This window comes from Castanea sativa, chromosome 11 (genome assembly GCF_040712315.1).
Source record: "Castanea sativa cultivar Marrone di Chiusa Pesio chromosome 11, ASM4071231v1".
Taxonomy (NCBI): domain Eukaryota; kingdom Viridiplantae; phylum Streptophyta; class Magnoliopsida; order Fagales; family Fagaceae; genus Castanea; species Castanea sativa.
The window spans coordinates 5,506,480-5,578,568 of NC_134023.1; the positions used below are offsets into that span (position 1 = coordinate 5,506,480).

Genomic DNA, 72,089 nt, shown 5'->3' on the forward strand with positions numbered 1-72,089 from the left:
TGGAACTGTCATGGGCTTGGGAACCCACGTACAGAGAATGAGCTTGTAAGTTTGATACAGGCAAAAGATCTCTCTGTTGTGTTTATAGCCAAAACATGGGTAGATGAAGCAAGGCTAGATCGTATGTTGAGTAAGATTAATTTTGATCAAAAGTGGGTGGCTCCAAGGTTAAATAGAGGTGGTGGATTAGTATTATTTTGGGAAAATTCTATTAACATTGATGTTGTTGATTCCCACAGATATTATATTGATATGATCATCAAAGGGAACACTGAAAACGCATGGCGATTCACTGGTTTTTACGGAGAACCTGAAACCCATAGGAGGAGTGAAGCATGGAGTAAACTGAGAAGCTTAAACTCTAGGTTGAGCATCTCGTGGATTTGTGGTGGCGATTTTAATGAAATTTTTCGCCGAGGGGAAAATGGGGTGGAGCACCCAGAGACCATAATCAAATGCAACTATTCCGTGATGTGATTGATGAATGTCGCTTCATGGACTTGGGGTATGTGGGGCCGAAGTTCACTTAGGCAAAACATTATGTTGATGGACATTCCATTAGAATAAGATTGGATCGGTGCTTGGCTACAAATTCTTGGTTCCAAAAATTCCTAGGAACTAGGGTACATCACCTTAGGTGTATGTCTTCGGATCACTCTCCTCTATTGCTCAATTTATCGAGGCTGCCTGAACCTAGGAGGAAGAGGTGTTTCAGGTTTGAAGAAATGTGGTTATCAGATCCTACTTGTGAGGAAGCGGTCAAGGAAGTGTGGAGTAGTTCAAGGGAACTAAATCCGAGCATAGCCATTTTGGAAAAAGTGGCGAGATGTGAAAAAGAGTTGACATGGTGGAACAAACACAAATTTGGGCACATGAGGAGGGAATTGGAGATCAAAAAGAACCATCTAGTCTTGGGCGAAAATGAGGCCATGGTGAGTGGGAACAATACTCGGGTTAGGAGCTAAAGAATGGAGATTAATTTGCTGCAAGATCAGGAATCAAGGATGTGGTGTCAAAGATCGAGGGTGTTGTGGCTTAGTAAAGGGGACAATAATATAGCTTTCTTTCATAGTATGGCAACAAAAGGATTTAGGAAGAATCTGATCAGAGGTATAAGAGACGGGAATGGAACTTGGTGAACCAACCAAGATGAAATTGAGCATGTGATGGAGAATTACTATAAAGAACTTTTTTCCTCCTCCAACCTGAATATAGAAGTTGATACTCTTGAAAAAATCCCATGCATGGTTACAGATGAGATGAACACTGAATTAGTAAAGGAGTTTACAAAACTCGAAGTCAAGGAAGCCTTGAATCAAATGGCACCTCTAAAAGCGCCGGGTCCCGATGGTATGCCTCCGTTGTTCTATCAACATTTTTGGTCGACAATGCAGCATGATGTTACTTCAGCCATTCTCTCATGGTTGAACTTAGGTATCCTTCCCGAACCCATCAACCATACTCTCATTACTCGTCCCTAAAATAGCTAATCCTGAACTTGTGTCTAAATTTCGCCCTATTAGTCTATGCAATGTCCTATACAAGATTTACTCTAAGGTCTTAGCAAATAGGTTGAAGAAATTTTTACCTTCCATAATTATTGAACATCAATATGCTTTTGCTAATGATAGACTTATCTCAGACAATATTATGGTTGCATTTGAGACTCTTCATTATATGAAGCACCATAATTCAAGTAAACATGGTTTTATGGCTATCAAATTAGACATGAGTAAAGCCTACGATCGGGTGGAATGGGTATATTTGGAGAGGCTATTGGAGAAAATGGGTTTTTGTGCTAGATGGGTTGCTCTCATGATGAGTTGTGTGAAAACGGTGTCGTATTCTATTGTGGTAAATGGGGAGCTCATTGGAATGATCCATCCCAAAAGAGGAATTCGACAAGGAGATCTCCTTTCTCCTTTCCTTTTCCTTTTATGTACGGAAGGACTTCATGCTCTCACTAAAAACTTGGCCAGGAATGGGGATATTAAGGGCTTTTCCTTGTGCAAACGAGGCCCTAAACTAACCCACTTGTTTTTTTGCAAATGATAGCTTGCTTTTCTGCAGGTCCATCTTTGAGGATTGCAACAATGTATTGAAATTATTGGGTGAATATGAATCATGGTTAGGGCAAAAGATCAACAAAGATAAGACCGCAATCTTCTTTAGCAAATCCACCACGGATGCAGCAAAATCAAGTATAAAGACTCTCCTTCAAGTCCAAGAAGTGAAATCTTACGAGAAATACTTGAGTCTTCCATCCTTTGTTGGTAGGGGAAAAAAGGCTAGTTTCAATTACATAAAGGAGCGGGTTTGGAGAAAACTCCAAGGGTGGGAGGGAAAATTGCTCTCACAAGCTGGGAGAGAGGTTCTTATCAAATTCGTGATCCAAGCTATCCCTACCTATGCTATGGGGTGCTTTAAATTACCATTGGGGCTTTGTGATGACATTGAGGTTTTGATAAAAAAGTTTTGGTGGGGACAAAGGGGCAATAGAAGGAAAATTCATTGGATTCATTGGAGTGATTTGACTAAGTCCGAAATAGTAGGCGGAATGGGTTTCCAAGATTTGGCTCACTTCAATGACACCCTTTTAGCGAAATAAGCTTGGCGGCTATTGCACAACAAGGAAACCCTCTTCTACAAAGTCTTTAAGGCTAAGTTTTCCCTAATCACTCTCTCTTAGAAGCCAAGGAATCAAGTATGGGATCCTATGCTTGGAAGAGTATTTTACATGATCGTGATGTTATCATAGATGAGGCCTATTGGAGGGTGGGAAATGGTAAATCGATCAAAATATGGCAGCACCATTGGCTGCCCCGAAAACACCCAACCAAGATCCTCTCCCCAATGGTAGATACAATGGAAGATGCTACAATGGATTGCCTAATTGATGAAGACACTAGAACATGGAATGCAACAATGGTGGATGGGATTTTTGCTCCACAAGAAGTTGAAGAGATAAAAAAATATTCCGTTGGCTAGGAATGAAACGGAAGACACCTTATATTGGCCATGGGAGCATGATGGAAGATATAGTTGCAAAATAGGCTATCGATTCTTTAAGGAGGATGAAGTTGGTTTTCGGATGGCAAAGAAACAAGACCATGAAAAAGGGCTATGGAAGAAGATTTGGGCTCTTGAATGCCCAAATAAAATAAGAAGTCTGATTTGGAGGGCTTGCCGAAATTCACTTCTGTCAAAATGCAATCTAGTGCGCCGTACTGTTATGGCAGAGCAATGCTGTGACCATTGCAAGGAAGAAAACGAAGACATTCTGCACACGGTGTGGAGCTGCAGGGAGCTGGACGAAGTTTGGGGAACAAATACTATATGGAACTTTCGGAACCAACGGTGTTTCTCCAGTTTTAGCGAGCTCCTATCCTGGGTACTTGATCACCAAAGGAACCCAGCCCTGTTTGTATTCACTATTTGGTCCATTTGGCACCAAAGAAATCAAGTGAGAACCCAGCTATCCCACCGTCCTCTAAACCACCTCTCTCAATGGGCTCATGACAGGTATGTGGAGTTCAAAGCTCTGAAAATGGTGCCAACTACCAGTAGACAGAAGAGGAGAGTCCGTTGGAAACCACCAGCTCAGGGATCGTTCAATATCAATTTTGATGGAATCATTTTCGCCAAAGAAAAATGCTCTGGCCTGGGAGTTATCATCCGTGACAAAGAAGGTCTTGTTATAGCGTCCATGGCTACTCGGGTGCCTCAACAACTCCAGCCTATTGAGATTGAAGCTTTGGCTGCCAACAAGGCTCTCGAGTTTGCTAGAGAAATGGGTATTTCAGAGGCTGTCTTGGAGGGTGACTCTTCTCTGGTGATGACAGCTTTGAACTTGAAGAACCCCGGGCTAGCTCCTTTTGGCCTGCTGATACAAGATTCTTTGCAAGTGTCTACAGGCTTTTCTAAATTGTCCTACTCTCACACTAAGAGAGAGGGCAACACAGTGGCGCACAACTTGGCTCAGTTAGCAGTTGATTGTTCAAATTGTGTAGTATGGATGGAAGATGTTCCATCTGATATACTGTCTTCGTACCAGGCTGATTTAGCTGGTATTCCTTAATTTAATGCATCTTAATTCGGTTTCTCAAAAAAAAAAAGTATGAAAGGAATTATTCTGATTTTTTATGAATCAGAATAGGAAAAGAAATTGATGAATCAGTTAGCTTAAGTCTTTGAGCCTCTAGTTCTTCTGATTTCTTTGAATGTATGTATATATGTATGTTTTGAATATTTGTAATGTGAATGCTGTGATGTAGGAATGGAGGATGTTTTGACGAGATATGTCTTTGGGAAGAAGTAGACAACAGAATTTGCTCACTTGTAGGAATGCTGGATTCCTTGAAATATTGATTTTATATAGTTGTACTTGTATATTTGGTTTGCTATTTCATTCTTTACAAATATTTTAATGCTTGCTAGTTCGGATTATGTTATAGTTGATTAGAAGGCAACATAAAAAATTTCTTCACCACCACTTTTGGCATTATATATTGTGGGAACAATTGAAGAAAAGAAAGTAAAATTTAAAAGTGCACTTTAAATACAGCAGAGAGAAAGTTCTTACAACAATAGATTGGAACTTTACATAAGAATTCTTTGAACGAAATTGAAGCACCTGATGCGAGTTTTAGTTTTTGGGTTTTTGTGTGCTTGCATGTGCATATGTGGATAAAGTTTTTATAAATCTATGTTTGATATGAGCACAAATTGGAACATTAGGCATGTTGGATTACTCTCTACAATTTTCTTATCTTTTTGATCAATCAACAATTGATTTAAGGTCCCAAGATGTCTTTTATTGACACTTCAATGGCATACTCAATGATAATATGCTTGCCATACATATTCCACGCTTACTTCACTTCCTATCTTGCAGGTGATCTGCTCATCCTTAAACAGAATGAATAGCACCAGATCATGCTTCCATTTATGATTAACTGCTCATCCTTAATAGGAAATTATACCACAATCTAGATTTGGTGGTGATCTTTAAAATGCCTTTTTATTTATTTTAGGCAATTGTATCCAGGCATCAAATAGATGATATTGACTACTTTTACCAGGGTTTGGTAACATGATGTTCAGAAAGGGGATACAGTGATTGATGCCACTCGAGGCAATGGTTATGATGCTTTAGCAATGGTCAATATACTTGATAATGAATTAAGTAGGGTTGTGTTTATGCAATGGATATTTAGAATGATCTTTAGAGAATACTTCAGCTTTGCTAAAAGAGTTGCTCAATCCAAACGAGGTGCCCTTTTCTTGCAGTTCCATTTATTTGTTTAACTTTATCCACTAAGAAAAGCAGAAAGTCATAGTATTGTTATTTTTGGGATGTCGCCTACTAATTTTGGATCCATTTTCTGTTTTGTCATATATGGATCTAAGCTGAATTCATTTAGGTTTTCTTTTTTTTCTTTTTTGATACCAGGTCCGGAAGGTACAAAACACAGGAAGTTTTTAGCTAATACGGCTATTACTAAAGATTTGATCCAACCAAAGAGAATGTAAGGGGAACTTGATGCACGTCTTGCTCATGAGGTAATACCCTGCAAAATGAGGCCAGGAACAGCTTGGTATATGAGCTTGAACAACAACAGTAGGGTTAGCTGTTTTTGAGTTATAAAAGTTCTATTCATTCTATTATAGATTAAGTAAATCAGTTCTAAATGAGATTTGTACATGTGCAATTTGTCAACAATATGTAGAGGTGGATCTCTTTTTCTTAATATCCTTCTTATGTATCTGCAAATTTCTTCTACATTACCTTCTGCATTTCTTTCTTCAAGTATACGGTACAAAATTTACATGTTGTCAGAGCTATAAGCAAATCAATCATGGCATCAAATGCATCATCTTCCAACACCAATACCCTCTCAAACTCTTCAGCAAATCTGACACAGTAAGCTCCACTTCTCTTGCTTTCTAAAGTCTCAAATCTAATGTTAGTGAAACTTGATAACACCAATTACTCGTATTTGTTTTTCGTTTTATTTTTTGTTCAGTTTTCACTCTCCAAAAAACTATATAGCCAATTTGTAAAAATGAAATCTTGAAAATTTTATCTAAAAACAATCATTTAAGATGCTCCTGCCTTCATTGAAGACAGATATGGTATATGGTAGCCCACCATGCTACCTTGCTCAAAATTTCTCTAAAATTCTTTCCATCAAGAGTCCTGCAATCGCAGTCCAGCGGCTTGTGTCCCAATGATGAATATATATCGGGTTTTTTGGCATCTATTGATTTCAATTTTGTTTTCTTTATTGGATAATTTCAATTTTTTTTAATATTTTTTATTTTTAAGTTTTTTTCTTCCATAGATTTTTTTCGCTTGATTTTTTACCTAGTTGTATTACCTTCTCTAGAGTTTGGAATAGGGCATGATTTGGGATTCCTATGTTACAGTTACATTTTCTTTAAATTTATCAATAAATCAAGAAATTGAGAACCCTGAGTATATGACAATATGATAAAGTTTACTTTACAATCATAGTATATTGTAAAATGGGCTTCTAATGCCAACAATGACCATTTAGTTACATGACTTTAAGGGTGTTTGAGCTAAACCAGTTTCATTATTTTGTTTTGACCTTATGAGATGTTGTATCCGCCTAAGCTCAAGCGTTACTTCTCTCATGGCCGGCCTCTCATCTCCCTTCTTCTTGATGCATCTCAATGCAAGCTCAGCGAATGCTTGAATATCTTCAGTGCTTCCTTGGCTTAGCACCACATCGTCAACAATTTGTAATATGCGATTCTCTTCCATTGACAAATCAAAGTAATCTACCAAATTCATATGCCTTAGGAACGTTTCTGTGGGATAATGACCTGTTAAGACTTCCACCAATACAACCCCAAAGCCATAAACATCACACTTTTCTGTGACACGTAGTGTCTCTAGATATTCTGGGTCTATGTATCCAGGGGTTCCCTCAATGGAACTACTCTGAAAAAAGTCTTCTCCAGGTGCAATTGAAACCGAAAAACCAAAATTTGATAATTTGGCAGTCCAGGACGCATCCAAAAATATATTTGATGATTTGACATTCAAATGGACTATTGGCCTTGGCCTACCATAGTGCATGTAACAAAGAGCATGGGATGTCTCAGTGGCTATTCTTACACGTTCAAGCCATGAGATTCGGCAAGGAATTTCATTGCATTGACCATTGAGATGATCAAAGAGGGTGCCATTGGGGATGAGCTCAAAAACCAACATTGGAATTTCAGTTTCAAGGCAGCAGCCATAGAGTCTCATAACGTTCTTGTGGCTGATCAATTGTTTAATTGTGACTTGGTTTAGGAAGAAATCTACCATCTTCTCAAAGGGCCAATGCGTTGGAGGGCCTTTGACTTTAATAGCTACTTCCCGTTCATCTAGTGTTCCTTTGTAGACTGTTGCGATTACAGAGCCAAAGATGAGATTAGGATCATAGTTATTAGTAGCCTGTTGGATGTCCTTGGCAGAGAATATCTTGATTGGCTCTGTATCTCTACCTTGGTTGCAGGAGATCTGCTTTTCAAGTAACATTCCTCCATTGCGGATGAAGTAATCTTCTTTGACCTCAAATAACTGCCTTGCTTTCTCCATCCTGATACTCTTCTCTGCCCATAGCATTATTAAACAAGTGATTATCACTTCATATATAGTTATATTCTACCAACAACTAACAGTATGACAAATCAAGGGGTAAGTAATCTCCAAAAGAACTTTTAACTAGTCGTAGACTAGCGTTATGTGCAAGAAAATTTTTAGCTTAACATTTGAAATGAATATAATTGTGTTAGGATTTTTAGTGTTGGTTAATTCCATAACAAGTTTATTTGTAATATTGTGTAATGTACCATTGTGTTATGTATGTCTGGAATAAAGTTTGAAGACTATGAAGACCAAATTGGGTTTTGGATAGAAAGAACCTATTATGGAAATCACCAAGATGTTGTTTTGTTTTTTATTTTTTAATGTGTTTATCCATATAAACATTATGATTTGAATCTAGACTAAGTAACTACCCAAATTAAATTGTGAATCTTGGTAGTTAAGTCGAAACTTTCAAACTATTTATCATTTTTTATTGCTAATTTGGAATTAAAATACAAAGTACTTTCTCACCTTTTATCATTCCCATCATGCTACGCCAGAGACTCATAGCTGCAGCATGAACTATGCAAGAAACTCTTTCCCTGCATCAACAGATAATAGTAAGCACATGTATCATTAATTTAACTAAACTTCGCTCCAAAACAAATGAGGACTAATCTCTGCTAATCATGATATATTTAGCCTTAACGAGAGTGTGGAATGAAATGAATCATCAAACAATTATATATGTACATGAACACGATGATAAGCAAAGTAGATAGTTACCTCTCCATATAATTCATATCAAGAGTAGAGGAGCAATCATATATATATATATATATATATATATATATATATATATATATATGGAATTAAGAGTGAAAATTCTCAATTAGCTTCCGAGAAAGGCCACCAAAGTTTAGACCAAATACTCATCATGTTGATGTAATCCCAATCATACCAATTGCGTAGAATTCGTAAGGCAAAGTTAAAACTATGGTTGATAAGGTCTTTGTTGATGTTTCTTGGGCGAGTGGCTTGAATTTTCACAAACCAAAGATGAAAAGTAAAACTATTCGACTTTTGCCTGCCGACTATAATTGACCTGGTCCCTATTACATACAAATATTCAGCCTTTTGATTTTGTAAGCAATGCAAAAGCAGTGGTGGAGCTAAAATTTAAGTTTAGTGGGACAAGATTAAAAATAAAACTATCCTTGTCGAGAATGTGGCCCTTAAAAGAGCTCAAATCTGGCCTTCTGTAGCCAAATTCATTCGTTGATTCGTTCCATCGTTTCGTGGAAAGTGGGCATGTCTTCTAGTTTCTTTGGATTGGTACAAAAGTGATTATGAAGCACACACGTTTTGTGAAAGAAAACTCAAGTGCAGCCATCAGCATTGACAGTACTGTACTGTGTCTTGTTGGGCAACTCTTCTCCGTTACTCTCACACTCTTAAATCAACTGATATACCTCTATCAAATAAAGAAAGGAAAAAACTATAGTGATAATGATACACATGTAATTCGCTAATAATGCTGGGGTGAATAATTTAATCCTTGACCTGTGAATTAAAACAAGTTAATTATAGGATCCTAGATATTTTTCGGAGTGTAGGTTTCAGGGAACTCAACTCGTAAAGTCTCTAATGGTTGAATAAGAAATCTGGGGTTCAATTTTCGCCTACACCAAGAACTAATTGGTGTCTTGGTCTGATGATAAAAGAGCTATTATGTGAAGTGGACGTTATAGGTTAAAACTCTTTCTAAAAAAAAAAAAAAAGATATTTTTCGTAGTAGGTCTTTTTTTTTTTTTTTTTTTAAATTCTTGGTTTGGGATGAATTTTGGATTAGGCATGTTATATACAACGTCAACTAAGCTCGTGCCACGTAACAAATCGGGCTCCCCTGATTTGTCACTACTTTTTTTCCTTGATTTTATCCTATATATATATATATATATATATATATATATATTATACAACAAAGTTTATTTTCAAACTAGTTTAGAGAGAAACTTTTTAAACTTCTTGTATATCTTTATATTAAGTGTAGATTTTAAAAATTTAACCGTTAGATTACACGTTTTTATTACATCATTCATACTTGCAAAATTTCAAGAAAACAAAAAATTAATTGCTATGTCATTAAACAAATGTTAAAATTTTAAGTTTTTTTTTTTATTTAAAATTGTGTATATAAAAATAATTTTATTGATTGAATAATAAATAACATCCGGTTTGAATGAAATTTGACATATATGTTAATAACATAAGAAACAAAAAATTTAACGGTTAGATCTTCAAAGTTCACACCTAAAAAAGAAGTATATAAGAAGTTTGAAGAGTTTCTCTCCAATAAACTTTGCCTTCTATCATATCTTTAGCATCTAAATTTCTAAACTAATGTGACATCTTTGATCAATCCAAAAATGTATTTGAAATTGAAAAATAGCCTTAATAATTTACATCATTTCACCAATTCTAAAGACAACATTTAAACGAAGATTGTAAATAAACCAGGGGCATAGCAAGTACCTTACAGGGGCCTCGGGAACAACTTTGCCCATGTTACTAAGGCACCTGGACAGGAGCTTCTTAATAGGCTCTCTCTGCACATACTTGGAACTCATAAGCAATCGCACTATGTGTAAAATTATTAATAACAATATAATTTTTTATTAGCCTCAAAAATACCTAACATCTCTCCAATTTCAAAAGAAACAAATCGTAAAAAATGGTTCAATTTTAATACATTTAGCAACCAAACATAAAAATGGTATGATCAACATGCGTATGTAAGCATTATTCATTATTACATACTAGTTGCATACTTGCGCGTGATAATTTTTTTAAGATGATCTCATTAAATATTTTATTAATATTATAATTTTAGTTATTAACCATTGGTTTTTCATTAGTTTTTAAGTTAATAAAAACCTTACATATACATTTTTTTGCCTTTATACACACACACACACACACACACACACATATAGTAAATCTTTATACATACCTTTAAGAAAATTTTATATATTTCACTTTTTTGAATGCGTAAAATTATAGACTGCTACTCTATAATGAAAGTGGCTAATTAATTTTATATATATTTTTTAGTGATCTCATTTGTAACACTCCTTACCATTATCATATATTTACTAACTGATGATTTGCATAACAAAAACGATAAATGAGAGGTAGCATTGTTCATTAAATTTTTGAAAGTAATAGCATATGAAAATTATATTAGAGAACATCTTTTTTTTAGTTATGATTAATATGGTTTCCATCGTTAGAGTTTGATTAGTTTTAAATTTAAATTTAGTACTATGATTGTATTTAATTATTGATTGTTGATTTAATTTTTTAAGTGAATTAACGGTTTATGATATTACATTGTAAAGTTTTTAATGTTCTCCACATGGTAATCTCTATTTTAATTTTTCCTTCTCCTTACAACCTCTTTGTTTTCTAAAAGGTTCAATAAGTGTATAAAACATCTATGAACATTCAGACCCCCAATTTAAACTTAACCGATACAAGCTTATACTCAAACAATAAATGTGCGGAATGATAAGTACAAGCAATACCCAAAACAATAAACAACTCTAAACCATAATTAATCACAACACAGCAGCAATTAATATGTAAGAGTAAGGGAAGAGAGATGTAAATACAAAGAAAACACAATGATGTGTTATCAAAGAGGAAACCAAAGTACTCAGCGAACAACCTCTACGCTGCCCTCCAAGCGGTCAAATAATCTACTAGAGAATAAAGTTGGGATACATGAATAGCAATAGATCCTCCAAGCTTAATCTACCCAGTGCACCTAAGCCCTCCAAGCTTCTTGCTCCAACAGGGTTACGCCGAACCTTGTCTTCTCTAGTTTTTAGGATCCCGTAATAAGCCCATTGCATCAACCAAATGAAATTGGTCCTCTCTGAACAGCTTCCCAAGTACCAAAAAACCTCCTCACTGATATGAGTATGGTGAGATAAGGATTTGGCAAATGAACCTCTCAAGGGTATGTCAATGGAGATGGTAAAAGTAGAGGAATTTAGACAATCAAAAGATTAAGATTGTAAATAAATCAATCTTATTTTTCTCTAGGGTTTCTCTCTCAAAATTATCTCTGGAAGCTCTCTACATTTTGTAGGTATAAGGATATTTATAGTAGGATACGTAAAAAATGTGAAAAGACATTTTTCATCCAAACAGGACATTTTGGCGACTTGGCCTTGCGACTGGAAGTAGTCGCGAGTCTGAGTCGCGAGATAACTGTCAGGTCAGACTGTACTTTTTGTCATTTAGTGCTCTAGTTGTCATTACCCTTCAACTCCCTGCATGCTTCACACGTGTGTCACTTTGGTGACTTGCCAATCCCGAGATCCAGTTGCGAGACCCCTTTGAGTGCACACAACTTGAGTTTTCTTCACACTCTCACACACTATCCTTACATAATTCTCACCTAAATACAGGGTATCTAATTGCTAAAATACAAGCAAATTTGGCACGGAATAAAGCCAACACATGATTGAATAAATTCAACCTTACATTCTCCAATCAACGATTACTAATTGCTATTTGGTTTTTTTTTCTTTATCTACTCTTTATTACTTTGTATTGGTTTTTTTCTATACTCTCTCTCTCCTCTCTCTCTCTCCATTGGCAACCTATCGTTTTCTAAAATTTGATGATGATTCTATGACATTAAGTATGCATTATTAGTTTTTTTTATATTTTAATTTAGTGTTTCTAACTTGATTTGTTTTGTATTTTATTCTTCCTTTGATGCATTGGGTGTGAGAATGAGTGTTTACCTAGCATTACTCCACTTAATGTGGACAATTTTATTTATTTAATTTAGGCAAAATATTATATTTAAAATTTTTTAAAATAAAAAAGGAGTGAAAATATAAATAATTTAATGATATATATGGGGGATGTGGCTGAATTTAAATGTTCAATAAAATGATATGAGAAAAAAATAAAAATAAAATACATAACAATAAACACTAACTTATCCAAATAATTCTATGTAATATAATAATAGTACATTCTTATATAATATTTTTAATTATTTATAATGCAATATAATAATATTTAACAATCAAAGTCATAGAAAAATAAAAATAAAATAAAAAAACTTAAAACACAAAACTAAATCCCATCAACCAAAATAGAGCTTTAAAGAATACAAAACTTTATCATTCTAAAAGAGAGATGCAAGAAAAATAAAAATAAAAATCCACCAAAATATTGAGGGAGAAAGAGTGAGAAATTACCACTTTTTTGTGAGAGAAAATTATGTAAAGAATGGAAGAGTGAACGACAAATTTATACTAAAAGGATGATAATAAAAAGAAACAAAATAAAGGAAGCTAAAAGGAAAGAGGAAGAGTGATATCAAGGTATAATGTTTGGGAGGATGAAAATGTAAAGAGAAAGAGAAAGGTTAGAGAAAGTGTAAATGTTAAAAAAAATGAGTACAAATTGATGAGCACAATTTTCTTTTATTTGAATATAAGTAAAATATTACATTTTTTATTTTTTAAAACAAAAAGAGAGAGAAGATATAAATAATTTAATGATAAGGAGGATGTGGTTGAATTTCAATATTGAGTAAAATAGAAGAGAAGAAAAAAATTAAAAGATATAACAATAAACACAAAATTATCCAAATTATGCTATGTAATGGAATACTATTTAATTTTTTATAATGTAATCGGATAAAATTTAAAAATCAAAGAGCAAAATAATAATAATAATAATAACTTAAAACACAAAACTAAATCATATCAATCTAAATTAAAGTTCTTAAAAACACAAAAATTTATCAACCTAAAGCGGAGATGCAATAAAAAATAAAAATCCACCAAAACATTGAGAGAGAGAGAGAGAGAGAGAACCTTTTGTGAGAGAAAACTATGCAAAGAATAGAAAAAGAGTGACAAATTTATAGTAAGAAGAAAGGGATAAGAAGAGACAAATAAATAAAGATGAAGGGAAAGATGAATAACAGTATTAAAGTAGAGGGTAGTGGAGAGATGAAAAGGCAAGGGAAAAAGAAAGGTTGAAGAAAGTATAAATATTTAAAAAATAAGGGAATGTAAAAAAAATTATAGGAAAATTGGAAAAAAAAAAGGAGATGTATATATATATATATATATATATATATATATATATATATATATAGATAAATAGATGTTAAAACCGACAGAGATGAATATGTAACGTCAATAATTTATTTATATATATATATTTTTTGTAAAAGAAATAGGAACAAATAATAAGTAATAAATATGCGGTGAATGACGTGGCGATAAGGTGGCGCAACAGGAGCTCAGCAGTAATAAATGCTATGTTTCAGTTTTTATATAGATATAGATATAGATGGTAGAGAAATTATTTAGCTCTTGGAGTTTCTAATGGAGACATTTAAAGTTCAAATCATTCTCCTAACTATCACGGGTCAAAAAAAGAATGTCAAAAGTAACTCACCATGTCAACAATAAATGCATTAAAAGAAGTCTTTTTTTTTTTAATCACAATAGAATTTTTTTCATAACCCAACCTTTTTGTTCACTTCAGAATTAGGCTTGTCAAATTATTGATCATCTTATCCCTTTCCTCCCTTGGCCCATTAGATAAAGATTAAACAATTGTTCCACAAAGGATCTTAATACCAAAACAACAATTCTCCATCAAAGTTTGGATGACTTTGTACTTCTATTAAACTCTATCATTTACAATCAACCCATTGAAGGGTATATATGAGTTATCCATTCCAGTCTTGTTTACCTTTTTTTCATTTTAACATATTAATGGATTTTTACCAAGATTTGACAAGAAATAAATTTAAAAAAGAAAATTTACAATAGAATTTTTTTTCATAAGCCAACCTTTTTGCTCACTTCAGAATTAGGCTTGTCAAATTATTGTTCATCTTATCCCTTTCCTCCCTTGGTCCATTAGATAAAGATTAAACAATTATTCCACAAAGGATTTTAATACCATAAAAACAATTCTCCATCAAAGTCTGGACGACTTCGTACTTCTATTAAACTCTATCATTTACAATCAACCCCTTGAAGGGTATATATAAGTTATCCATTCCAGTCCTGTTTGGCTTTGTTTCATTTCCATAACAACAATTCTCCATCAAAGTTTGGACGACTTCGTACTTCTATTAAACTCTATCACCATTGAAGGGTATATATAAGTTATCCATTCTAGTCTTGTTTGGCTTTTTTTTTTTTTTTTTTTTAAATTTTAACATATTAATGGATTTTTGCCAAGATTCGACAAGAAATAAATTTTAAAAAGTGGTTGCATGTATGGAGAAGAACTAGGCAGCATGCTAGGAAGGGTTGTGTGTTGATTTGTGGAGAAAGCCCAATCAAAATTCTCATCATTTTGTATGTAATTGCTACCCATCCATTGTGGGTGGGGGCTGCCCTTTAACCCAAGGGCCAAGGGGCATGCTAAAGTTGACTCCATGATGGACAAACCAAGACTAACCACATCCACCCTAGACAATCATGACACACATTCAACCACTTTAATGCCCCAACTCGGTTACAAGCTCACGTTACTAAGCTCGGCACTTGGTATGGTTATTGCAACAATTAATAAATCAAAGGTGTAAATGCACTTTTATTCCTTACATTTTGGTTTTTTTCCATTTTAGTCATTGCATTTTATTTTTACCACTTTTAGTCCCTAAACCAATTAACGCGTGACATTTAAGTCCTTACCATCACTCAACTAACAGAAAATGCTAACGTGGTTGACGGCACAGTAAAATAATAATTAAAAAATCTATTTTGGCATTTAAAAATTGCCACGTCAGCATCTAAATTAATTTTAATTAAATAAACAAAATTAAATACAAAAAATTACATGAATTGAACATCAAACCCAGCAACGACATCAAACCCAAAATCAAAGAACATGAACATCAAACCTACAGGAAAAAAAAATGAACATTGCCAAATCAAAGAGCATGAACAAGAGCAAACACAAGAAAATCCACACGAAACCACACCCAAACCAACAACAACAAACCCACACCAATCAGACCAACAACAACAACAACAAACCCTGCAATCCTAACCAACGAACCCAGTCGAACCCAACACCCACCAACAAGTTCCCTTCCATTGAGATGGAATCCGATCGAGATTCCTATCGGAAAAGCCACGCCACCGATATAAAAAAAAAGGCTAAAATTCAAAACTAATCGTCTAAGTTTCTCTAGAATTCATTTCAGTCCTCTAATTTTGCTTTTGTTCATTTCAATCCTCTAAGTTTCAAATTTAATCAATTAAGGCTTATTCGTCAACTTTTGTTAAATTTTAAAAAAAAAATTTGGAAAATATTTTTCAGATCAAAATTTTAAAATGATTTTAATGTGTTTCATAGCAAGTCATATGATGAAAACACATACAATTACATCTATTTAAGGACAATGTCTAGCTACAAAATTAGTTGTAACTTAATAAAATAAACATTACTACATATTTTAAAATTTTAACTTTTGAATTGCATGTTATTTAATGCACATGTCAAATTTTGTGTCAATTAGATATTTATTTACTTTATGATCTATAAGCTTATATTTTAAATTACAAAAACTTGCAATTTAAAAAATTTACTGATGACATAGCTATTAATCTTTAATTTTCTAGAAATTGTGCAAGCATTAAGGATATAAGAAGAATATATAATCTAATAGTGGATTTGTCAAAATTCACATCCAGTAAAAAGATATTTAATAAAATTGTAGGTTTAGGATATAATTAATTTTGTAACTAAATTTTATTATTTATTTTATTTATTTATATTTCAATATTTACATTTAATCAAAATGTTATAACATTCTATCAAAAAAAAAAATGGTATAACATAAAATGTATAACCTACCTTTTATCATTAAATTTTCTATATATATATATAAAAAAAACCTTTTGTCGTTAAAAAAAAAAAGTCAAATAAATGATGAATAGATAATTTTTTTTTTTTTTCATGAAAGTTTTTTAGGGGAATATACTAGTTTTATTTAAGTAGATTTCCATGTCCGATGGGCTCTAGGCTCTCCGTGCTTTGATGGGCCGAAGTGAGAGTTTAAAGTAGTGGAGCCTACTTTGGTTTAGAGCCGTTGGTGTTAATGGACGAATCTGCCTTGGATCACAGCACAGGACCAGGTGGTAATTAAAAGGGGGTAAAAGGGACAATTGGGGCATTAACATTTTTTCAATGGTACTTTATATTTCTGAAATAAAGTACCGTGTAAATTAATAGGGGTGGCAATCACGTTACTTTGTTTTTATCCCTCTCCCTTTCTCTCTCTCTCTCTCTCACGCTTCAAAGCTCAGGTATGACAGATTTCTGGGGTCACTCACTCACTCAACATTTGATTTATTTTGGTTACCCAGTTGAGAGAATTTATGGGTTTTGGCAGATATGTCTGCATCTGCATGTAGTCATTAACCACGTTTACAAAGATCTTCATGGACTTTTTCTATACAAATTCTCTTGTTTCAAAATTTCTGTAAAATTCTCAGTCTTTTCGGTGACTCTGATTGTTAGGGGTACTGGGAATGTGGTGAGGAGAGCTCAGTCAATTGAATGGAAGCTTGCTGGAATTTGGAAAAATGGGTTCAAATTCTCTGTTAAGTCATTGGATTTCTGTAACTACTTTACTTAACATGACTTTTACTAGCCATGTTTGAGCTGATACGGTTGTAACTGTTCCATTATTGTGCTTTTGACCTTACAGGATGTTGTATCCGCGTAAGCTATAGACATCTCAACGCAAGCTCTATGAGCACGGAAACCATGATGGAAATTTGAGTTTCCATACAGCAACCGTAGTCTCATAATCTGAAGCTTAATTGCTTTAAACTTGTAGGTTAATTTCTGTAAACTTAATTTGTTATTTGCGGGTATATATGTGATTAGATTAGATTCAATTTAATTTAATACAAATGTAGTTGTATAAGTATGAATGGAACTATTCTGATTTTTGATGAATCAGTTCGCTTGAGTCTTTGAGCCTCTAGTTCTTCTGATTTCTTTGAATGTATGTTTTGAATATTTGTAATTTGAATGCTGTGATGTAGGAATGGAGGATGTTCCGACGAGACAGTAAAATGGGCTTCTAATGCCAACAATGACAATTTAGTTACATGACTTTAAGTGATGTAAGGAATGTGATAGGCTGTTTGTGTATGGTTTAGAAACAATGAAAGGGCTGAGTTGCTTAGAACACAATGATAGGTGGATAAGTACCTCTACAAGAACAACAGTTCCAAATAACACACAAATGCTAACAATTCTTTCAATTATGAAAACTAATTTACAAAGAGCTTACATTCTACTACTTATACTAGTTGTTTGGCATTGGTGGCCTCTAGATGGTTGACAAGTGTCTAATTCCTATCGGCTAATGCTTAATAAATCATCTAACTAACTAACTGATTAGTTATAAGAGGATTAGGATATAGCATCATTAAGGGTGTTTGAGCTGAACCAGTTTCATTATTTTGATTTGACCTTATGAGATGTTGTATCCACCTAAGCTCTAGCGTTACTTCTCTCATGGCCGGCCTCTCATCTCTCTTCTTCTTGATGCATCTCAATGCAAGCTCAGCGAATGCTTGAATATCTTCATTGCTTCCTTGCCTTAGCACCACATAATCAACAATTTGTAATATGCATTTCTCTTCCATTGACAAAACAAAGTAATCTACCAAATTCATATGCCCTAAGAATGTTTCTGTGAGATGATGGCCTGTTAAGACTTCCACCAATACAACCCCAAAGCCATAAACATCACACTTTTCCGTGACATGTAGTGTCTCTAGATATTCTGGGTCTATGTATCCAATGGCTCCCACAATGGAAATACCCTGAAAAATGTCTTCTCCAGGTGCAATTGAAACTGAAAAACCAAAATCTGATACTTTGGCAGTCCAGGACTCATCCAAAAATATATTTGATAATTTGACATTCAAATGGACTATTGGCCTTGACCTAACATAGTGCATGTAACAAAGAGCATAGGATGTCTCAGTGGCTATTCTTATTTCTTACTCGATCAAGCCATGAGATCCAGCAAGGAATCTCATTGCATTAACCATGGAGATGATCAAATAGGGTGCCATTGGAGATGAGCTCAAAAACCAACATGGGAATTTCAGTTTCAAGGCAGCAACCATAGAGTCTCATAACGTTCTTGTGGCTGATCAATTGTTTGATTGTGACTTGGTTTAGGAAGAAATCTACCATCATCTCAAAGGGCCAATGCGTTGGAGGTCCTTTGACTTTAATAGCTACTTCCTGTTCATCTAGTGTTCCGTTGTAGCTGCTAGTACCAGAAAGTATAGTTACAGTTTTGATCATACTCTGAATATAAGTTGCAATATGGTACTTCATGACAAACCCCAATATATTATACTACTAAATTTGACGTGTACATTACAGTTAATCAAATGTGTTGTCCAAACACACTGGCAAACAACATAAAATATAGCATGCAGGAGAGATTGTCTGTCTATTGTGCTAGACTTTACTTTTGAAGTGGAGTTACTAACATGCTATGAAGGAAGACTTGGAAAAACTAGAAGTGGCTATGTAATTAGCCAAGAGGGAATATCTTGAAAGCCGGAATTGATATATATATATATATATTTTTTTTTTTTTCATTTAGTTGATATGTGCCATTCTCATGATCCTCATTTCTGATTTTCCTACTTTTTAAATTGATTTATTAAATGCTAAGACATTCACATTTTATTTAGGGGAGGCTGTCATTTTGACCATCCAAATAGTTTGAAGTTAGAGAAGGAATTGTATGTCAAGGAGGCTTTCCTGAAGCTTCTAGATCATTAATAGATTCTTTTGCTTAAAATATTTGTGTTTATTTATTTATTTTATGTTATTTATGATCCTCTTTGATATTATAGCAATGTGGATCACTTCTAGGTGCGATGCCTATCCATTTATATTTGAATAGTATTCATTTTACAAGCTATGAAATGGTACAATGTCACTTTGCTTGGTGTTAGGACTTAGGAGGTTCTATCGTGTCTATTGAAATATAATCATCATTGAACAAACATCATAGGATGAAATTCTATCATATCTATTAAAAAAAAATGATACACATCAATTTGTAATATTTTTGTATAAAATTTGTAACAAGCCTAAACATCACTACTTTTTCTTCTCTCTCTCTCTCTCTCTCTCTCCTTTTTTTTCTTTTTGTGATCATTCTATGTTCAATACGTATATCATTTAAGACCTCATAAAATTTTCATTAAAATAGACCCAACAAGATACTTTTAGACACTAATCAAGATATATATTTCTACAAAAAAGGACGCACACCTAAGTCTACATCTCATGATATTAAGCACATCATCAATTTATTAATGGACTTGATAAAGCTTGAAAATAGTCTTCAATTATAAGCCCAAACTATCTCTCTACCATGCCCACATTACTTTCATACTGGTACACATGGCCCACTTGTATCCATTTATCCCATTTGCCAAGTCTTAAAAAAATAATTTTTGATTTCTATAGTGGTTCACATTTTGTACGCTATCAGAAAATTGAAATTTTTCATCCGTGTGGGTCTATGGGATAAGAGAATAAGTCAGGTTTTCACGTGAGTACAATGTTTGAATTCGTAATATTCATGAATACATTAAAACCTGCAAAAATAACAACACTTTAAAAAAACCTAGTATATACCAAACAAAATACGTCATGCGCAGGTAAAAAAAAAGACTTGTGAAATTGTTTTCCTTTTCATGTTTATTATTTTTGGACTTGGCTTACCTATAGTGTATTGGAATCGACATGATACAAATACACGCTCAATTTTTGTCATGTGTTCAAATTGTTTTGGTTCCAATTTGTTGGAGCCAAGCCTTACCCTATTGTCTAATAACTCCAAAATAAATCATCCAAGCCCAAAAGGCATCATCCAGAGGTAGCACTTATTACCAGCACAAATAGTTGGATATTGGCATTCAATGCCAAGATCTACATTTACTCTAGTAACAGGCAAATAGCTGTTGCCTCACTTAATGAGCTAGACGTTATGCTAAACTCATAAATGCACACTATTTATAGGAATTAATAAGCTAACGGTTACATAGCAGGAAGGATCACTCCACATGGAAATGTACGCTTTATCACAATACTTTACTCTCTTTTTCAGTCTCTCAAATATTGACAGAGGCATCAGAGGGTTCTTGGCCAACACCCCACTGTTGTTCAAGCCATAGCCTCTTTGTTGTTTTCTTTTGCAAGATTCGTTCACTTGTGCCTGGCTAGACAAAGAAAGCATATTGTAGATTTTTTACTCTAACAAAAACCTTATTCTAAACGTGATGCTCTCCTTTTGATAATTTTTTTTTTAAAAAAACCAATACATAGTAGCCATTCTTCTAACACATCTCAAACAACCAAATCTCATCTTTACACCGAGTAAAAAACAAAATCCTGAAAGAATTTGTTTCATAACTGATACCTCATGACTCTTGGTGTTTCCAAACAAATAAACTTGGGTCCATATCCCCTTTCCCTCATTGTACATATGAAATTATTATTAAAAAAAAAATGCATCAAAAGCAATTTAACACCTAAATATACCTAAAATTTTACTGCATCTAACTTCTATATGAAAAATTTTAAGCAAGCAAAGCAACCTACCATTTAAGATTAGTAATAAAAAAAACACACACACAAGCATATAAACAAATTTAAAGAAGCAATTATCAATATTTATAGCAAAAAGAATCCAAGTTTTGCTCTCAAAACACATCTAGGGAAGTTGCCAAGTCAGCCTCAATTCAAATTTATTAAAGCTAAGTTCATGTGGAATAGGGATATTATATCTTCTCCAGCACAAAAGAAAACAAAACAAAGAAAGAGAGAGAAGTAAGCAAGGAATTTATGCTTATTGCCAACTTAGATTTATATACTTTTCTTTCTCTTTTATATAACCACTTTTCCTTTTTAATCTTGCTTTATCTATGTCCAGTCTTGTGATTTCCCCTTCAAGAATAAAATGTATTCTACGTAAATCTTTGTGCTCATATGTTTATTTTATATTTTCCGTTGTCTTGGTAATTATTTGTTGGATTTCATAAATCATGTAAGAATAGATTGCTGCCTAATAGAGCTCCCAAGTCCCACCTAAGGAGTTTACACATGGTTTTCTACTTGATTCATATATGGGGCAGAGAATACAGCATATCAATTGTGAGTGTTTTGATTCTATTCCAAATGGTATTGGGATAAAAGGTTTGGCCATCCATTACTTTTTTATTCCAAGTCGTCCAGATTTTCTAAATAGCAAATCGTGGTTCTGTCAAAATTGTCTAATCTCTGCCAATGAAAAGTAACGACACAAATCAGACCGGTCTTTGTCGTAGACTTGGTAGTCACGTCCACAAAAGTCTGAAGGAGTCCCACTAACATTTCACCAGCTGCTTGCTTGTCCAAACCAATGAAGCTTCTCAACCCCAATAGTCTTCATGTGATTCTACGCTTTACTATAACCCTGCTGTGTTTGCAACCTACAACTTCTTCTTCATTCCAACAAATGAGATTGATCGTTTGGCTTTGCTTAAATTTAAAGAATCCATTGATAATGGCCCATTTGGAAACTTGATATCATGGAATGATTCTATCCAATTCTACAACTGGCATGGAATTACACGTGGCCATTGCTATCAAAGACTCAGTCCAGGAGCAAGGACCGAGTCTCAGACAGTGCCTAACTACAACGTATCAAGGAAACGAGCCACAAACTAACTATTGTGCCAAATGAAACTGATGATGAAGAAATTCTTGACATCGTGTTAAAGAATATCTTCATTCTGCTGACTGCTGATTATGAGAATCAGAAATGAGTTTATCAATTTTGACGATCTTCATATAGTACTTCTAGTCAATTAAGAATATTGTGAAGATAAGCAAGACAAGAATATCATGGCAATGAATGTAACTTCTAAAAACAAATTAGATCGGGGATCCTTCTCACAGTTACCCTTGCAAACAAGTCATTTAATATAGGAAGAGGAAGATTTAACAATAACAGAGGCTGAGGCCATAAAAAAAAACATTTTGCATATTAGATGCTTATCGATGCCCAATGGCGAGATGTGATAGGCAAGAATCACACTCAAGCACACGGCCTAACTCTTGAAGTATGGTGTGGCGTTTACCAAAAAAAAAAAAAAAAGAAGTATGGTATGGCAGCTTATGGTTCTGAACAAACTTAGAGATTTCATTGCTTGACTGCAATGGAAAAACAGAAATGAGATTTTAGATGGGGGTGGTTGAAGCGTAGTGGCTACCTCTTCATCAACCACGACTCTTGCAGGTGTAACGCCACAATGGAATGCTTCTACTGAGATTTGGTGTGGTAATCAGAGATACTGCCGATGCTAACATTGCTGCTCGGTGTGACCTAAGGTATATGGATGCAGACAAGGTCAGCTTCAATCAATGGATCCCAGTTTATCTTGTGTTGGCCATCTGGTGGATGACTTGAAAAATTGAGTGTTCAATTGAATGGTCACTTGAGTGTTCCAATAGGGCTGTGGTCTTTTGTTAGCTTTAGAGGCAAACAATGCTACACTAGTAGAATTTGGCTGGAGGATACTCCTCCACGTTTCCAAAATTAATGGTACATGCTTTCAATAAAAGTACCAAATTTTCATTCATAGAAGGAAATTAAAAAAAAAAAAAAAGGTTCACCATTTTCTTGTCCCTAGTTCTGTACTGAATCTTCTCATCACAGGCATGATATCTCTATAGAATATATTTTGGAAGAGAACAACAGTGGCACGGGCATTTGAGCTAAAATTGGACCATATGCCAATGAAATTATTGCCAACAATGCATTAGGAAGATCATACTCTGCAATGAATTGTAAATGTGCCAAGCGTAGCAAACAAATTACACAGCAACAATGTGCCAAGCAAATTTTCCTCAAGTATCATATTCTGCAATTTGATCAGCCATTGGTTGCTTCTGTTCCAATGAAACTAACCCCCCCATACCCACATATCTAATAATATGATAAAGTTGACTTTACAAGCTTAGTAGACGGTAAAAAGATTCGGAAATCACATACATGTTGGGCTTCTAATGCCAACAATGACAATTCAATTACATGACTTTAACGGTGCTTGAGCTGAACCAGTTTCATTATTTTGTTTGACCATAGGAGATGTTGTATCCGCCTAAGCTCTAGTGTTACTTCTCTCATGGCCAGCCTCTCATCTCCCTTCTTCTTGATGCATTTTAATGCAAGCTCAGCGAATGCTTGAATATCTTCATTGCTTCCTTGGCTTAGCACCACATCATCAATAATTTGCAATATACGATTCTCTTCCATTGACAGAACAAAGTAATCTACCAAATTCATATACCCTAGGAATGTTTCTGTGGGATAATCACCTGTTAAGACTTCCACCAGTACAGCCCCAAAGCCATGAACATCACACTTTTCCGTGACATGTAGTGTCTCTAAATATTCTGGGTCTATGTATCCAATGGTTCCCTCAATGGAACTACCCTAGAAAAATTCTTCTCCAGGCGCAATTGAAACCGAAAAACCAAAATCTAATACTTTGGCAGTCTAGGACTCATTTAAAAATAGATTTGATGATTTGACATTCAAATGGACTATTGGCCTTGGCCTACCATAGTGCATGTGAGAAAGAGCATTGGATGTCTCAGTGGCTATTCTTATTTCTTACACAATCAAGCCATGAGATCTAGCTAGGAATCTCATTGCATTAACCATGGAGATGATCAAAGAGGGTGCCATTGGAGATGAGCTCAAAAACCAATAGGGGAATTTCAGTTTCAAGGCAGCAACCATAGAGTCTCATTGCGTTCTTGTGGCTGATCAATTGTTTAATTGTGACTTGGTTTAAGAAGAAATCTACCATCATCTCAAAGGACCAATGCATTGGAGGGCCTTTGACTTTAATAGCTACTTCCCGTTTATCTAGTGTTCCTTTGTAAACTGTCGTGATTACAGAGCCGAGGATTAGATTAGGATCGCGGTTATTAGTAGCCTGTTGTATGTCCTTGGCAGAGAAAATCTTGATTGGCTTTGATCTCTACCTTGGTTGCAGGTGATTTTCTTTTCTAGTAAAATTGCTCCATTGCGGATGAAGTATTCTTCTCTGGCCTCAAATAACTGTCTTGCTTTCTTCATCCTAATACTCTTCTCTGCCCATAAAGTTACTAAACAAGCGGATATCACTTCATGTGTACGTCCAAAAAATAAAAGAGAACCAATCTCTACTAATTATGATATATTTTGCCCTAAAAAGGGTGTGGATGAAATGAGTCAACAATTATATATGTACATGATGATAAGCAAATGGCCAAAATCCATTTTAAGTAAAAGTTACCTCCATAATTCATATCATGAGTATTGGAGCAAATTCAAATATGTAGTTAAGAGAAAGTTTTCAAGTACCTTTATAGAAAGGCCACCAAAGTTAGACCAACTACTCATCACAGTGTAATCAAAATCTTACCAATCAAAATCTAATCAAAATTTGATATGAGATTTATCAAAAAGAACCCCAATCCAACATCTAGAAAAAGGCCTAGATAATTTAGTATTTCTACTACTTTATTTTTCTCCTTATGATTAAAAAAACAAGCAATATTAAGGAATATTTCCTTCTCTGTTTCATGTAGTCCTTCAAAACTTATTCTAAGTACTTGGAGAATTTCATTTTCAGGAAACTCTTTTAGCCTATTTAATGTACTTTTCCATTCATTGATACTTCTACCATACAAAAACAAACCCAAAATCTCAATAGCTAAAGGAAGCCCATAAGCATAATATACAAAATCTTCGTACAGCTTTAGATAATCTTTGGGGATGAAGAGATTCATCATCAGTCAATCCATTAGCTTTGTATATTTCATCTACTCCAAGGATCTGAAGCAAATGCTTATCTCTTGTTGTTATTATAACTCTACTACCTAAACCAAACCAAATCTGATTCCCTACTAACTTGTTTAATTGGTCTAATTGATCTACATCATCGAGAACAAGAAGAATTCTTTTATGACGGAACCTATTCTTGATCATAAGAACTCCTTCATTAACATCTTGTACACTTAAATTTTCATTCAAAATTTGAAGAATGAGTTGTTGTAATCGAACTAAACCATCTTTTTCACAAACTCCCCTAACATTAGCAAGAAAACAACAACCTTCAAACTTATCTAAAACCATACGGAAAACCTATTCCTCCCATACCCCAAATCTCAATAATGCGAACATCGTCACCCTAAATCCAAACATGACTCTAATTTCTCCCCTCGAGAAATTATTTCTACTAGGTTTTTAGTATTTTCTGAGAATGCATAACTTAATTTATGCCATAATTCTCCCAAAATGTTTTGGATAATTAGTGACTCAAGCCTGCAATGAAGAGAATAATATGTGGTTAGAGTAAACCACAATAAATACGTTACAAATAAGTAGAAAATCCAATTTTCAATTATTTTGATTGAAAATTAATTGGCTCAAGACAAACTTGAAAGAACTACAAACATGTATTTAGGTCTACATAAGGTTCAAAACAACACTATATATGAAGCGAGTGTTATGTGAATATTTTAAAGAAAGAAATATCAAATTGGATTACCTATCTTGTACATGCCATCCTTTGAGATTGGCTACTTCTCTCAAAGCAGTTCTCCACATTTGCACCTTCTCTGTATAGTCCTTGAAACGTTTTTCATGTTTAGCAATGGCTTGGGCAAAAGTTCCTACTTGTTTTCATACGGTAGATGGATCCACATCATAAAAAATTGGTAGAGCTGTCATTTTCATTTCTTTCATGCACCCAATGATCTTTACAAGTTCATCCAAACACCATGTAGAAGATGCATAGTTTCTTGAGAGAATGACAATTGCAAACATTGATTCTTCTATTGCTTTCATAAGCTCTGGTAAAATAAATTTTCCTGTCTCAAGTTTTTCCTCATATCTAAAGGTGAAAATGCCCTTTTTTTTAAGGCAACATATAGATGGTCGGTAAAATTATTGCGTGTCCTTACCTCTAAAACTAAGAAAGACATTATATTTCCATTGTGGTGTTGAAGAAGAAAATGATGACAAAGATGAGGCAGTTTGAGTGCTAATGGCAGTCATTAGAATATATTGGCAAATCTTGAGCTACAATAAAGATTAACAAAAATTACATTCAATTAAATTTAAAAGAGAAATTAAAAGGAAAAAAATGAGAAGAAGAGAACAATTTGATGTGGAGGAATACATCCTCTGTTCTCAGTCAAGTCAACCACTCTTTTTTCTTTTTTAAACAATGCAGGCATGCAAATACCCTTTACTTCCAGGAATCGACCTGGCGAAATTAAACTTATATAATGGTATTTATCACTACAAAATAAACTATGTTTTTATTAATTTTTTTTCTAAGTATCAAACCTCTTGATCTTTATATTCAGGATGAACCCTTCCCCATGTCAATACATGCGCTCATTCTATTTTCACACCATTGACCAATCAATGCTAAAATGATGCATCCTTTTAGTTTTCCCAAAAAGAACACTCCATATGTTCTAAATTCTTAGTCCTCTAGTCCCATAAGGTGGTCCTCTTTTTAAAGTCAATAAATAAATTTTGCAACTTATCTTTTACTTTACCTTTTTAATTAAGGACAACGCATTATTCTCTCTAAAAACAAAAAGACAACACATTAAACATTGTTCCCTTAAAAAGTTAAATTTTCTTTTCTTTCTTTTTGATAAGTAACGTAAAAATATTATTAATAATAGAAAAAGTGTCAAGCCGAGTACATTGGGGATGTACTATGGGGGCACAAATCAGGAATCAAAAGTACAACGATCAAGAAAAATAGGAAAAAGAAGAACAAGAGAAATGAAGAAAGACCACACTCCATGCAAAGAGAGTATGCAAGAAAAAAGACTTAATCTCTAACAAAGAACGTTCACAACCCTCTAAGCTTCTAGCATTCCTTTCACGCCAAATGCACCAGATCAAGCAATGAGGCAATAATCTCCAAACATCTATGTGACGAGGTCACGCAAGCTTTCCTTGTCAAGCCTCAAAAAACTCAAGAACAGTATGAGGCATAATCCAGTGAATACCAAACAAGCAGAAAATCAAAGACCACAACTTCCAAGCTATGGAACAATGAAGCAAAAGATGATCCACCAACTCTTCACATCTCTTACACATATAGCACCAATCAAGCACTAGCACACAACTTTGACGAAGGTTGTCTGTTGTTAAGATCTTACCAAAGGAAGCAAACCAAGAGAAGAAAGCTACCCTTGGAGGAACCTTCGATTGCCATATCATTCTCCATGTGAAGGATAGATTTTCTTAATAGGACCAACGATATAGAACGGAAATAGTAACATGCCAACAGTTAGCTATCACATAATAATAAAAATATTATGGGGAAAATTTTTGTAATTTAATATTTGGTATAAGGGGAGAATAAGTATGGACTCATTTTTAGTGTGTTGTTTGTTACATGAAAGTGGTCAAATAAGTAATAATAGTAACTAGAGATTAACCGTGAATATAAAGTGAAAATTCATTCATTGGCTTATTACATAGGGTGATTTAATATCTCGCAATGGAGATTGAAGTAATATAAAGATTATAAAACTAAAGTATTATTCATAAATAAAACGTCAAACCAAATAATCCGTAGAAAACAGTTGGTATAAAAGAAGAAATTCAAATATATATAAAATAAATAAATAAATAAAGGCAAAAAAACGCAAAGACCCATAAACAAGTTTTATGTTCTTCCACCTTTCCTCTGCTTTATCATCATCCAAATGGATTGAACCCAAATTAAATATGTCTAAAAAAAAAAAAAAAAAGAGAATTCACAAGCATTGCATAAAAGAAGAGAGAGGACCTTGAGGATGTGGATCACGTTGTCAAGGAGAAAGAGAGGCTCGGAGCGAGTAAAGTCTCATATTGAATAATAATAACGAGCGAATAATTAATATAACATAATTGGCTCAAACTTATAAGTTTATGCTTTTGGGTTAAATAGTATCCCAACACATTTCAATTGGAGTCTCCAAGGTGTTATATTATGTAATTGCTTCTTAAATTTTAAGATTGGGCATTGGGTATTGGAAGCAAAGAGACGTAGTCACGTGCAAGCATGCACATATATAATAAGGGATTTCTCTCTAGACAGCCTGATTGTTCTTTCACAAATTGAAGATGCCAAGAACTGTTTTGCACTATTTATGATATCATCATATTGAAAATGTAATCTTAAAATTCAGTGAATTTCTGTTGTGTTATAAAAAAATTATGACTTTGCTAATGGATTTGCACCATGAGCTATGCCCATAAACTATAAAGGGCTTTCTATAAGTTTACTAGTGATTTGCTTAGTACTTGCCAAAGATCATTTTTCCCTTGGTGTGCATAAACAGATGGAAAGTATGCTAAATTAAACCTCTAGTAATACATAGGTTCGGGCCGGCAAAATTGGGTTCTTGGCCCATCAATTGAACTATCAAATAGTTGGTTCTAGGTCCATGGTGTGAAGAAATGAATAAACCCTTGAACTAAATAGTTTGTGGAAGTAAGCAGAAAGTCAGAAACCAAACCTACCAGGTCTAGACATTATATGGCATTGGGTTAAATTTGATGCATATAAGCAAACAACTATATTTGCTAATGGCAGTATTCTAAATCCTTGTATGTGTGTGTGTATATATACAACTGTTATGGGTCAAGTCAACAAATCTTTTTTTTTTTTCTCAAAACTCAAAAGTAAGATTGGATGTTATCAAATTTATTTATAAAAAAAAAAATAAGGAAAGAACAAAGACCCAAGAAAATATTTACGGTCCGTTTGGATTGAGGGGAAGAGGGGAGCAGAGTAGAGTAGAATAGATTTAACACAAAATTAACTTATTTTTAGCCAACACTACTCTACTTCCCTCCTTCCCCCTCCATCCAAACTGACCATTATTCTTTTGGTGAAACAAAGTAGGTATGCAAGAAGTCATTTCTATCTTCCGGACATCTTTTAGGAATAAGCCATTGAAAATCAGAGCTGGGACAAAAGAACATTCATAAAAAAACCTCTTTTTGAGGTCAATTTTACCAACACAAACTAAAAACTACACCTCTTTATCAATTATAATTTTTATATAGAAACAGAATTGAAAGTTTGGAATTTTATTGAGTCTTTAAAAAAAAAAAAAACTGCGTTCTAAAAATTATGATTACCGCACTGAATTCAAGAAAGAAGCTACTGCTACCCAAACACTATTTTATTTTAGTGAAATAATTTTTATTTGATAATCACAACTGCTACAAGAGGAAAAATTCAGAAATCAAACAGGAAAACACAAAAAACCCAGAAATAAATTTGAGCTTTCTTTTCCTTTTCCACTGTTTTACCATCAATCAAACAGAAATTGAACACAAACCAAAATTTAATAAATAAATAAACAAAAAACAGAGAATTCACACAAAGTATTGAATAAGACAAGAGAGAGGACCTTGAGAATGCGGTTCACGTTGTCAAGGTCGATGAGATGAAGATAGAAAGAGAAAGACACAGTCTGTTGAAGAGGAAAACATAGTCCAGTGAGAAATTGTGGCGACTGGAGAGTATAGTTGCAGGAGTGAAGTAGTGTGAACATGACAATTACCCAACAACAACAGCAAGTGGACTACAAAAGAAAAAAGTGAAAAGAAAGAGGAAATGAGGGAATATTATTGGTGGGACCACCAAAGACACAAGGTTGACCAAAAAACAAAACCCATTTGCGTGGCTTTTTTTTTTTTTTTTTCGATTACACACATCTTGTTTCAGTTTATCTTTACCTTTATCTTTTTCTTTGGTTTATCTTTTCCTGTATTTTTCATTTGGTTTTTTTTTTTTTTCCTTTTTTTTTCATTCAATTATTCTCATTTGTTTTGGATCCTTTGGCTTGTATTTCTTTTAATATTTTATAAATTACAAAACCCACCCTTAAGTTTCTCCATAACTCATTTTAATCCTCTAACATAGTTTCATTTTAGTCCTTTAAATTTTAGATTTATTCAATTAAGATTTTTCGGTCAACTTATGTTAAATTTTTTGATAAAAAAAACCTGTAAAATATTTTTCAATTATTAATTGAATTTTATTTATAAAAATTTGAAGAAAAATTTAAAGATTGAAAAATTAACTACAACATATAATAAAAGTTTATGAAAAAAAAATCTTAATTAAATAAATTTTAAAGTTAGAAGACCGAAATAAAAGAAAACAAAGTTAAAGAACTTAAATGAATTTTGCTTACATTGTATAGATTTGCAGTATTACACAATTTTTATAAATAAAATTACATATATACAATTTACATGGAAGAATAAAATCATGGATTGAGGATACTGAACTTCCCACAACTATAGTTGTTCTTAACATCAACAGCCGAGAGTACCATAGGACCTAGCCCCATGATTAATGTACCATTTATACATGTTACCAAACCCACCATCACCAATTTCCTCACAAATAAACTTATCAAGCATTGCTTTGCATCCTGCATTCTCTATTATGAGCTCATGTAGTTGGTCAAACCCAACTACACTAATAATGAAAACATTATCAAGATTTGTTTGTTTTCTAAATTTATGTAATTAGTTATTCTTTTTATTTATTTATAAGAATTAGTTATTCTTCTTTAATTCACTTTGATGGAAGTACGTTATATATATATAGTTAAAATGGTTGTGGGAATTTAAAAATCATATATTGGAAACCTCACAATTTGCCAATTAAGCTGCAAAGCTATTATCAAACAGATTATCAATTTATCAAATAAATAAAATCTAGAAGAATTCATCAATTGAAGATACCCAATGAGTGTAGGGCACCCAAGCTATTTCCTTGTGGAACACACAGAGGGAAAAGCAACCTTGAACGAGAGAGAAGATTTTCTAAACAAGAGAGACTTTCAAATGTACACTAGGGAAAAAGTAGACCCCAAATTTGTGGTGTGAATGTAAATAGCTGAGACTTGGTTGATAAAAATCTCTTTTGTGTTTGTTTGTTTATTAACAAGCCAAGCTTAAATTTTATTTTTAGGCTTATTTGATAAACTAGCGAGGGGAACTTTTGAATCTACACTAAAGAAAAAGTAGACCCCAAAATTGTTGGGGAAAAATAGGAATTTGCCCCTAATTAATTTACAAACTATGTAGCAAAATTATCCTATTTTGACCGATTTTTTAAACTCAATTTTAACAAAATTGAGTTACAGGTGAAACTCAACATTAGCAACGTCGAGTTCTATACATTTTTTGCCACTTATATTTTTTTGAAGATATCAAGTTTACACCAAGTTTCAAAATAGGAGCATTTTGGTAAATAATTTCAAAACAAGTGATTTTTGCTACATACTTTTCAAATTAGGTTTAAATGGCTATTTTCCCCAAATTGTTGTGATTGTAAGTAGCTGGGATACGATTGATAAAAATCTCCTTTTTATGTCTATTTATTTACTAACGAGCCAAGCTTAAATTTTATTTTTGGGCTTTTTTGATAAACAAGCTCATTACAAATATTGGGCTTGATAAAGCTTGAAAATAGGCTTGAATAATAAGCCCAAAAAATCTTTCTGCCGTGCCCCTGTGATTTCCATGGTGGTACACATGGCCCACCTATATCCATTTATCTCATTTTCCATGTCTAATAAAATATATATATATATATATATATATATATATATATATATTAAAGTACTAGAATTCTTAGATTTATGGGAACCTAGAAGCAGGAGGATTGAGAAAAATTATTACCTATCAAACTCAAAGACACTAATGTTGTAGAAAAGAAGAGACAGAAAGGCAGCCCCACCAAAGGTTCAGTAATGGTTAGACCGAACTTTTGCAAAACGTGTGGAATGGTGTCAATGTAGAAGGGAAGACATTTGGTGAAGCAACAGTTGTGTATGGGCCCATTGAATGGGGACAAGACTTTAGTGTGTGTGTGTAATGCAGTTTGTGGAGTTTCTATGCTTAATGAAAATGAGAGGGAGTGAGAAGTATAATTTTAAATGGAAGAAAACAACATATTATTGTGGAAAATTTACAATGGGTAAAGAAAAATTTACCCATGGAAAATTCACACACTTTCTGTCTCGTCTGGTCATGGGAGTACTCTTATAGTGGAGAACTGGTCAGAACTCTTGTTGTTGACTCATGCTTTTTTCTATTTCTATGGTGTTGAGGTTTTTTTTTTTTTTTTTTCTGGGGCCCATACCCATTAGGAGACAACCCCAAGTCAAAGAACTTAATGTACTTGGGGCTTACAAAACAATCTTTGCGCTTTGGGACAACCATCAAACCTCATTTCTGTGAATGACCCCCTTAATGGAGAAGTTAATGTACTTTTTCATCTCTAAGTAGTATGTACTTAAACTGCAAGCCAATCTTTGATATAAAACAAAAAGTACCGCCCATGAATGATCATAACAAAATGTTTTATTCTTTGGATAAAAGGTTAGAAAACCAAATTTGGGAACTTAAGAAATAAGTTGAATTCCATGGCATATTTCAGTTTCAGGAAAAAATAAAAATGGAACTTAACAAACAAGTTTATCTCCATGGCTTATATCAGTCTTCATTATATATAAGAGAAGAATGTATTGTACTAATATTGAAGTGATCATTTGTTTGTAGTAGTAGTAGTAGTAGAAGTTCATAAGTATTGATGGCTTACATTCCTCCACACAAGCGTCACTCATACGAAGCTGCTAGTAGCAGTGAATCTAGTGATACGCATAATAGACCCTCACCAATCCCAAAATCCCTTGTTCCTCAATTCAGAAGAAATCTTAATTTGAGGTTGCCACCTAAAACCTTTTCACAAAGATGTGGAAATATCGTTTATAATTATGCAAAACAGGCTACTTCCACATGGTTTCCTGTTGGTTTGGATCACAATCACCAGTTTCCATCTTCTGTACATGTTACCCCAGTTCCCTTACAACTTTTTGGGAGAACAACAGGAACAAATCCACTAGTTTTGTTCAATAACAACAACAATCATCCAGGTAAATGTTATAATTTTTCTGCTCAGATTTTTTGTTTGTAACTAATTATTAATAATGGGTTTGTTGGTTTTGGTTAGTTGAGCAAGTGAGGAGTCCATGGGTATATATAGCAGAAAATGTTGTGTCAGACTTGCTTTCTTCTTTCGAGAATGTCAAGGATGAAAAGTTGGACTTGGAAGACGTCAAGCCAAAGTTGGTTGCTAGATTTGGAAAAATTCTTTTTCATGAGTAAGTCATGCTTATATTCTATTCCATGAGTCATTGTTTTTGTTAATAGTTTGTTTGTGTTTGTGTTTGTGTTTTATGAGGTTGGCTCGAAGAAGTGAGTGAGATAAATCAAAAAACATGAGTATTAGGATGACACTCATTTGTTATGCACTTTGCTACCTCAAACCTAAACTGTCAATTCATCTTTATCTGTTGACCAAGAAAATAACTTAAACTTCATTAATCCAAAACTTTAATGATACACACAGTTAGTTAAGAGTCACAATATGATATGAAGTATGTTGCTGGTGTTGCTACTTAGCACCTCCTCACCTTACAAGATCTAGGTGGAGAGTGAGGTCATGAGTTTAAGACATACTGGACGCCTGTGTAACTTAAAAGAGGGCATATCTGGTGTCATTTATTACTAGATATTTGTCTCAACATTACTGAATCTTGTCATATAAAGTTATTACTGCAAAAGCACAAGGTCACACATAGAAGTTGTCAATAAAACACGGGCAATTTGTTTCTAATGCAATTGTGCAGTTTATCAACTATAGTCTACTCTTTTTATCTGGTTCTGTGTCTATTGGTTGCTACATTATCCTGGGTTTCTCATATTTGATCCTAGTGGTTCAGGACTTCAGGTTAAGGCTTTTCTAAATTAACTAAACCTAAGATTTCTGGTTTTACCTTTTTACTTTTTAGCCTAAATAGACATGAGATTTCTAGTCTTACCATATCATTTAAAATGCCCATGTTTGAATTACAATGGGGTTATGATCGGTGTTCAGTACTGATTCTAACGTTATATAGGCTTAAGGATTCCAATCATGAAAATCTTAAATGAAACTTAGATTTCATTAATGAGGCCAGCCTATTTTTCTCTCTTGACCTCAACAAAAAGAGCACAGATATATCTTTGTTCTATGCAATCAAATACAATTTCTGATACAATTCTTTTAAGGCCTGTTCACCACGCCCACATCATGCCAAAATCAGATCCTCGAACCATCCCTTACTATAAAGGATTTATAAGCAGAAATTTCTCCTACACCCATCATGCCAAAATATTATCCTCAAAGCTTTCTAAAGACGACACACATATAAGGCCTTCTAACAGCTTCAGAAATCCAGTCACTCTACGCAGCCCTAAAGTTTGCACCCAGTCACCCTACGCATCCCATAATTTGCACCCATAAAAGTCTTCCGAAAATGGTCATGCTTCTTACCAAGTAGTCATAGCACTTACCCCAACAGAGCTTTGGTTAAATATGGTCAATTACCTTGCTCCTAATTCACCATAATTCTGTAGGGATTCACACCAAGTTGCACTCTACCAAATGGAACTTAAATTGAACTCACCCCCATTAAAGAAATACCTGGGTGTTCATTTCATTAGCCATACGAGTAACATACTTTTAAGTAAAGCAACCACCCTTTGATAAAAGAACCCTGCTTTTACTGGGTTTGAGAGGTAATTGGTAGATAGCCTTACCTCCAATTTTGGTGAGGCTAATTCCCTGATTCCAACCCTTGACACATCACTTAAACAGAGGGCACTTGCCATTGCAAACCGTTGATAAATACAGATTTTTTGATCAAGCCAATTGTTTCTCATCCTTTCTAAAACAATTCCATACTACAGTAGCTTTATGAGGACAACCCATTGGCATAGCATGATAGTTCATAGGTAGAGCTCCCTACCTTACTAAACAACAAAGTAGCCAACTCTGCATCTTCAAAGACCCCCATTGGGGCTAGCTTACTCCTACTCAAGTTGCACTTTAACCCGCAGACTACTTTAAAACACAAAATTGTAGATGAAATATTCACAATCAAGATAGAGCCTTCCTCAACAAATAAGAGAGATGAAATTGTTAAGAGTTTCATTAGAGCCTTCCACCACTCTAAAACCAGTCAGAGAGAAAGAAAAGAAAAGAAAACCTTCCTCCATAGTTGTCAGTAGCATATGACTAAGACCCTTTATAATTTGGTAAATAACAATGAAGAAAATAGAAACCCTTGTCTCAACCCTCTAGATTTGTCAAAGAGGCTTGTAGGCAGCACTAAAAATCTAGTAGTGATGAAACAGATAGCTATTTATTTCTTCCATTTCTCACCATAACAAAAATGGTCCAGTATGTACAAAAGACAATTCTAATTCACATGATCATAGGCTTTTTCAATATCAAGACATTCAATGGCTATGAGAATTGAGTCTAATCTTTATCTCCCTTCCAAAAAGCAATTTGGTACTTGGGCATTATTTTTCCTAACAATGGTTTTAATCTATTGGCTAATGCCTTTGTCAAAATTTTATACATACAACTGACCAAATTAATTGGTTGAAAATATCTTATACTTCTAACTCCCATATTCTTCGGCCTTAGAGTTTTAGCATTGCGAGGTTTCCCAATGCTGTTATTACTGTATTGGCTAATACATTTGCCAAAAGTTTATACGCATGATTGAGCAAACTGTTTCAACAAGAATCTCTTATACATCTAAGTCCCATTTTCTTTGGTGCTTGGGTTTTAGCATTGAAAGGTTTTTCAAAACAGTAAAGAGGCATAAACTTACTGGAAAAAATCTAAAAAATCCCTCCTTCTCCACAATTCCCCAAAATGTTGGAAATATGCCATAGTGAAGTCATCCTGGCCTAGAGCTTTATCTCTAGTGATTTGTAAACGATAGTGATAAATGCAATGATAGTGATTTGTAAATGCCATTATTTAGTAGGTGTATTTGCTAGCTAGCAGTTAGTGATAAATAGGTGTATTCACTTCCTTTATTTGATTTTTGGTTTTTTATCAGTAAGTGAACATAAGCACTTAATGGTCTTGAACCCATGAAATTGGCCCTTCACCCGATTCTTATGGCAAGAGCATCTAAGCCAGAGCTCATTGGCAGCTTCTCTAATAGATTTAATGCCCTAGATTTTGTACTAAATGTATTGATGTTGATGTTTTGTAACTTTGAAGATTTCACATATCAAATTTGTAATAAGAGAACCCTTTAATATACTTGGAAGAGTTAAGTAGCTACAACTTTCTCATGTAGGAGCCCTTCCAGCGAAGAAACTACAAGAGTAGGTTTGGCTGCAGAAACTACATTGAGTCAATTGAGGAGATCATTTTACACAAATATTCCTAATTCATATATGGAAAACATCAAGGGAGAAGTTGCCAAAAAGATTAAAGTTGATTTTGAAGAGGAAAAAGATTTATACCATGTAAAGGTATTTCTTTTACTGAATACCTCTGCTTATTATATTCACAATTATGCCTTTTGATTTAGTTGGCCACTGACTTCCCCAATTTACTTTCCCATTTTGTATAGTTGTCTGATGCCACACTACCAGATTCAACTATTTCTTGCAAATGCAGTGTGATTAAAGAAGACAAAAGGCTTCAACTTTGTAAGGCAAGTTTTCTGCTTAAAATTGGTGCACATTGCATTCAAATCATGCTTAGGTCTGAACTTGTTACCTGGGGTGCTGATGATTTGTTTTCTCCTGTTTTATTAATTTTACGTGACAAATACATGAATTTAACGTGAAAAGTACAGAGTAAAAAAGATGATGAGGTTTAGTATCTCCTAGTTGCTGCCTTTTTTTTTTTTTTGAACAAATGGAATTTTTCTTACTATTTAAGGTTTGGGATTTGATTCATTATGGGGAGAGAGAGAGAGAGAGATTTGGGACTAGCATTGGTGAAAAAGAAAAAGAATCTCTGATTTTTTTTTTTCCTTTTTCTAGGTATATTTGACTTTCCTTCCAATTGATTATTATGTGTGATTTAAGACTTATGTTCAAATGTCACTATTCTTGTAGATTGAACTACACCAATTGCGTCATATGGTCATAGACATATCGTGCCTTGATAAAAACTTAGACCTAAGGCTGATGCTATCCACCAAGAGGACCTTAACAGCTCTCACTGTAAGTTTCATGTCTACATTTGCTGTTATTTTACATTATTTAAAAATAAAAAAAATTGGTCATTTTCATCCCAAAATCATTCCAAATCAACATAGTCTTAAAGAAAACTACACAAGGAGAAATCTCTATGCTGGAGCTTTTATGCATCTGAATCCCCCACTTCTGGAGGAGAAAATATGTGGTATAATTTTTAATTGTTATGCATAGACGCGTGTCTCTTCAGGCAAGAAACTTACCAACATCCACCTGAGTTTCCAGCAAAAAGTTTCCTCTAGACAAACATGAATTTGGTATTTGCAAATAGAAGAAGGTTTCTATAAATCAAGTTTTAGTTTTGACTTCTAAAAGAGTTTGTTTTATGAGGTAACAGATTTGGACATGAACATTTTGGTCAGGAAATGGTTTCGCCTATCCTAAAGATTTAATTTTGACTCATTTTCTATTTGTTTATTTATTTACTAAGCTTTTAATCACAAGCTTTGCACATGAGAAATTGAGCGTTTTATAGAAAAATAATAATAATAGTTGTGTTCAAAAGCTTTATATAATTATATAGGATGAAATAATTAGTAATAATCCTTCAAATTTTTTTAACATTATTCAAAGTACGTAAAAAACAAAGCAAATATATATATATATATATATGTATGTATGTATGTATGTACACACACACTAGGGAAAACAACAATAGAAAAGATATAAGGATGGCACCTTTTCTTTTTCCTTTCACGGACTTTTTGAGCAGAGGTGAAGCAAAACCTGGCCTTATTGTCTCCCAACCTTTATTTTATGGCAAACTAGAAGATGCTAGTAAGTACGAGCAAGAGGTGTGCATTAAAAAATCTAGTTAGAGTTAAAATTATATTGGCTGAGTTAATTGCATATAATTTTTACTACAAAATAGATTATTTATATTACAAATAAATTAAAAATTTTTTTTTTTTTTTGATAAGTAATAAAAATAATAACTTCATATCTTATGAACATATTTACAAACTAACACAATCCAATCTCAAGTTTGTATAAGTATAATTTTTTTTTATATATAATTATATAAGTACACTTTTATACATACACACACATGAACATATAATATTATGTATACTTAAATCAATGATTGTACTCATTGTTCACAAACACATTATTATGTTTGAGCTGACTTATTTAATAGTTGAGAGCACTTAAGCTTGAACTTGGTTCATTTACTAAATAAACAAACACAAACAAGATATTTCCCAAATTGAGCTCGAACTGTTTATAAATCATAAATAACTTGGTTCATCTACAGCCGTAGTACATGTGTGTGTGCATTCAAATGCCTATGTATACATGTGAAAATAAAATAAAAACATATTTTTATCATGTTGAAGTTAAGTTTAGGTTAAAGTTTTTTGGTCCTTATTGATAGAAAATTTAAGATTCAATATAGTAATTTCTTCCCTCTACATATTTTAGTAGGAAGGATTAATTATCATCATCAATATATATATATATATATATATGATAAATTGTTACTAGAAGTGGGAGAGGGGGATTTGAACCTTAGTTCTCCTTATAAAGGAGACTAGTCAATGGCACTAAGCTACAAGGATCTTGACATTATCATCTTCCTTTGTATGAAGCAATTGGACTATAAAGAAAAATAGAAGAAAAAAAATAGAAAAAGAAAAAAGTTGAAAATAGGGGTGGGATTGGACTAATCTTTACCATATATATGGGATAGTTGTAGCATGGTATTTCTTTCTCCTAAGCGTCTAAGACTTAAATTTGTGACCAAACTAATTTATTTACTCTCCAGGATGATGAGATGCAAAGCATTAGAAGTCTTATTAATTCTGCAATTCTAGATCAAGATGTGAAGGGTGGGTTGAGATGGCCCTTGGGGAAGGCATCTTCTGGAGGTAGATATTGTGTGGTGGGGGTTTGGCACACAATAGCTAAAGATTATAAAAGTTCATCATTGAGCCTGAAAGTGAGACATGCTGATCGATATGATTTTAGAACTTCAATTGGAGAAGCTACAAGGGAGATAAATCTGAAGCTGAAAAACATTGTCTCATTATTACAGGTAAGAAACGTATATAACTGAGATGCTTATAATAAGTGAATAAGGAACTTAGTCCATGAAATCTAATTAAGGAACAAATGTCCAACTAGATTTGTTTTGTAACATTCTTTCCTGTAAGAACCATTCCAGAACTTTACTTCAAATTAAATTTTGCCATCACATCATTAGATTATGTATTCTATTTCATATGACTTAGATGTCATTTGCTATCAAATCCATAAATTCATACATTTAATGTTTTTGTGATTTAGTTAAGTTTACTAGCATTTTATAGGAGATCCGAAGTATTTTAGGTTTTATTTTCTTTGATTCCAAGTTAGTGTTTTATCAGTTACTATCTTATTAGATTTTTAGTTTACTAGTCAAACTAGGAGTCCGACTTCAATATTGCTTATGCTTCTGGTCTTTTGTTGCTTACTACAGCATATAGACACAAATTGTTATGAGTATCTTTTTCTCTTTCCTTTATTTCTTCATTATGTGTTAAGAACTCCTCTTTCAATTTTCAGGAACAGGAGGTTGAGGTTAGTTCAGTTGCTGAGATGCTCAAAGACCACTTGAAATTGATATGGGATCATTTCTTATGCTGTGAACATTTTTTGACATGAAATAGCCAAAAAGGTGGCGAAAAGATAAAAACAGAAGGGACACCATCCGGAAAAGGGCAGTTTGAATATTTTTGATATGTTTATGGTGTATTTGCTTACATCTTATGGCAATTTCAAGGCAATGGGCATTGATTCAGGATTATAGTTTTTAGTATAAGATGATACGTCATCTTGTATTGGTCAGAAAACTATTTAATCATAGGGTCTTGTTATCAGTTATTATAAAAATCCAATAAACTTTGATAAAGAAAACGACTAAACCCACATCCAAAGACACCAAACATAATCCAATTGAATTTTAAACATAATTAGTTGCATTAATCTATGGGAGAAAACATTGGTATACTTTTGCAAGCTAGAAAGTATTACAGCATGACATAGGTTGAGTCCAACTCTAAGTGACAGAATGAACCCTTGTTAGTAGGATTCGCACAATAACTTAGCTCAGTTCTACTCATTCAGTTTTCAATCACCACTGCAGTCCAACAATCAATAGCAAAGACACACTTCACTCACAGTCAAAGCTACAAAATAGCATGCCCAAGTAAGGAGACAAAACAAAAGAGGTTTATTAACAACATTACAACATATAAGTCCTAACAAAATAAATTGTTGTTGCCACCCGATTAGAGACCTCCCTAATTCATTCCAAAGTGCAAAATCTACTGATTGATCAACCTAGAAGGTAACATTATCCTCCTTTCCATGCACTCTTTATATTAAGATATGTTGTCCACCAATTCCAACCATAATGGAGATGAGATCATTCATAGCAAACTAGATGTCATATCTGAAATCTACTTAAAATTCCTAACATTTCTACAAGATTATGAAATTTGAGACAATCTATCAGCAACAATTTAAAAAAGAAAGCATTTAAAATGTAATGGTATGTTCAAAGGACCTTGAACCTACAACTATCGGCAAATTCAAATCCATTTCAAAACTTCCTGCTCTATGAAATTGTGGATGGCATAAGCATATGGTCATGCCTACTGAAGTTTGAAGTTTCAAAATTGGTGCTGACTAGTAATAGACTAAAAAAAAAAGTCCTCAGTCCACAAAGCTCCCACTTTCGTGGGGTCTAGAAGAGGAGATTGGTAGGCAGCTTTACTCTTTTTTTTTTTTTTTGGGAGAAGTTGATTCCAGCCCGGTGACTAGAAACAGACAAATGGACCAAAATCCTGATACTCACATATTATAATAAAATTAAATGATACAGCCTCCAACAATGGATTAGAACTAAAAATTTAAATCCATCAAGAAGTATGAGTAACTTCATTATCAGGGTGATAGAGATAGATTATGCAATGAAGTGATGAACATGTAAAGGCTTATTTTTATAATTTGTCTAACAATTGGAAGACCTCATCTTCCATATTGTAATTATGTGGAAGGAGGTTCCATTGGGTCAGTAACCTGTTGGTTTCATTTTTAACGATACATTTTAGGCCCAAATCCAAATCTTTGTATGGTTACTAGCTATTAATATTTTACTTGTCCACTGCCTTCTACAACTTTATCGATTATTTTATAGAATAATTTTGGGAAACAACTTTTACCCTTAAAAGACATAGAATTTAGCAACAAATCACATGATTAATTTCTTTCATCAATTCTGCATTTTCTTTGTGTTAGTTCCTATTCAAATTAGGTTGGTATTTTAATCCAATGAACGAGCATCCAAAGATGCAAATAAAACAATGCAACTTAAAAAGGAGACATACCTTGGCATCAAATGCAAAAGAAATCGAATGGAAACAGTGAAGAAGAAACTTGTTTCAAGGTTGTTTTCAGATGGAGGAATATTTCTTCCAAGTTCGATCAAGACGTTCTCATTTTCTTCGATGGTGGATACAAATTGAAGTCAGAAGAATCATCATCATTGACAAAGTTCTGGGCCATTGATGAAGAACCCAAATCAAACCCATCACTAAAAGTTGAGCCAATTCCCAAATCTGGCAGACCCAAGCGCAAATCGGACCCATATGATGTCATATTATTTGGAAGCTCCATACTAGATGGCAAAGAAATGTGGCTTGTGTCATCAAGGACAAGGACCTGAGGAGGCTGATATTTTCTTACCATATGGTGACAGTCCATCAACATGAAAGCCCTTCAAAGGAGAGTCAAACTCATTATTAGCTGATTCATTTCTTTTCACAAGAATTTTATTAATTTTTATGAAATGCTATAAAAATTTTTGATAGATATGAAATGCTATAAACTTTGATAAAGGAAATAATTAAATCCACTTCCAAAGACACCAGACATAATCCAATTGAATTTTGAAAAAAAAAAAGTATTGCATTAATTTTATGGAAGAGAAAATGGTGTACACTTTTGCAAGATTTCCACAATTACATAGGGCGTAGTATAACTCAAAGTGATTGCATAAACCCTTGTCAATAGGATTTCGCACAGCAACTTAGCTAGGTAGGATTTGGCAGTGTACTAATAATCTGACTTTTCTCTTTAAAAATTATAGTTGTTTTTTCAAAGATAACTGGATTACATGTCATATGCTTTCTAATACATCTTAAAGCAAATCGAATAAACAAAAAGTAATGAATAAATGGTCTAGAGCTTGCAAGATTTTAGAACATTGAACACTACATGATTCAGCTTGCCTTGATAGATCTAAGGCTTTTTGTTCTCTAAGAGTTTAACTAAAAACACCTAAACCTGTTTCAAATTTAATTTAATATCATTACAATAGGAAACACTAAAAGATTTACAAAGAAAAGGAAAGCAAATATAGAAATTGTCAAAACAAAAAAGAAGTAATTGCTTAAGAACAAAGAAATCTCAATTATCTTTAGCTTTTAGCAGTGGTGGTAATGCTCAAAAGGTGCTTGAAACAACTTGGCCTTCCAACCTTTTCTTTTTCCCTTACTATCCCAGGTTGATTATTCTTCAAACAACTGGCAAAACAATGAATGAAAATTATTTTTAACTTTAATGATTATATAGGCATCGGGTTAAATTTAATGCATATAAGCAAACAACTATTTTTACTAATGGCAGTATTCTACAGACTTCTGAGTGCAAAACACTGCAGTCCAAAAGGTATAGTTGTCTCAGAGAGTTGCATCAACAGTAAGGAATTTTTAAGCTAGGAACTCATGGGTTCAGCTGGACAAACTCAATTCCTAATATATATATTCTTTGTATTATTTAAAAACATAAATGCTCTGAGAGAATGACAATGCTTCATATGAATAAACATTTTTTTTTATTGTACAATGACACAAAGAACAAAAACAGCACTAGAATGATGATGACAACAATAAGGCTTCTTGAGTACTCATTGAACCCATTGGAAATATGTTTGTAAAGTGATAACTTACTCAAAAGCTGCTTGAAACAACTTGGCCTTCCAACCTTTACTTTTTCCCTTACTATCCCAGACTGATTATTCTTCAATCAACTAGCAAAACAACAAATGAAAATTATTTTTAATTGGTTGTTTAGCTGTTATGGTTCAAGTTAAAAAATAAAAAAAAAAATTTCTCAAAAGTAAGACTGGAAGTTATCAAATTTATTTATAAAAAAATAAATAAATAAAAGGAAAGAAAAAAGACCCAAGAAATTTTTTATTCTTTTGGAGAAACAGGGCCAACTCTTTCATCCGGGCATGTTCTAGGAATAAAGCACGGAAAATGAGAGCTGGGAGAATAGAACATTCATAGAAAGCCTCTTTTTGACATCAATTATACCAATTCAAACTAACAACTATGCCTCTTTATCAATTATTGAAAGTTCGGAATTTTATTGAGTCTTAAAAAAAAAAAAAAACTGTTGTCTAAAAATTACGATTTCAACACAGAAATCAAGAAACAAGCTACTGCTACCCAAACATTATTTAATTTTTAATTTTTTTTATTTCACTTTTCCCATTATAATAGTAAGGGAAACATTTTTATTTGACAATCTCACGACTGCTACAAGAGGGAAAATTTAGACATAAAAACAGGAAAACACAAAAAACCCAGAAATTTATTTTACTTTTCTCCCCCTTTTCCACTGTTTTCTCGTCACTTAAACATAAATTGAACACAAACCAAATATAAATTTAATATTAAAAAAAAAAAAGAAGAAGAAACAGAGAATTCACAGAGAGTATTGAGTAACAGAAGAGAGAGAACCTTGAGGATGCGGGTGGATCACGTTGTCAAGGTCGATCAGATGAAGAGAGAGAGAGAGAGAGAGAGAGAGAAAGACAGTCGCTTGAAGAGGAAAACTACGGTGGTATTGAGGAAAACAGAGAAAGAAATTATTTAAGCAAAAGTGAAAGAGACGACTCATTTGCTTTATTAGAAAAATGAGAAGACAATTTATTTTTATTTTTTTTAATACGATAAATAAAAGATAGAAAATGGTTTTTTTTTGGTTAACTTGATCACAAAAGATAGAAAATGTTTTTTTGCATAAACTTGCTCACAGCTCACAGGCCCAGTCACACAACATAATAAAAAACACATTTTTTGGGACAAAATACATTTGATGCAATTCCTTAGGTTTTCCATCTTAAAATTTATCAATGCAATTACTTAACTATAAAAAAATAAACTTTCATCATAAAAGAAAAAATGCATATAGCAGAATCTTTAGAAAACAACCTAAGGAACAATGCTTAAATACTTTATCTAAATCTTACCATTTTTTGTAATTATTAAATAATAAAAAATATTCCTATATATATATATATATATTTATTGTAGGTAACATAAACTAAACCCATTTAACAATAATATATCACAAACGTGTAGAATTAATTCAAGTGAGAATGAACAACTAAATAGGACTAAATTCTCCAACTCCCCTACTTTTTATGTTTTACTGCATTTAAAATATATATGAAAAAATTTAAGAAAGCAAAAAAACTTGAATTTAAGAGTAATAATAGAAAAACACATCTACAAAAGAACAAATTTACAAAAGTAATTATCAATACTTACGGTAAGAAGATTCTAGGTTTTGACTTCAAAACGCAGCTAGCGAAATTTTCAAGTTAGCCTTAGTTAAAAATTGGTAAAGTTAAGTCCATGTGAAATAGGATTGTTATATCATTGTGCCAATACATATATATATATATATATATATATATATATATATATATATATATATATATATATATATATATAACTTCTCCAACACACAAAAAAAATAAATAAATAAACAAACAAACAAGAAAAGCAAGTAGATAAGGGATTTATCCTTGTTTGTCAATGTAGATTTATATGTTTTCTTTCTCTTTTATCTAACCTATTTTATATTTTTAATCTTATTTTACCTATGTCCAGGCTTTTATATTAACATTACCTTTCCTAAACATGCTCATACTAAAAATTTATATTCTCATTCATTAATTAGATTTCTTTATGCATCCCCGTTTATATTTTTTTATACATTTCATTTATTTATTTTTCAGCAATTTTTGTAATATTAAAATATGATGCAACAGATAACACAACATAATTTTCGTTGATTTTAATTATCATGGGCCGCCAGTGCAAGATATCTTTCATTTCCTCTTGAAAAGTTGGTCTATTTCCATGGTTCACTTGCACACCAATGGCCGCTTAACATTAAATAAATAAATAAATCAAAAACAAAAAAATGATAAGATAGTGACAGAGTGAACATAAATAATGCTAATTATGTCATATATTCAATAAAAAAAATCACATTATTTTATTTGTGATTATATCATATTTTGTTACATAGGAGGAACAATATAATTAATCAGCTTTCTTTTATTATCTTTTATATTAATAATTCATAAATGTTCATAAAGATTTTTATTAGTTAATTTAACTAATTTCATTCAAAAAAATCATATTCATGCTTGTAGTTAATTGGCCACTTGAATATTTTAGTATTTTAATCACTTTTGCTTCAAAATTACAGGGGCTTTGTTGAGTAATATTTCAAAGGCAAGAGGAAATGTACCTAAGTCCCCCCTCCCCCCAGCCACCCCCCCCCCCCTCCATTTTTGCTTTTGTTTTCATCTTTTCATTTTTTTTTTCCTTTTTTTGAATGAAATTAGTTAAATTCCTTTTTTTTTCTTTTTGAAACATAAATATTAGATTGAAAGATTGTTGGGGGTGTTTTTTCGTTGCCCACATGATATTTGGAAAGTCAAGACCGAGACTCGACTTTAGGTTTGAAACATGGCCCAAAGGCTATCGGTGAAATGTGAAAAGCCCATTTTGCTCAAGGTCCGGGTTGCATCCAACATATATAATAATAAGACCCCAAAAATACATTCTACAAAGATAAGCTAGCACAAAGAATGGCTCACAACAATAAGTGCTTAAATAATAGCCCAACGATAAATAAGAAAAACGTCCAGCGATAGATGTTTGGAAAATAAATAAATGTATTTGCACAATAAAAAATTATGCATTTCCTCCGTAGTCGGTTAATATAAAAGTGGGTCCATTATAACAAGTACACAAGAGGAAAAATTGTCCAGCAGTGAATATGACAAACCTCTAGCAGTAGACGTTTGACAATTTAATAAGTGTGTTTACAAGATGAAAATCATATATTTTCCTCATTATTATTAAGTCAACATAAGGGAAAACTTCAATAGTATCCAAGACATTATGGCATTCATTATAATAGCAATAAAAAAGGAGTAAAGGCTTTATAATTACAAATAAAAGAGGAAAAAAATATGATGGAATGAAGGGAGAGAAAGATTCCAGCTCAGTGCAGCAGATATTGAACTAAAATTCTTAGGAAATATATATATGGGGTATGAATGGGGTAGTATAGGCTGTTTTGAGTGAATGGATATGTAAGTTTATGATAGTATGATAGAGTTAATGCTGAAACTAAGTCTTAAATGGGTAAAGGGTTGTTTATAACTGATTAGGAAGCATTTATAGGCTTAGGATATGCAGAAAATTAAAAGGAGTGTCTGAAGCCAAGTGTGTGGGCTAAGGGGAATGATTTATAAGCTTGGGAAGAGTTGAACCACAAGCAAAGTGACAAGAAAATCAGAAATTTCAGAGGGGTTGGTGTCTGTTTTGTGAGCTGGTTTGCTTATGTTTTTATAGTGAAGTTTAGGTAAACATTAATTAACAAAATTCCAAAAATGTAGGCCTAATCGGGGGGGGGGGGGGGGGGGGCAGAATAGCAGACTTAATTATCCTAAGATTTGGCCATAAAAGGGAGATTTTCTTTTGGGGTTGCTTTGCTACTTTGGGTAATATAACACATGGTGAGTATTTGGGGTAATCTTGTATTATATACTAAGATTTCTGAGATTGTGTTAAGCCAACGGGATTAAGGCAAGTATTAAGGAGGAATCCTAATGCTGCAACTGAGACTAGGAAATAGGATTCAACACCCCAAGCCAGGTGTCAAAGTATAAGCCCACTTCAGAGGGTTTTGTTGGAGATCCCTTTATGCCCACTAAACCACATGTTCTCAAATTTTCCTCTTTAAAATTCATGGGTTTGGTTCATGAATTAATTACATACATTTTTAGTAATAAAATAAACTATTTAGTTGAGGATTTTATGAGTTTAGAGGTCTTGGTCATGGCTTCCTTGAGTTGTAATCAAAACTTGGAGAGGAATGGTATTTATTGTCCATTAGCTTTTAGGTGTTAGCCCAGCCTTTAGTGCTATTTAGATCACGATTGGCAATGGTAGAGAGGCTGCTAGGACAGGTGGCCAGCTCCTAATTTAGTTTGGAAGCTTGGTTGCTTCTTGAAATGCTCTCCAACGGAAGGTAGAACTGAAGGGAGTTCTCCAGCTGAGACAATTTGCACACATGAGCTGTTTTGGCCGAGATTTCATTTTGGGCTTGGCCATAAGGACTAAGTATTTTGGTAAGCCTCTAACTTGGTGATTCTCTCCACTTGAGCTTATCCTTTTGCTTTCTCATTGTGAGCCTTACAAAATTGACAAAGCTATTATATATTGCCATGGATTTTTATTCCACATGGGCTTTAGTTGTTAGTAAAAATGAAATGTATTCATGAGTTTTAATAAATATTTATGATAGGTTTTAGATATTAATTTCCATGGGTTTTAAATAATAATCTGAATAGTTTCTTATAACTTTTGCCATGAATTATTTTGCAAATGATATTTTCTTTGAGGCTTTTAAATAATGACCTCCAATATTTCTTGAAAATAATATTTACCATGAGTTTTAAATAGAGGCCATATTCATGGGTTTCAAATAAAATATGGTAACAATCACTATAATGGAATAATGTGATATTCTCATGGGTTTTTCTATAAATAATCATAATAAGGTGAATAATTATTATGAGGTTTGGAAATAGATATTAAGAATGTATAAAACAAATAGTGACCATGGGTTCTTATATAAATTCCATGAGTTTATATTATGGTTGAAATAAATGAATGTCATAGTTCTAAAATAAATAATCATAACTTTCCATGGGGTTTCATATTAGTAACACAAATTCATAATTTTCCATGGGCTTGATAAATGTTTGCCATGGGTTTTGGAAAAATGAATATTGTTATGTAACATAAATAGTTACCATGGGTTTATAATATAGTATGAAATGAATAAATGTTATGGGTTTAAAATAAATCATAACTTTCCATGAGTTTTTATATTAGTAACACAAATTCATAATTCTTCATAGGCTTGATATATGTTTGCCATGGGTTTTGAAAAAATGAATAGTGTCACGTAACATAAATGGTTACCATACATTTTATAAGATAGATTTCATAGGCTTGTAATATTGTAGTAATAGGTTTAAGAATTTAAAACATTGTTAATCATTGGACTTTAATGCTCTGTTTGTTTTAGCATTAATATTTTCTGGAAAGTGGTTCATTTTCCAAAGAGTATTTTCTAGAAAACTGTCTCATTTTCCAATATTTGATAATGACCTTAAAAATGAGCTTGAGAATGTATGCAGGTGTTTGGTATGCAATTTTTAAAAAATATTTCTTGTATAATTTAAAACATGTGTATTATGTAAACTAACTAATGTAATCATTATATAAAAAACCAAGAATGAATTTCGTTTTTATCCTAAAATTTTGACAATAGATACAATTAAAATTAGTTAGTTGTCAAATTTTCATAATCTCTACCACTCATCTTGGTCATATATATGGACAGTAATGTACGTACGTATGTACGTACACACACACACACACACACACACATATTTGATAGTGGAATACATTTTCAATAAGTATAAATAACAATAACTTTTAATTGTCTATTCTTTTTGTTGGTATACTAATTGTCTATTATAGTCAACCACAAGTCTTCAATATTACTCTAAATTATGTATTTACATAATGTGTCTGCATAATATATCATCATTACATAGTATTTGCATAAAGTATCTGCCAACAAATGCAATTCCCCTAAACAATTATCATTCATTATGTGGGGGTGAAAACTCCTAAATAAACATTTGAACTTTGGGCCTGATTGGCTGCTACCAGTTTGTTTTTGGTCATGGCCTCCATGGCCTCCAGGCCCACAAGTCAGTCTGCACTGTAAAAGTCCGAGGAGCTGTCCGAGGAGGAATGTGTCCTCGGACAGGTCTGGCGATGACCCTGGGACTTGATAAACGGGTTAAAGGCAGAATTTGGAAAAAACTGATGGGTAAGAGGGTGATCCAAGCACCCTCTAGAAGCAAGGATGTGAGAGAAATATCTAAGGAAAAGGATGCTACCTCCACATTAAATACCCTGCAGCTACCTCCTTGGCTGCATTAATGGGGAAGTGACCTATGAACAGTAGGATTCAGCCTCTCTGCTATTATTTGAAGACTTCAAGAAAGTGGTGGATGGGACAAGTATCTAAGGGGAAGATTTGTATGATACGTGGATGAATCAATGAAGGAGAAGTATATAAGGAAACGAGAGAGAAAAGAGAGGGGGGGATCGACACTTTCAACTGAGAGAAAGCAGGAACCAAGAGTTATAAACTTTGGCATAGAAAGAGAGTATATGTATACAAATCGTCCTCGGCTTACGTCCTCGGAGGTTTCTTTGTTGTATTCGTTCACCATTTGCATAGATTGTGGCACTTTAGCCTGCTAATCAAACTTCCAACATCCCGAACCTAGATTTCAAATCCATACTCTACAAATCTTATTGCATAAGGCTCATTGGGCCTGAGCCCAACACTTATTTTTGGGTCCGGGTACAATTGTGCACTTATTATTGGCGCCCACCGTGGGGCATCTAGCGTTGAAGGAGTTGGAACATCATGGCAGGTTTAGGTTCACACCATGCAGAATCTTAAGGATCGCAACCCGAAGATCCTTTTGAGCGCCTCGAACGCCGGAGGGATCGAGAGGGAAGTGTTCACACTGTATATCCTAGCGCGAGTCATACGCGCGGTGGAGGCATAGCCACCCATGAGGATGATGCCAAGGCCATGCAGAGGGAGATTAACCACCTCAAGAAGAAGCTACGCCGTGTCAGACGAAAGCGGGCTTCACCCCTATCCAATCCTTCTTCGGGGGAATCCCGGGGAAGCAATTACAGTTCAAGGTCCTGGACGCCCCCCAGTAAAACCTCATCTTGCAAAGAGGATGACCTACCGGGTCGCAGGCATAGGAAGCTCCCCTCCAGGGGCTTGAGGAACAACGCTATGAGCCAAGTGTTACACCAACTCTCCAAAACGCCATTCTCACGCAGAATTGAGAATGGAAGGCTCCCCAAGCGGTTCACCTAGCCCACCTTCACCATCTATAACGACTGGACAGACCTAGTGGAACATGTGAGCCACTTTAATCAGAGGATGGCGGTGCATTCTCACAATGAAACCTTGATGTGCAAAGTCTTTCCTTCTAGCTGGGGACCTGTTGCTATAAGATGGTTCAATGGACTAAGATCGGGGTCTGTCGGTTCATTTAAGGAACTTACTAGGGCATTCGCGTCTCGGTTCATTACATGCAGTAGATTTCCTCGACCGTTGGACTCACTATTATCTATGGCCATGAGGGAGGGCGAGACGTTGAAAGCATACTCCGACAGGTATTAGGAGATGTTCAACAAGATAGATAGAGATTTTGACGAGGTGGCGATTAATACTTTTAAAATGGGCCTTCCCACTGATCATGACTTAAGAAAATCCTTGACCAAAAAGCCCGTACGGAGTGTACGTCGCCTCATGGACCGTATTGACGAGTACAAAAGGGTTGAAGAAGATCAACAGCAGAGTAAGGGTAAGGCGAAGGTTATCCCGCAAGAGAGAAGGGATTTCAGGTCGGATAGGTATCACAACAATAAGCCGAGGAGAGATTACTCTGGACAGTCTAGCTCAGCCACTCCTCAAGCAATTAATACTGTATTCCGAGAACCAATGCACCAACTACTGGAGAAAGTTCGTAAGGAACCCTACTTCAGATGGCCCTGTAAGATGGTGGGGGACCCTACGAAGCATAATCAAAATCTTTTTTGCCAACACCATCAGGATGTGGGTCATACTATCGAGAATTGTCAGACCCTCTAGAACCATCTGGAATAGCTTGTTAGCGAGGGGAAATTGAAGCAGCACCTGTACCAACCTAACGAGCAAGGCAATCAATCCGGCTCAAATAATCAGAAGAACAACTCATTTCGGCCGCCCTTAGGAACGATTAACGCTATCTTCGTTGCACCTGGCAGGATCGGTTCCTGTCCTACCAGGGTGATGGCAGTTTCACACTCCCAGGCCGAGGAGTCAGGCTCAAAGCTGAAGAGGATTAAAGGGAATGTGCCTGTCATGGGATTCTCGGAGGAGGATAAGGTTGGGACCATCCAACCCCATGATAACGCCCTGGTGGTCACTTTGAGGATAGGGAATTACAACGTCAAAATGGTGATGATCGATCAAGGCAGCGACGCAGATATTATGTATCCTGACTTATTCAAGGGGTTAAGGTTAAAACTAGAGGATCTCACTCCTTATGACTCCCCACTAATAAGCTTCAAAGGGAAGACTGTCATACCAAAGGGACAGATTCGATTGCTTGTATAGTCGGGCTCGGAAACGGTCGACGTGGATTTTATTGTGGTTGACACATATTCCCCATACACGGCCATCCTTGCCAGGCATTGGTTGCACGCTTTGGGTGCTGTCTCCTCAACTTTGTATGTTAAAGTAACATTCCCCTTGCGGGAGTTCATCGAAGAAATTCTTGGCAGCCAAGCAGTGGCAAGACAATGCATATCGGCTGTAATACTGCATCAAGCCAAATCAGAGTCCTCGGCCTCGGCTGCGAAGGACTTATAGCAATTAACAACTCTAGCTGCGCCCGATGGAGTGACAGCGGAGGAGGCCATGTGCAAAGATCTGGAGAGGTTTCTCATAGCCGATGACCCCGAGAAGGTCTTTCAAGTGGGGTTATGGTTACCACGCTAGGAGAAAACGGAATTAGTCAAGTTTTTGAAAGACAATATCGATGTCTTTGCTTGGGATCCCTATGAGGCTCCGGGAGTTGACCTAAGCTTCATTTGCCATCATTTGAACGTCAACCCTACCGTCGTTCCTAGGAGGCAGCCACCTCGGCGTTCCTCCAAAGAGCATTCCGAGGCTATTAAAGAAGAAGTGCTCAAGCTCAAAAGGGTTAGAGCTATTAAAGAAGTTTTCTACCCGGAGTGGTTGGTGCATACAATTGTGCACTTACACATTATATAACAATATTATTAGTCCAAGGTAAAGATTGTCCCATGTAAAAGCAATTTAGAGCAATATGGGTACTATGTTTAAAATTTTCATCTTTTACTTCATTCATTCTTTCTTCTTCTTCTTTCTTTATTTTTTATTTTTTTGCACTTTATGTACAAAAAAGAAGTAACTTCTGCCTGGAATCCATCAAACCAAAAATTTCTTAGAGAAAAAAAGAAAATCAAGTTTGAAATTCAAAGTAAAGAATTGAGATTTTGGTAGAGAGGAATGAAATAATTACCGCTGCAAATTTGTTCTCCATTGCAAGTTGGAGCTATTGACAGATCAGTGAGGGGGAAAAAAAAAATCTAATCAGAGAATTGTCAAGGTTTAGAAACCCGAACCGTTCATCGAACCGTAAAGGGAAGATGTTTAAGGTTTTTGAGGTCAGACCGAGGTTCAATCAAGGTCAAACCGTGATAACGTTATAATTAATTTAATAATTATTTAAAATATAAATGAATATATTAAATTAGTATAAATATAAAATTTGTCTAAAATAAACCAAATAAATATAAAGACCATCTTTCAAATGTATTTTTCATATCACAACTTCTATTATAGTGTTCAAAAATCTACACAACATTATCAATTGTAAAACAAAATAATAATAATAATAATAATAATAATAATAAAAGAAAACTTATTTATTTACAATATATTATCAAGGTAAGATTTACATTGTAAATTAAATAAATGCTTACAACATTATACACTCATTATAAAAATATAAAATGTTTTAAGCATTTTTTAATCTACAATTACATTGACAGTACAAAAGAAGTAAAAAATTAAAATATACGAAATTACAAATTTGTGGGAATTGATGGGTTTGTAGTATGTTGTTATGATGTGCCATTCAAATTTAAAAAAAAAAAAAAAGTTTTACGTAGCCATATGTCCAACTTTTCACATGGGAAAGGGTAGTGTCTGTTAATGCATAGACCGTAGTGGTAGACAACTCATAGAAAAAGAAAAAATCTTGGCTTTTGCGTACTAGTGACTGGCGATAGAAGAAGGAAGATGCAAAAGAGGAAGAACAAGGAAAACACAGATGAGGATGATAAAGAAAAGGCTTGTGCTTTTCATCTCATTGTACGTGGATTTTCCGATTTAGTGTGTTTTGGGACTGCAATTTCAAATTTGGGATTGATAAGGCACAGAAAATGGCACAAACAGCTTAGTTTCATAAGAGATGAACTTCAAGTTTTTTTTTTTTTTTTTAAAGCTTTAGCTTGAACCATGAGACCCGGTCACGATTCTCAAACCCGGGCAGTTTGACCTTGGTTCGCATAGTTCACTGAATTTTTTGTGTAGAGTGGGTTTTGGGGTTAACCGGCTAGATGGGCGGTTTTTAGTTAATTGGGTCAGACCGTACAGTCCGATCTGGATTTCAGAATCATGAGAATTGTGTTACAAAGAGGAAGAGAAACATGGAGAAAAGAGAGAAGAGAGACAGTTAGAGAGAGAGAGATCTATGGGAAGAGAAGAGATCCGAGTTAGTGACAGTGAGGGTGTGAGGGGAGAAAAGGCAAAGGGAAGAGAAAAAAAGTGAGAAAGCTTACCATGAGAGAGAGAAGGCACCAAAAAATTATGTTTCCCACGGCTACAAATGAAGATAATATTTATAGGAGATGCAACGCGTGAGAGAGAGATTGTTTTCCAAAAAAGTTTTTTGGAAAACAACTCATAGAAGATAAGCCTTATTTTTATTACGGTTTTCTGTTGACCAGAGATAGTTTTACATTGACCAGTTTTTTTTTTTTTTTTTTTTTTTTTTTTTTTTTTTTACCAAACACTAGAAAATGTGAAAAACTCTCTTTACAGAAGGTTTTCCAGCAAAACAAACAGAGTGCAAGTGAAATACTTATGATATAGTATTTTGCAAAGTATCAATAACTTCGGGCTTTTTACAAAATAGTGCTAAGTAGCTAGCTTGGGCTTTTAATATTGTCAATGAGAATTGGTCTTTTGATATATTGCCAATGAGAATTGGGTTTTTAAAATATTGTCAAGTATTAGTAGCCTTGGGTTTTAAAAAAAAAGATGGCATGTGTGCATTGGGCTTGTAGGGCCAGTTTTAGGCTTAGTAAAAATAATAATAATAAAATTTGATAAGATATTAGTTTTTTATGTTTTTTTTTTTGTAATAGTTTATATCATGACCCAATTTAGATAATAAGATATGAAATATTTGTGGTTAACATAATAATAGGGCAAAAAATATTTGGAAAAGCTCAATAACTTGTTAGTGGTGTTTGAAAATATATAGGTGGTACTTAAATAAAATTAGGTATAAAAAAAAATTACCCTAACAAAGATTGAAAAGGAAAGTGGATTACTTTCACCATCATGATTCTCTATCATAAAATTATAATAAGACCATTATTGTTGTTGTTGAAAAAATTAAGAAATAAAAAATAAAAAATGAGAAAAGAAGAAAAAGAAGGAATCTATGTGTTTTAAGAAATTTTATCATCTCCTGTATTCAAAGACACTAAGAAAAAAAAGGGAAAAAAAATTAAAAAGTAATCTATGCCCTTTAAGAAATCTTTCCATCTCTTCAATTTATTTCTAATAACCAAGAAACGAAGAAACAACATCAAGACAAAGACACTTTGAAAAGATACATTTATGTTCCATTTTGAAGAATCTGAATTATTTTGTAAAATAATTATCTAATGTTATATTTTGAGTGCCTTAAACACGTCAAATATTGCTATTAAAATTTATTACGTCTAGTAAGCATAAAATATCAATTTTCCATTATATTGTAGTTCATCATCACTTGTGTCCTAAAATAATAAAATGGTGTTTGTAGATATTAAAAAAAAAAAAAAAGAGCCATTAATAAATCAAATGGTTTTTGTGTGTGCGCGCACGTATATATATAAAAATGTAAAGGGAGGTAAAAAAAATTTATTTGCAAAATATACTTTGAAAAGTCAGGGTCATTGCTGGCTCCCTCGGTCCCTACTCCCTCTAACCAGTGTGGGAAACAAAATGTTTGAGACCCAAAGGCACACTCGGCCCAACTAATACCAGTCCTTTATAACCCACCCAATACTGCCAAGGCCATTAAAGTCCTCCAACAACAAAACCACCCCGTCTAGTCACAAATTAATAAAGACTTGATTATCAATTCTAATTTTTATGTTGACCAATTCCAAGATGGAAGTTTCATTTTAATTGTTTAAGAATTCAAATTTCTTAAGCAATCTATAGAGTCCCTTCTATTTTGGCAAGAATTTATGTTTTCTAGCGCCAGCAACTCCCTGCGTGCATATGGGATTGCTTGCCAGACCAACTGGACAAGTGAATTCTCTTTTTCTAGCCATATATGCCCATAGCTCTCATCCATCTTTACAAGATAAGAAGAGTCTAGCATGCTCTTGAGCCCATGTGTATCTTTTCACTAGACCCGAGGTTCTAATGGTAACATGGTTCGGACATCTGAATTGATATGGTTGTGCTCCATGTAAGCTAATTTGCACCAAAATTTTTGATAATCTGATATGACTAAGCTGTCTTGAAAACTTAGAAGGAAAGTGGATAGAAAATCTCGGACATGTTGGGTTATTGAGGAGTAAGGCAACAACATAAACATTACACAAAGTCTGACAATTACATAAACATTACAACCTATGCCCCAACCAGGGTACATTAGCTTAATCTGAAGCAGCATTTGAAACTAATTTAACTATCCATTCCAGTATCCTATATTTACGTATTTAAGTACGTTACCAAAATTCCTCCTTCAAAAACAGGTTCCAGTCTCCAATATATGCAATCATCTTTGAGGAGCTTTTGCAACAAGTTTTTATTCTCCATCAGCAAAATGACACTGTGAATCCATTTCTCTTGACTGCCATCTTCTAATACTTCCATGCAGTTAAACATTCACTTTCAGCTAAATTCTACAATGAATTTAGTTTGAACTTGAACATACAGCCTTCAAAATCAACCTTGCTCCTAAAAACCATATAAATCATAAAATATCCACTACCACAGCCACAATAACTGCATTATGAGATTTATTTTCAGACAGAACATTCAACCATCATTCTAATCACACCCTCTTTGATTGGGGTTGCTAAGAATCAAACCAAATTGCTCATACAATTTGACAATAGAAAAACAAATATGACACATAAAAGCATTATTAGTTTCCTCATATTCACCACACATCACACGTAAAAATCATTACTAATTATTTTCCACAAAAAGAAAAAAAGAAAAAATTGACACTTAAAAAGTTTCCAAATGAGAGGATACTTCCAACAAAATCTATCATGATCACTTAGATCTGCAACAATTTGCACAGAAACTCTCATTGAATTTCACGGTAACAAAGTAAATTGAAAAAGAGGTCAAATAGAAAGAGAGAAAGCAACAGAAAATTAATTGAGGAAAAATGAAATTCACTCAATGATAATTAGAACTAAAGATCTGTTTACAACAGTGAACTGAATCTATGGTGATGGTAACATGTGTTCCAGTTTTGATCACGTGTTGTCATTGCAATAGATCCGGTGCACTCCAGGCACTCGACCCAAACTTTACTTGTTTATATATGCAATTATGTACAAAATAGAGGCTACATGATTAGCCAGAAATTAACTTCCCGAAAACTGCCCAAACTGATCTACCAGACTAATTAACTAACAAACTAGCCATTGTGGCTATAACAAAATTTACAAATAACGTGGAGCCAATGAGGCATTGACAACTGGAAAGGACCAACAGCTATCAAGCGAAAACTATCAAATTAATGAAAGGGCATCATTCTACTGTCATGGCATTTAATTAGTAAAAACAGTGCCGTTTAAAGAAAGCAGAATCATAAACAACTATTGTACTATTCTATTCAACAACCGTGTTATCGAAGCTAAAGTTCATAAAGTTAGGAGCAATGGTTGCTGGAGATTGAGGCTCTGTCAGAAGACGTCTGAACTCCTCTCTGAACCCAAAACATCTATCAACTGGTTCCTAAAATCTGAATGTCCTTCATCAGCTCAATCTGTCACCTCTATGTTTCTTCTATTCCAGCCTCCCTAGTCCAGCTCAAACAACCAGAAATGGACCCATCTTTATGTTTACAATCAAAACTGAATGAATCCCCTCCATTTTGTTCTTTTACCCTTGCAGCTCTCCTCAAGCAGTATTGGTTGCCAGTTGGAAGATTCTATAAAGGTCTGGACTTTGCTTATTTTACTACTGTGGATGCTATCCTTTAGTTCTTAACTGTTAGCTACCTTGCACATAGAAATCAAATTTTTACTATGCATGATCACATTTGTGGCAGGGAAAGGATCTTCCTTGCCTTGTTCCTACAAGACCAAATAGACCATAAAATAAAGACAAACGATACCTAGAAGAACTTTAAGTTCTTTAAATTTCCCCTGATCAGCCAGCTCTTGATCCATGCCTGAATTTAGTAGGCTGGATGAAATCAGTTCTAATGGACAGATCAAACCAAAAAAAAAAAAAGCCTGTTAACAGTTCCAAACAAACAAAACCCCTTTGCATACTTTAACATAAAGCAAACCATATTATATGGAAAGGACAAGAAGGAAATATATAAAAATTAGAATTCTAGTTTATTCAGTTTGAACTACCTGTCAATGTGTCATGCCTGTACTAATGAGCTTGTACTTATGGACTTTTAAATAAGGACAACCCAGAAGACTAGTTCTGAACGTAAGAAAAGAACATGGGATAGAACAATAAATCTATATACCTTTGGCAGTAAAAGCTTCCAGTTTCAATGTTTACTTGCACATGATTTCTACTGCATTCAAAACACCACAAAGTTCTTTGTCTTGCCATTCTTTTTTCGTACATTTTGAAACGAAGGAACCAAAACAGCACAAGCAGAAAAGAGTATAAGATTCAAAGTTTGCTGCATGTTATCCAAGCTAATATTCATAAAGACTCTGCAGGGAATCCATCCACCTGTCAAACACAAACATTTGTAAAATGTTGAATGTCCTTCACCACAGCCTCTCAATTGACCAACTCTGCCACCTATTTCTAAATTCTCATAATACTAACAAAGAGAAATCTCAAAGCTTGAATATGCTATGAAGAAAAAGCTGGAGAAACTAGACGATGCTATGTAATAGCCAATAGGGAACATCCTAAAAGCTGGAATATATATTTTTGTCGTTTAGTTGATATGTGTCATTCTCATGATCCCCATTTTTTATTTTTCCTTCATTATTTTTTTGAAATTGATTTATTAAATACAAAGACATACACATTTTATTAAGAAGAGGCTGTCATTTCGACCATCCAAATAGTTTGAAGTTAGAGAATGTATGGTATGTCAAGGAGGCTTTCCTAGAGCTCCTAGATCAATAATAGATTCTTTTGCTTATCAATTTATATGTAAATAGCGTTCATTTTACAATGCTATGAAAAGGTACAAAGTCACTTTTCTTGGTGTTAGGACTTAGGAGCTTCAATATCTACATTAAGCTTCTGTTCATGTATAATATGTATTGGCTTGCATGCATGCACATACTGTTAATGGAATTTAATCTTGAAAATCGATGGCAATATCTACTAGTGGCAGTGTCATGTTTAATTTGTGAATATCCACAAAAAGATTAAAAAGGAAGAAAAAGCTCAGCTGAAACAACCAGCCATGGACATGCACCTTCTCTATTTTTTCAAAAGAAGCTTGGATCCCCTGCATTTCCTTCTCTCTAGAGGTCTACACTTGCTTATCCTGCTACTATCAAGGCTTTTCTTTGTTTTTTGAACTTTAAGTTACCCTGCACATTGAAATCAAACTTTTACAATACAAGACCACATTAATGGCAGAGAAAGGCTCTTTCTTCACGGTTTTCCTTGTTCCTGCAAGTCCAAATATACCATAAAATAGAGAAAAAGGACAATGAGAAGTGCTTTAAGATCCCCAAAACTCCCTCCCTTCGTCCAGCTCTTCATCCATGCCTGAATCAAGTAAGGCTGAATGAAATTAGATCTAATGTACAAATCAAATCAAACCAAACCAGATTTCTGTAGATAAAAAGAAAAAGAAAAAAAATTCTTTCAGTATCTTTAACTCAAAGGACCAAGTCCTCAGATGCCTTCTCATTTCTCTCAATTCTGCCTTCGCAAGAAAAAATTCAAAAAAAAAATCTCCAAATTATGACAATCATTTTAGAAGGTAATTGTAACCTACATAATTGGCTCCAAAGATCAGGGCCTTCACTTATGGTTGTGCCAGTAAAGATTAATAAAGGGCCTTCCAGCTTGGTTTCGACAATTTCTAGTATGCAATAACCATTATCCTTTTTCAACCAAATAAGCCCTAGATTTGGAATGAGACATTACGAGTTTGTCAGTAACACAAACAAGAATTTGTAAAATTCTCTCATAACCATTTTGGCTATAGAGTTTTCAAACTAATTCAGAATTCCACATGAAAGTATCTTTGATTTGCCACAACATGTACAGAAGCTAAGCAATTTCATTTGACATCCCTTTGCCTTTGGGGACATACAATAAAAAAAAACCCTATATATATATATACTTGGATGTCTATGAAGGTGTATTATCAATTCATTCACTATGAATTGGATTTCGTCAAGCTAAAATGACAGAACAACAATGAAAATGTGACAAACCATAAATTTTAGACATAATGCACCAACAATGATAACAAGTAGCGCAGGGTTTACAAATCTAAACAGACTACCTTCTCCAATTTTCAACCTTGCTACACAGTTGTTTGCCTGCATGAGTCTAATTACTAAAAAGACAAACATGTGAACTAAGTATGGATGGTTTGCCTTGGTAATGATTTGAAATAAGTCAGGAAAATTTCAAGAATATCAAGAGCCCAATGCACAAAAGTCATATATGGTAAAAATTTCCATAATTAATGTGCAATATTACGTATAAAATGAGTTTAAACTGTTAATATTACAGATCAACGGTGCAATGCAAGTGATAGGTTGATACCAGCCTTTCCATTCAAAATCAACATTACATATATTTTATTAAATTCCTGAATGTAGGAAAAAAAAGAAATTAGGTGGAATCCAAATAAATAAAAGAACAATAAATCTAATATACTAAAAGATATGTCACTTTTAAGTGAGATTCAAATATTATTAAGATCTCACCCGTGCCTTTGCACAAGCGTCACATGTGATGATGGGGTGTAAGACATTTTCCTAACATTGGAAAACAATGGAAGCACATGGCTAAGGCCAGTTTGGAACAATAAGTGTTCAATACTATCTATTATTCACAGTATTTGTTGATTTCCATTAGTGACATTGCTACCTTTTTGAACTTCTTCTTCAATCGCAATTATTAATTCATGGTAATTGTCTCTTGCATCTTCACCATTTGTTGATGACAGTTAGTGACATTATTAACTTTACGAATTTTTTCCTCAATCACAATCATAAATTCATGGAATTCTACTTTATTCATTTTGAAAAACTTGTCATGCAAACAAAATGTGGCTGCGGTTGTGGATTGCTATAACGAGGACAGGGAAGGCAATGAGGAAGGTGGGGAGGGATTCAGAGTTTGCATACTCTACAGATCAAAGTACTAGAATCCTTAGATTTGGGAAACCAGAAGCAGAAGGAGGATTGAGAAAAATTATTAACTATCAAACTCAAAGACACTAACACAGTAGAAAAGAAGAGACAGAAAGGCAGCCCCCACCAAAGGTTAGACTGAGCTTTTCCAAAACATGTGGAATTCTGGTGCGGACCATGTGTCAATGTAGAAGGGAAGACATTTGGTGAAGCATCAGATGCACAATATGCGTAGGGTACAGGATTGGAAACAGCATAGTGAAAAGTCCAAATTCTGGACATTAAATCCACAAAGCTAAGATTTCGATCCTACCACCCAAACTATGGGCCCAAGTCAAGAATGGGGACAATAATTCAGAGATGCCACCACCCGCTTGATAGAACACTTGGGTTAGTATCACTGAGGGCATTTTTTCAAGCAAAGGAAAGGAAACTCTGCAAGACCTCACTCTCAAATTTCTCTGCCTCTCTCTCCTCTCTGCACTAGTGGCTTCTCTCTCCTCTCCACACATTTTGCTACTGATTCCAAGCTCTGATTCAATGTGTGTGTGTGTTTCACTTTGTGGAGTTTCTATGCTTAATGAAAATTTGAGGGAGTGAGAAGTATAGTTTTAAACGGAAGAAAACAACAATAAACCAGTACAACAAGAAGCTTTTTGTTACATTTCTTTGTTTGTTCAAGTCAAATTGCTAGGAGTCTCATTGACAACTCTAATCAAATATATGGTGGGCAATCCATTAATATTTGTACACATGAAAAAGAAGAAAGACAGTGACTTACAGAGAAAAAAGTTGATTAACCTTCAATCACCTAGCTCTTCAGCACATTCCTTGTCCTCACTTGACTCCTCACAGTTAGAGTTACCCTGAGCCATAAATTTTTTGACTCTTTCAATCCTTTTTGGGTGAGGTTCGTAATTAGAGCTTCCAGCCCCATCATATTCATCAAGAGTTCGCTTGCCTTTGTAACCTTCCGCTGCTGCCGCCGCCGCCATCGAATTGTTGAAATTAAGATCGTCAATGTCTTTCTTATATACCATTCGCAACCCGCACTTCTTTACCATTGCTGGGACCTCTTGCTCCTTTGGCAAGTTCCATGGACAGGATGCAATTTTAATTCCAATCTGACTGAATCCATTTGCATCGCATTCGCACAATGATTTCATGTCTTCGTTGTCGTAGAATTGAGGACCAAAAAAAAGTAGCCAAGTGTGATCTGATAAAGGAACAATGCTGGGCATAATTGGTGCTAAACCCTTTTTTTTTCCGTTGACTATCAACCAACAGGCAAGTGAACGATTTTTGATGATTTGGTGATGTGAATGAGAACAAAATACAACGCAAACAGCAATCCCCAAACACTCATTACACAAAAGAGAATTAGGTTCTTGAATACTAACCTCATCCCCAATACTTTGATGCGTAAACCACTTTGGAATTTCACTTCCAGGGATAACAATATCACATCTGTGGAAGGGAGCGCTCCAAAGGGAACTTATTATCATTGCAAAAAACAGCAATCCACTGTCAATGAAACCTTGATTCTCAACCAATTTACTGCAATTTGGAAGGCAGAGCTCTCTCCTAAATAAATAATTTGGTGGAAATAGATCTGGTAGCGTTTCCAGTGAGGTACAACCGTCTCCCCAAATATATTCAATATTTAACGGAAGCTTTGGCCATGATCGAAGACTCGTGCAATTCTTCACATTCAAGTATTTCAGAAGATGTAGTTGAGCAATGCTTTCCGGAAGGCAACCAAAATGATTTCCCCTTAGACATAAAAATTCTAAAGAGAACAAGCGACAAATATCATTAGGGATTGCATTGAGATTGCAATAACTTAGATTTAAATTGGTCAAAGAACACAAACTCGATAAAGGAGTCGATAACAGGCCCATGCGATTGGGACTTCTCTGATTATATCCACTGAGAGCTAGTCTCTTAAGAGTTTTAAAAAGAGCGTTGGAATAAGCCATAAGTCCTGTGGTAGTTCCACTCATATCAACCTCCTCTACCCTTTTCTCAATCACCAAATTTTCCAGTTTTGAGCATCCAAAAAGATTGAGATTTTTAAGCCACATCATATTAAAAAATGTACTAGGAAGAGACATAAGATTTTTGCAATCTTTTGCATTCAATGAAACAAGCCCAGTCAAATTTTCAATTGATGTGGGTAATTTTGTAATAGCAGTGCCGTCCAAGTAAAGTTCTGATACACTTTCCATATTTTCTCCAAACTCTGGAATTCTTTTTAAATTTGAGCAACCAGAAAAAATGAGGATCTTAAGACACTCCATTGCAAACTTGCTTGGAAGACTTTGGAGGTTTTTGCAACCTTTTAGGTTAAGAAAAGTGAGTTTTTGATGAACTCCAATTGATGGGTGCAAGGAACGTAAATTTATACAACCTTTAAGAACTAATTTCTCAAGATTTGGGATTTTGTTGAAGTCAGGAGTTTCAATCAACTTTAGTGATTTCTTCAAACTGATGAACTTCAAACTATCAAAAGACTGTAAAAAGCCAAAAAGAAAAATAAAAAAATTAGCTTCAACAAAATCATACAGTTAAATGAAAACTTAAAATTTGAGTTGTATAAGGTACCTAAATTACCTTTTGTTGGAAACTTGGTGGAAAATATTTTGAAGGGTATTCACTCCAGTCAAGAAATCTCAAGGCTTTAGGAAGATATTTGGGCTCACGCAAAAGGTGAACATTATCAATTATGAGCAATTTAAGATCATGAACCTTTGAAAATGATTCAGGATTCCAATATGCCTCTTTTTGTTTATGCAATGCCTTTTTTTGTTTATGCAACTTTAAGACTATGCCTTGAATTGCTTTTGTTCCCTAGTAATCATGAAGAGAACAAATTAGTGAATTGCAAAATGTAAGATTACTAAAGCTACTCTAAATTTACTCTTTTAAAGCTTAGGTACAAATACAATACCTTAAGTGCAGTTCATTAGGTTTCCCAATAAAATTCAAACTCATAGTTGAATTTAATTTAATTTAATTATCCTTGAAAATGATAACATTGTATTTTATTGGTCAATCCAAGCAAGAGACTGAATTTCATTCGGGAAACTAATATATTGAACCTAAAGTATTGTATCGAAGTTTTCCCCTCGAATAATATAATAGGATACATGATCTAGTTTTCTAAATAACTGCTTACCGTATTTTCTGACAGTACATCGTTAATGTCCTTAAACAGCCACAATTTGCCACGTTTTTCCGGCTCTTTAGGACACTATTCATAAACTATGTTCTTGCCCATTTCTTGAAGCAAATCATGCATCCACAAGGTATGACCCCGGAATTTAACAAGAGATTTATCAAAAAGAACCCCCAATCCAACATCTGGAAAAAGGTCAAGATAATTTAGTATTTCTACTACGTCTTTTTTCTTCTCATGGTTAAAGAAACAAGCAATATTTAGGAATATTTCCTTCTCTGTTTCATGTAGTCCTTCAAAACTTATTCTAAGTACTTGGAGAATCTTTTTTTCAGGATATTGTTTTAGCCTATTTAATGTACTTTTCCATTGATGGATACTTCTACCAAACAAAAAAGAACCCAAAATCTCAATAGCTAAAGGAAGGTCATTAGCATAATATACAAACTCTCTAGACAACTCTAGATAATCTTCGGGTGGATGATCTTTTTTAAATGCTTTCAAACTCAAAAGATGAAGAGATTCATCATGAGTCAATCCATTAACCTCATATATTTCATCTACTCCAAGGGTCTGTAGCACATGCTTATCTCTTGTTGTTATGATAACTCTACTACTTAAACCAAACCAAATATGATCTCCCGCTAACTTGTTTAATTGGTCTAATTGATCTACATCATCAAGAACGAGAAGAATTTTTTTATGACGTAACCTGTTCTTGATCACAAAAACTCCTTCATTAACATCTTCTATACCCATATTTTCATTCAAAATTTGACGAATGAGTTGTTTTTGTAATTGAACTAAACCATCTTTTTCACAAACTCCCCTAACATTAGCAAGAAAACAACAGCCATCAAACTTATCTTCAAACTTATTTGAAACCATATGAAACACAACTCTAGCAAGAGTTGTTTTACCTATTCCTCCCATCCCCCAAATCCCTACCATGTGAACATTGTTTGACCCTAAATCTAAACATGACTCCAATTTCTCCACTCGAGATATTATTCCTACTAGGTTTTCAGTATATTCTGAGAATGCATAACTTAATTTATGCCACAATTCTCCCACAATGTTTTGGATAATTTGTGACTCAGGCCTGCAATGAAGAAAAAAAATATGTAGTTAGTATAAACCACAATAAACACATTAATAAAAGGTAGGAAATCCAATTTTCTATTGTGCTAATTGAAAATTGATTGGCTCAAGACAAAACTTGAAAGAACTACAGACCTGTATTTAGGTCTACATCAAGCTCAAAATAATGCTATATATGAGGTGGGTGTTATGAGAATATTTGAAAGAAAGAAATGAGAAATTGGATTACCTATCTTGTACATGCCATCCTTTGAGATTGGCTACTTCTCTCAAAGTAGTTCTCCATGCTTGCACTTTCTCTATGCAGTCCTTGAAATTTTCTTCATGTTTAGCAAAGGCTTGGGCAGAAGTACCCATTTGTTTTCATATAGTAGATGGATCCACATCATAAAAAATTGGTAGAACCATCATTTTCATCTCTTTCATGCACCCAATGATCTTTACAAGTTCGTCCAAACACCATGTAGAAGATGCATAGTTTCTTGAAAGAATGACAATTGCAAACCTTGATTTTTCTATTGCTTTCAAAAGCTTTGATGAAATAGATTTTCCTGTCTCAAGTTTTTCCTCGTCTCTAAAGGTGAGAATGCCCTTTTGTTTTAAGGCAACATATAGATGGTCAGTAAATCTATTGCGTGTGTCCTCACCTCTAAAGCTGAGAAAGACATCATATTTCCATTGTGGTGTTGAAGAAGAAATTGATGATGAAGATGAGGCAGATTGAGTGCTAATGGCAGCCATTAGAAATATATTGGCAAATCTTGAACTACAATAAAGATTAAGAAAAAAAGTACATTCAATTAAGTTTAAAAGAGAAATTAAAGGAAAAAAAAATGAGAAGAAGAGAATGATTTGATGTAGTGGAATACATCCTCTGTTTTCAGTTAAGTCAACAACTCTTTTTTCTTTTTTAAACAAATTAGGCATGCAAGTGCCCTTTACATCCAAGAATCGTCCTTGCAAACTTAAAATTATATAATTGTATTTATCACTACAAAATAACGCTGTGCTTTTAATAAACAAGTATCAAACCTCTTGATCTTTATACATAGGATAAACCCTTCCCCATGTCAATGCATGCTGCATGCCCTCATTGTATCCTCACACCATTGATCAATCACAACTAAAATGACACATCCTTTTAGTTTTCCCAAAAAGAATACTTCATCTATTCCAAATTCTTGGCCCTCCAGTAGTCCCATAAGGTTGTCCTCTATTTTAAAGTCAATAAATAAATTTCTCAACTTTCCCTTTATTTTACCTTTATAATTAATATATAATGCATTATTCTTTGTAAAAACAAAAAATACATAGCATTAACTGTTGTTCTCTTAAAAAGTTGAATTTTTTAATAGGACGAGCAACATTGAATGGAGATAATAGTAATTTGATCCATTTTACAATGATTCCCTAACATGCCAACAATTAGATGAAACATAATAATAAAAATATTAAGAGAAAAACGTTTGTCATTTAATATTTGGTATAAGAGGAGAATAAGTATGGACTCATTTTTATTGTGTTGTTTGTTACATTATAGTGGTACAAATAAGTAATAATAGTCACTAGAGATTTACCATTAACGGATAACATTATCTCTTACTACAAACATAGTTTTTTTTATGGAAAAACAAAAAAAAAAAGAAACCAAACCGACCAGATCATTGGTCCATTAATATGAATAAACATTCTAACTGTAATGATTATATATATATATATATATATATATATATATATATGTATGTATATATAACTATATGGTTCAAGTCAACAAATTTTTTTATTTCTAAAAACTCAAAAGTAAGATTGGCTGTTATCAAATATATTTCTTAAAAAAATATTTAGGAAATAACAAAGACCCACGAAAATTTTATTCTTTTGGCGAAACAAAGTAGGTATGCAAGTGGTCATCTCTCTTTTCCTGATATCTTTTAAGAAAAACTACTAAAAATGAGATCTGAGAGAAAAGAACATTCATAGAAAGCCACGTTTTGACATAAATTATACAATGTTTTTACCAATTCAAACTAGCAACTATGCCTCTTTATCAATTATAATTTTTATAAGTTTGGAATTGTTGTGAGTCTTTAAAAAAAAAAAAACCTGCATCCTAAAAATTTTGATTACCGCACTGAAATCAAGAAAGAAGCTACTGCTACACAAACACTACTTTATTTTAGTGAAATGTTTTTTATATGACAATCTCACAACTCCTACAAGAGATAACTTTTAGATATAAAACAGGAAAGCACAAAAAACCCATAAATAAATTTTACTTTTTTCCCTTTTCCACTGTTTTCCCATCAGTCAAACAAAAATTGAACACAAATCAAATATAAATTTAATTAAAAAGAAAAACAGAGAATTCAAACAGAGTTTTGAATAAGAGAAGAGAAAGGACCTTAAGGATGCAGATCACTTTGTCAATGTCGATGAGATGAAGAGAGAGAGAGAGAGAGAATCGGTTGAAGAGGAGAACAGAGAATAGAAGAGAAATTGTGGAGAGTATAAAATGTTGATATAATTGTAGGAGTGGAGTATTAGGTAGAATATATTATTATTTAAGCAAAGCTGTTAACATGACAATTATTCAACAAGTGGACTAGTAGGTGGTCCAATTACGAAACTTCTTCTTATCTTACTTATTGATGCAAAGCAGAACATGATAATTAAACTTGGACTATCATGTTTGGACTTTTGTGAAGACTAAATTCCAAGATGGAAATTTCCTTGTAATGAAAAGTTTTGTTGCAAGTATTTGTTTAAGAACTTTTATTTGTAATTGAGGAAGAAGACAAAAGTTTGTTGTTCACTCAACTTCACTCGACAAATTTACAAATTTTGGTAAAATGCACTAATGTTCAGTCGAGTGAATATAAGAAGCAATTTACAAGTTTGGACAAAACTCAATATTCAGTTGAGGAACAAAGTCATCAATAAACTCATGGTGAAATTAGCTAACATTTTTGCATGAAACCTCAAACCTAAATAGGAAATAGACTAAAGGCCATAATTCATTAAAAATTAATAATTTAATATGCGATCAAAACTAAAACTAAAAAATAAATCTAACAAGAAAGACTGGATAAGCGAATTAAAGAAAGCTATTGGGGTCATGCAACACTTTACTTCTCCATCAATGAGCCTATAGAATTAGAGTCCCACCACTAAATTCATGCTGTCAACCACTCTTTTTTTTTAAAAAATTTTATTGGGTTTAATCAATTTTTCAATGCTTTGTACGGCCACTCTTCTAGCTTTTGTGTTTATTTTTTATTTTTAAAATTTTCATAAATGGTTGAATATTCAGACAGGCTTTAGAATAAAACAATTTAGTGGGCAGTCAAATGGGCTTGAGCATGACTTAAGATAATTTAGACATAAGCTGTCATAAAAAGATTAGAAGAGTAAAATATTGAGCTTTAACAAAAAAATAACTTAGGTTTGCTTAAGATTTAGGGCTTGTTTGATATATGTGTTTAAACACATGTTTTCAATTTTTAAATAATATTACACATATTTTTACACACTTTTTCACCCACGTGTATTTTCAAAAAATATAAACAACGTTACTAGAACAATATTACCAAACGGCCCCTTAATATTTCTTATTGTGCCTTATGAAAGTTATGATATAAAAAAAAAATTTGAAAAATATATCTTTATATTTATTTGGACTATTTAAGTTCATTTTTCTACTTTTATTAATTTAATATATTTATTTATATTTTAAATAATTATTAAATTAATTATGATGCTATCACGGTTTGACCTTGATTCAATCTCAAAAACCTTAATTATCTCCCTATTACGGTTTATTGAACTATCTAGATTTTAAAACTATAAAATGTATAACCTACCTTTTATCATTAAATTTTCTCCAAAAAATAAAACCTTTAGTCATTAAAAAAAAAGGGTAAGTTAGATGATGAAAGAATTATTTTTTTTAAATCAAGAAATTTATTTTAAAAAAATTTCAATAGTAATACTAATTTTTTTTTATAGGACTAATTTTTTTTTTAGGAGAAGATATTAGTTTTGTTTAAATAGATTTTTATGTCCAATGGACTCTCAGCTCTCTGCCCTTTCATGGGCTGAAGTGAAAGTTTAAGGTGGTGGAGCCTATTTTGGTTTAGAGTTGTTGCTAACGAACAAATCTGCCCTAGATCATAGCACAGGACCATGTGGTAACTAAAAGCAGTAAAAGGGAAAATTGGCACATTAATTTTTTTTTTTAAATTTCTGAACTAAAGTACCGTGTAAATTAATACAGGTCACAATCACATTACTTTGTTTTTATCCCTCTCTCTCTCTCTCTCTCTCTCTCGCTTCAAAGCTCAGGTATGACAGATTTCTGGCTCTCACTCTCACACTCTAGCCCATCAACATTTGATTTATTTTGGTTACCCAGTTGAGAGAATTTATAAATTTTACTTTTCTCTCCTTTTTCAATTTATACTAGAGATATAATTATAAATTTATACTAACTTTATTTTTCATCTTTTCATTTTTCTTCTCAATCAAACAAATGAGTTTTCCATCTCTTTACTTTTTCATCCTCCCAACTAAACACACATAAGAGAAAACTCAAATCTCTTCTATACTCTCATTTTTTTATCTCTTTTTTTTTTTTAAATCCTCCCAGTTTTCTAACCCTCGATTAAAACGAACCCGAGAGAAAGAAAATTTTTTCTTACTATTGTGCTAAGCCTATATTATGGGCTATCATTAAAACCACCCAAACCATTTGTTTGATTGGCATTGTGCCACTGTCTTCTAAGATGGACAACATAGACTCTCAAACCATGGAAAAAACAAAAGATTTGAGATCCAAAGCACACTCGGCCCAACTAACACCCAATCCCTTACAACTTAAAACCCACCCAATACTGACAAACAAACAAAGGCCATGAAAACTCTTTGACCAAAACCATCGCACAAGCGATCCAAGGTCCAAATCCATACTCACGACCCATACCCACAACAAAACCACTCCATCTAGCCACAAGTTGTTAAAGCCTTAAACAATCTATTAGGATTTTTGTTAATGCTAAATTCCAAGATAGAAGTTTACTTGTAATAAATAATTTCATTGTATTTATTAAAAACTTTTATTCGTAATTGTTCCGTGTAATTGAGGAACAAAGTCATCAATAAGCTCAGTATGAAATTAGCTAAACTTCAGTCTCTCTTTGGCTCATTTCTCTCATTTGGACCATTTTGCATGAGACCTCAAACCTTCATACAAATTAGACTCCAGGCCATAATTTATTAAAAATACAATCATAATACTAAATTTAAACTTAAAACTAACCAAAATTTAATCATGGAAACCATATTACCAATCATAACTAAAAAAGTGATGTTCCCCAATACTAATAGAAAATGCATAAGAAATAAAGTTAGGAAATTTAAAATCTTTTTGTGACATTTCATTTAACCTTATATAAATTTTAAAATCTTCAAACACTGTTACTTTTTGAAAATCTAATGAACGATGATACCTCTCATTTAACGTCTTTGTTATGCAAATCATCAGTTAGTAAATACATAATGGTAAGAAGCATTATAAATGAGATCATTAAAAAATAAAAAATAAAATTAATTAGCAACTATCATTATGGTGTAGTAGTCCATGATTTAACACATCTAATGAAGTGGAATATATATATATTAATATCTATATATATCTATATATATATATATATATATATATATATATATATATAGTTTACTTAAAGGTATATGTAAAGATTCACATTTTAGATATGTGTGTGTGCGTGTAAAGGTTTAAAAAAAAAGTTATATGTAAGGTTTTAAATATATATATATATATATATAATGAGATCACCAAAAAAATATTATTACGCACAACACGTGGGTTTGCGACTAGTTAAATAATAATAAGAGCAAATAATTAATATAATATAGTTGGGCCCAAACTCATAAGTTTATGCTTTTGGGTTAAATGGT

The 72,089-nt window shown here is 33.5% G+C and overlaps 2 protein-coding genes, 1 long non-coding RNA gene and 1 pseudogene across 11 annotated transcripts; 1 reads left to right on the top strand and 3 right to left on the bottom strand.

Annotated features, from left to right (window-relative positions):
- Positions 1 to 6,478: 6,478 nt before the first annotated feature.
- Positions 6,479 to 8,717, bottom strand: LOC142617697 (putative wall-associated receptor kinase-like 16). Its single transcript, XM_075790650.1, has 3 exons — positions 8,393 to 8,717; positions 8,138 to 8,208; positions 6,479 to 7,629 (listed from the first exon to the last, which is right to left on the bottom strand). The coding sequence occupies exons 1-3, from the start codon at positions 8,407 to 8,409 to the stop codon at positions 6,557 to 6,559; spliced, it is 1,161 nt and encodes a 386-aa protein (XP_075646765.1). The 5' UTR covers positions 8,410 to 8,717; the 3' UTR covers positions 6,479 to 6,556.
- Positions 8,718 to 22,495: 13,778 nt separating this feature from the next.
- On the bottom strand, positions 22,496 to 44,892 carry LOC142615791 (uncharacterized). 8 transcript variants are annotated; one of them, XR_012840853.1, is made up of 6 exons: positions 44,732 to 44,892; positions 43,934 to 44,013; positions 42,311 to 42,699; positions 30,209 to 30,382; positions 26,320 to 26,852; positions 25,986 to 26,093 (listed from the first exon to the last, which is right to left on the bottom strand). It is a non-coding gene; the product is annotated as an uncharacterized LOC142615791 (long non-coding RNA). The 8 variants fall into 8 exon arrangements; XR_012840854.1 differs by lacking the exons at positions 25,986 to 26,093; positions 26,320 to 26,852 and adding an exon at positions 22,496 to 22,513; XR_012840850.1 differs by having other exon boundaries at positions 26,010 to 26,852.
- On the top strand, positions 32,936 to 40,825 carry LOC142615789 (uncharacterized). 2 transcript variants are annotated; one of them, XM_075788618.1, is made up of 7 exons: positions 32,936 to 33,754; positions 33,832 to 33,982; positions 37,040 to 37,205; positions 37,307 to 37,390; positions 37,800 to 37,907; positions 39,706 to 39,975; positions 40,485 to 40,825. In XM_075788618.1, the coding sequence occupies exons 1-7, from the start codon at positions 33,412 to 33,414 to the stop codon at positions 40,581 to 40,583; spliced, it is 1,221 nt and encodes a 406-aa protein (XP_075644733.1). In that variant the 5' UTR covers positions 32,936 to 33,411; the 3' UTR covers positions 40,584 to 40,825. The 2 variants fall into 2 exon arrangements, with proteins under 2 accessions (XP_075644733.1, XP_075644732.1); XM_075788617.1 differs by having other exon boundaries at positions 37,028 to 37,205; positions 40,485 to 40,821.
- Positions 44,893 to 57,817: 12,925 nt separating the features above from the next.
- LOC142614957 (TMV resistance protein N-like) lies at positions 57,818 to 68,759 on the bottom strand (annotated as a pseudogene).
- Between the last annotated feature and the right edge of the window lie 3,330 nt (positions 68,760 to 72,089).

Bases quoted from the DNA above. Each gene is read 5' to 3' on its own strand.
- LOC142617697 (XM_075790650.1), bottom strand. The intron at 7,630-8,137 runs GTGAGAAAGTAC...TGCTATGGGCAG, and splicing joins CATGATGGGAATGATAAAAG to AGAAGAGTATCAGGATGGAG.
- LOC142615789 (XM_075788617.1), top strand. From the start codon at position 33,412: ATGGCTTACATTCCTCCACACAAGCGTCACTCATACGAAGCTGCTAGT. The intron at 33,755-33,831 runs GTAAATGTTATA...GGTTTTGGTTAG, and splicing joins TAACAACAACAATCATCCAG to TTGAGCAAGTGAGGAGTCCA. The intron at 37,908-39,705 runs GTAAGTTTCATG...TTTACTCTCCAG, and splicing joins GGACCTTAACAGCTCTCACT to GATGATGAGATGCAAAGCAT.